The 72,089-nt window shown below is 41.8% G+C and overlaps 3 protein-coding genes and 2 long non-coding RNA genes across 7 annotated transcripts; 3 read left to right on the top strand and 2 right to left on the bottom strand.

Annotated features, from left to right (window-relative positions):
- Window positions 1–20,763: 20,763 nt before the first annotated feature.
- On the bottom strand, window positions 20,764–26,790 carry LOC307085526. The gene is made up of 6 exons (XR_013812375.1): window positions 26,654–26,790; window positions 25,999–26,298; window positions 25,632–25,913; window positions 23,361–23,465; window positions 23,203–23,240; window positions 20,764–23,017 (listed from the first exon to the last, which is right to left on the bottom strand). It is a non-coding gene; the product is annotated as an uncharacterized lncRNA (long non-coding RNA).
- A 6,395-nt stretch (window positions 26,791–33,185) lies between these two features.
- Window positions 33,186–40,170, top strand: LOC307085619 (uncharacterized protein). Its single transcript, XM_079750476.1, has 12 exons — window positions 33,186–33,351; window positions 34,716–34,922; window positions 35,139–35,377; window positions 35,474–35,574; window positions 35,701–35,861; window positions 37,462–37,656; window positions 37,967–38,053; window positions 38,155–38,408; window positions 38,489–38,614; window positions 39,392–39,532; window positions 39,699–39,807; window positions 39,922–40,170. Exons 1-12 carry the CDS (start codon window positions 33,219–33,221, stop codon window positions 40,137–40,139), a joined length of 1,971 nt encoding a protein of 656 aa, XP_079606602.1. The 5' UTR covers window positions 33,186–33,218; the 3' UTR covers window positions 40,140–40,170.
- Window positions 40,171–40,311: 141 nt separating this feature from the next.
- Window positions 40,312–43,170, bottom strand: LOC307085620. Of its 2 annotated transcripts, XR_013812380.1 has the most exons (7): window positions 42,499–43,170; window positions 42,246–42,379; window positions 41,841–41,999; window positions 41,510–41,657; window positions 41,158–41,406; window positions 40,775–41,045; window positions 40,312–40,447 (listed from the first exon to the last, which is right to left on the bottom strand). It is a non-coding gene; the product is annotated as an uncharacterized lncRNA (long non-coding RNA). The 2 variants fall into 2 exon arrangements; XR_013812381.1 differs by lacking the exon at window positions 41,841–41,999.
- A 208-nt stretch (window positions 43,171–43,378) lies between these two features.
- LOC307085667 (uncharacterized protein) lies at window positions 43,379–60,123 on the top strand. The gene is made up of 8 exons (XM_079750533.1): window positions 43,379–43,879; window positions 45,642–46,190; window positions 47,380–47,582; window positions 48,130–48,731; window positions 48,924–48,933; window positions 53,107–53,608; window positions 56,719–56,921; window positions 58,002–60,123. The coding sequence occupies exons 2-8, from the start codon at window positions 45,731–45,733 to the stop codon at window positions 58,608–58,610; spliced, it is 2,589 nt and encodes an 862-aa protein (XP_079606659.1). The 5' UTR covers window positions 43,379–43,879; window positions 45,642–45,730; the 3' UTR covers window positions 58,611–60,123.
- A 103-nt stretch (window positions 60,124–60,226) lies between these two features.
- LOC307085585 (acyl-coenzyme A thioesterase 1-like) lies at window positions 60,227–65,447 on the top strand (the record flags this gene model as incomplete). Of its 2 annotated transcripts, none has more annotated exons than XM_079750425.1 (4): window positions 60,227–60,742; window positions 62,328–62,817; window positions 63,233–63,435; window positions 64,839–65,447. In XM_079750425.1, exons 2-4 carry the CDS (start codon window positions 62,358–62,360, stop codon window positions 65,445–65,447), a joined length of 1,272 nt encoding a protein of 423 aa, XP_079606551.1. In that variant the 5' UTR covers window positions 60,227–60,742; window positions 62,328–62,357. The 2 variants fall into 2 exon arrangements, with proteins under 2 accessions (XP_079606551.1, XP_079606552.1); XM_079750426.1 differs by having other exon boundaries at window positions 62,316–62,817.
- Between the last annotated feature and the right edge of the window lie 6,642 nt (window positions 65,448–72,089).

Raw genomic sequence — 72,089 nt, 5'->3', positions numbered from 1 at the left:
CTTTGGTGGATAACCACTGTGGACTTTCATCATCAGAACTCTCATTCCCAATAAGAAAGCCATACTAAATAAGCAATTAAAGTTGTAATAAAATATTTAACTTATGTCATCCAAAAATGTAAATTGTTATGAAACACCATTAATATAAAATAAATAAATAAATGCAAATAAAATGACTAACAAATGATGCAAGAGCTTCCCAGGTAATTGCCTTCATCTATCTCCCCTAGCTAACCATGCACACAAACTGTTCTGTAATAATCTACAGCTCCCTCAGCCTTTACAAAAGTCTGATTCTTTCTGGGTAACACTGACAATGATGATGATCTGGGAACCACCCTCCACAGGAAGTACCGACCGTTCTCCGGCTCTGGATTGTTTTGGATGATCAGCTGTGATGACTGAGATAGAAAAGGCTTAAGACAGAAGAGGCTTCTCTTTGACACCCTCCATTACAGACCATTACCATTCCAGTTTAATCTGGAGCAGCGGGGGCCATCTTGTGAGAACGCCCTGCTCTGATGAGGGGGTTCGGCTCATGTTTTCTCCGCAGATCAGGGTGGCCTCAAGCCTGTTGATTGAGTCCTCTGAAGAGGCTCAAATCACAGGTGACAGGCATGGTGGAAATGGAGGGCACCCAAGGTAAGAGTAGAAATCGAGCGGGCAATCAAAACAGTTTCAGATCAGATAGACGGAAAAAGTACGCTGGGAACCAGACGGATTTTGCTAGCTTGTGTTTATGTGACATGGCATGCAACCGGCAACCTCCCATGCAGACCGATTTCGAAGCAGACCTCGCCCGTGTCGGGCCAATCACAACTGTTTATCGGATATGGGGCGGGTTTGATATGACTGTACAGAGGAGCGCCCAATCGGAATGCCGTTGAGGCATTTTTTTATAAACAACCAAGACGGCTGCCGTCTATGCGTCCTACATTTCCTTGCTACGATTGGCTGTAGGTCTGTCCAATTGCTTCCAGACCCTTTTTGGTCTGTTATGTTGATTACGCCCTCCAGACATTTAGAATTAATTGGCAGGTTCCCGATTAACTCGCATTTGCGAATCGGTCTGGCGATGTCAGGCGATGTCATAGAATACCGACGTTCAAGGTTCGACAAAGATTTGCACGGAAGCATTTCATTAGAGGGGTCCCCGTGTCCGCCTCACTTCGGACATTCTTCGGCAAAAGCGAGAGGGGTCAAGAGCGTCCTTCTCATTGGCTGTGGTTGGAGTTTTCCGAACAACCCAAGGCCGTGCCCATGTAAGGAAATCAATAGCAGGAGCGGCCAAGGCCAGACTAATTGTCATTGTGAAAGGCAAACCTGAATATGTGGACGGTCTCGTGAGGCCAGCAACGACCCGAGCAGTGGCGCCACAGAAAGCCAGCCGAAGGCAGACGACGGACCCTTCTGGGAAGGGTTGCGCTTGATTGAATATCAAATCCATTTTGACAGCTGATCTCCAAGCCTGCTTGGTCACCTTGTACTCGCCTTCAGAGTTGATGGAGAAATGTGCAGGTGTAGGGGCACCGACCTACCCATTCGTTCGACTGCCTCTACCGCTGCAGAGTGGCCGTGAATAAGGGGCCTGTTATCACTCTGCTCCACTCCAACGTGACCGAAGTGTTATGAAGTATTTAATGGGCACATAACAGTGGGAAGAATGATGTGTCTGGGGGATGCTCTGTGGCATAAACTGCAGGAGTCAGACCGTATATCCTCCATGGGGCATTGCTACGTCCTGCAGCCATTATGTGTGTGCAGTATATGAAGCACGGGATTGGATGGGAGTCCTTACGCACACACAAACACACACACGCAGGTACACACACAGAAATACACATACACATAGTACAAACACACACACACAGCAGGATATCTTGTCTCAGAAAAGACTACTGCCACAGTGAGATAGGTTCATTAACATAACGTGGGGACATTTAACCAAGGCCTCACAATTCACTTTAGCCTAGTTAGCTTAGTTAGTTACTTCAAACATTATTCCTCCAATGTAGAAACCCATACAGTATCCATCAGAAGTTGCATAACAGCCCCTACTCTTGCCCTGGAGTCTCCAGTTGGCCACTGAGCACACCCACTTAGGGAATATGAGTATGCGCTTCAAATGGTACGTTATCCATTATCACTGCCATTCGTATTTATCGTCTGTTTGAAGTCAAATCTGCTGCGTCTGGCAGTAAAGTGCCACGCTGCCATTCTCGCACACGCATCACGGACAGATGCTCCGAGCAGCGTTTTTTGGCCCTGCTCTGATACGCCATTCGTCGGTTGGTTACGGCCTCCTCTCAGCCGTAAAAAGCTTTGGAGGCAGCGGAGTGGAGGGCAACCCGCCACATGCACAGTATTTCAAAATGATGTGCGGTAACACAAGGCATCTTGACAACAAGAAACCTATTTCTATGCACCGCCAGCCCACATTTAACACCTGGTTAGGCTCTGGGTGCCTCCTCTGCAACGAAGGAAAACGATGTCTCAACATTGGTATACCAGCGCCATAATGAGATCTGATGGAGACTCAACCTCCTAATGTACTGGGATCGAGATCTCCTTGAATCCGGGTTTTTTGCAGTTTTTAAGTGTAATTACGTTCGGATTTATGCTGTAGAGTGATCATGCCCAGAATCAATTATTGAAATATATGTAAATGTTCCTGCAGTCTGCCACCTGATTGTTGTAGTGAAGTCTAATTGGCTCGCAGTGCACCTAACATTTTACAAGGTGAGACATTATGTCTGGTCATCAATTAGTAAACTAACTGTCCAGGAGAGAGAGAGAGAGAGAGAGAGAGAGAGAGAGAGAGAGAGAGAGAGAGAGAGAGAGAGAGAGAGAGAGAGAGAGAGAGAGAGAGATTTATCAATGAGGCCTGTCATTACCCGGGAAAGGTGCTGTGTTGGGTCATTACGGTCCTACAGGCACTCATTCTGCCACACAACACCCCACAAACGCAGCGCTATTTGTTTTCCTGGAACCAGTCAATTTTAATACATGATACATTATGTTGCTCAATACACCATTGTTCGACAGCAGGAACACCATTTTCTTTGGGAAACCATTCACTTTGTGTGGTTTTTCCTCAGTCATCAGTGCAATTTCCAACCAGCTTGCAGAATGCTTATTACGTGTTAGACTCAGAGACTACATTCTTTGCCTCTGGGCCTACTCCCCGAGGTTTGTCTGTAATCTTTCTGTTTCAACAGAATTGTCATATTTGGGCCCTTGGTTTGCTAAAGGCCACCCTAACCCCCTGCTCCCAGTGTTCACTAGAGCAGATTCCAGCTCCACTCTGACTGAAATGTAATCAAATCCTACCAGAAGCACCGTGAATACAAATACTATAATTATCTTTGACTCCGTTTGGCCATGAACGGCTATTAGCATACATTTGCGGAGCTTAAAGGCCTGCTAGGAGCAGGCTGAGGGGAACTAATTGTTCCAATAATAATAGTTGCTCGATATGTTTTTTTTTTTTTTTTTTTTTAAAGGAACTCTGTGAAAGACGATTTCATTATTTGAATCCCTTCACAGTTTCAAATGTGTATGTTAATATCCACGTGGAGAGATGGCTTTTATGAATGCCAAATTATAACAATTGTTATCCAGGCGAGATAAAGTAGACACCAGCAGAGTATTCTTGATGCCTTTGGATTGAAAGATTTTATTATATATATATATATATATATATATATATATATATATATATATATATATATATATATATATATATATATATATGACGTTATTATGCAAGATATTATGTGTCCAGTGTTTAACAAAATGGATTCACTCTTTTTCTGTGAGATTTTCCAAAAACATTAAATTATGTTCTATGTATGAACATCGAAATCGGAGACTTATTGTTCAACGCTACTCTATATGGCTCATATTCAGAATAACAAAACACGTCATGTATTAACTAAAAGGTTCAGAAATTCCAAAGTCTCGACAGGAATTTGAGACTGTCGGTAACGCTGATCTATCGAGCGCATGTTGAGAATGCTGAGACATGCCCAATTTTCAGTGAAAACACAATCAACATGCCTTTCTCTCTCTCTGGCATTTCTGCACTTGCTTAACAAATACAAAGATTGTGTATTTTTTCTGTAACCGCAACATAAAATGAATCCGAGCAGCCTGGAGAAATACAAATCAATTCACGGCTGTTATCAACCAACAGATTGGCATCCACCCTGAATGCTTCGATTACAGCTGGTGTTGAGGCAGATATAAACAGAAATCTCACTTCTCGCTATTTCTATGTCAGGGGGGTTCCACCGTTGGCTTTTGTTAGGCCTAAATGATGCCTTTCACTGCTCATACTGGGACTAATTGGAGCATGGTCCTCCCTGTTGAAGGGGGGAGAGGGCACGCCTCACTGAATTAGGTGTCCAACTGGTTTTGAAATGTGATAAAGATCTAGATTGTATCTATTGTCTCGAACACCAGGTGTTTATTGTTTTGCTGCATGGCCCTCAGAAGATATTCATAAAACATTGGACTCACCAACACTAACGACACTGTGGCCTTGCAACTGCTGTCAAAGCTTTGTTCAAATGACTCAAACATAGACACTGAATGTGTGGAAGAAAACACAATACAGCCATGAAAGGGGGCTGAACGACTCATATATCCCATTAGTCATCAATCCCTACCTATGTTTATGTTTGCAAACAAGACCTTTACCGTTCTGATATTTTTTCAATTGAGTAAATAGTGGCAGTAGAAAAGTTCCATACTGCGGGTTTCTTGTCTGTAGGACTCAATAACTGGTATGAACTCCTGTCGGGGCTTCCATAATAAGGGATCATGGATTTGACATATTGTAAACACTATATAGTATCCCGAGAAAATGTAAAAGTGATAAGAAGCAACAGGGGATCAACACGGCTGGGGTTAGCAGGCTGTGTGTGATGCTCAGGGAGGAAAATCAATCAAGCGTGGGGACAAGGGAAATACATATTGACACGTTGGTTGCAGGTTCATGGTTGAAGGTAGATCATAGCATGAAGAAAAGTCAAATCAACACTCAGTACACAATTGAGTGTTAGCTAGCTTTGACATTATGGTGGTGTACTGACTGCTCAAAAGACCCGAAAAACAGCTAATTCAATTCGCCATCCATGGCGCTGTATACACAAGAGAAATACGGGGATTCTACAAACGATTTTTAATCAAGAATATATTGTATCTAGAGGGCTGTCTCAAAATATTATGTGGGAAACACTGACCAAACAATATTGTGGTAAATGTTGACTTCATCGGTCACACTTGCGATGACTACAGCATTGTAACGGCCCTTTTCTGCAATCTAGAGCCTTAAAATACCTCAAACTGTTGACAATTATCTGAAGGGATTGAGTCCAAGCGGACTTGGCCTCTTGCAGAGAATGCAGAGATAACTCTCACACCAGGTGAACAAGGATCAAATGGCTCCCAGAGGCAGCCCTGGTGTCCCAGACACACGCAGTTCAACCCGCAGAATATATCGGGAGCTTGAGCAGGGTCATGGATGGCAGGATCATGTTGTCGGCCATGAATGCATGTTGAGTAATTGACAGCCTGGAAAGTACCCATGTGATACCAGTAGAGCGTTCATCAGGCCAGAAAAGCTCCAAACCCGACCAGAAACCACACCTAGATAGCCATTTTAAGCCTGAACCTAAATAATAGCCAGACATTTTCCGTAACGAGTTTCTCTCTAAGCGTAGTAGTCATAGGCGACAAATAAACACAACATAACAAAAAACAAAAAAACAAAACAAGGACAGCCTATTTTCTCACATTAAATCGTATAACGTAGGATAGGTTATTAGGCGAGAAAAGGAGTCATTCTACCTTTTTACAGATTCCTTATTTAGGAAAACACCTTGGAAAAAACATATTAATGTTAGGATTAAAATAAATAGAATAACGGCAAAAAATTGAATATGTCCAGGCACATTTGAAGGGTTGAATTTCATGCCTTTTTGCAGTCTTATTTCAACAGACTGTCGCAACTTCTGCATCGTACATAACCCACTGGTTCATTATTCTCGCTGTGCACATTGTGAAAGACTATCTCAAATTCAGGCTTTTCTCTCTTTTTTTTTTCTTGTGCAACCGGGCTGCAATTGCCAGACGACAGCTGCCTTCTCACCTACTCAGCAGCATCCATTTTCCCGTTTCACTTTAATCCCAAGCAACGCATCTGACGGTTATTGATGTCTTGTTGGTCAGTCCGGTGGGTTGGAGGGGGGACGGGGGAAAGGGCAGCGGGGGGGCGCCTGCTGCCTCCTGCCTGCAGCGGATCTGACAGAGATACGACACCAGTTGCTTGTTAGCGAACACACTACAAAAACACGGCAATCATTTCAATGAATGAATTCAATCTTACCTACAGTACCTTTTTAAGGGAAGATGGTCCACGGCCACAGCCTTACCACGGGGATTATCTCAAGTGGAGGAGTTCACTAGCCCTGTGAGACCCTCTTGATGCAGCCAGTTCCCGGTTTAGTTTCTTGCTGGCATCGCTCCCGTTGAAACCAACTCTCAAAGCCCAGTCGTTCACAATAAATAGCTAAGTGGGGTTCTTGCCAAACCCGGTCAGAGATGAGTCAAGCCCCAGGGGCAGCTCCGTCCATCATCGCCACACTTCTGCCCACTCTCTTCCTACTAGCCTCCTAGCCATGACGCTCTAAGGTAACAAAAGATTAAAACAATGGTGTCCCCTAAATGAAATCCCTAATAGTATTTGAGAGAGAGGCAGAGACAGAATCGGGTTGTAAAATATGTTACAGCAGAAAGGCCAGGACTGTTAAGTAGTAATAGTAGGGGACATAAAGGGGAGGGATTGGCCCTTATTTTAGCAGTATGGGGGGAGGTCGCCGACCCATCCAGGCCGTGGCTCTACTCTCTGCACTGCTGCTTGCTGACAGCTAGCAAACTGAACATCGAGGACATACAGCACTGGGACATGCTGCAGTGGGCAAGGCAAACACACACACACACACACACACACACACACACACACACACACACACACACCTCCAGATTTATAGCGTCGGCTGAAAAGGGGGAGGCTAAAGCAATTTAGATAAACCTTTTTACACATATGCAGAAAGAAATAATTAATTTTGTGAACAGGAGAGGAGGTTCCGGTTCATTTGTTTTATATGCCATTCAATTTCTTCACTCTGGAATAATACAGGGCTTTGTTCCGTTTATTGGTACGTCTGAGCTTCTCAATGACCTCAATTTAAAAAACAGCAGTACGTGTAGGACTGCAGATCCGAAGTCTTGGCACAGATGAACTTCTAGTGCTTGGGGTTATGGCCCTGTTGAACTTGTATAAAGCACTCCTGCTGTACCGAAACCCCTTTGAAAGTTTACCATTGTACCTTATATTTGTCACGTAGTTTTGCTCAATTGACGTTGAATGAATTATAAATGGGGGAATGACATTATTGCAATAAACTAGGCAGCTTCAAAAACCTACCTGTTTCTGCTCCAGGACGTAAAAATAATGTATATAAAACCACATTTGCTTGGACAGAATACAGGATTTGGACCAACCAATTGTTGCTATTGGCTCAGGGTTGCTTAAATGCAGTTTCCTTTGTACAGAACTTCATGTTGACACCTATTGATGCTTCTGAGAGGATTTGTAAAAGTGACTCTTTTAAATTAGCTGGTCAATCTTATGAAACATTGGGATGCCAAATTATTTTGGGATCTTTACATACAAAGTCAATACATTGCTTGCACATTAGGTTATTGATATTTACTTTCACTTGTTCTGGAGCTGAAACAATTATTGTATTAAATCATCTTTATATGGATAATAAAGAAAAACTAATATATCCACTATTTTAGTCGGCTCTGTCTTACAAATGGTCTATGGGCAACATCCATAGATTTTATGCACAAGTTCCCAAATAACTACGATTAAAGGAGCTCTATGTCACAAAAAACCATGATAGGGTTACCATGATATGTCATTAGTGATTAAGGAAACATATACTGTATATAGCTAAGTCTTTATAATAATAATAATTTTATTTGAAGGCGCCTTTCTCGGCACTCAAGGACACCGTACAAAGGTACACAAAAGACATTAGAAAGGAACAACAATATATATTGGCATCTCAGACCACAATGCTACAGCCACTATGTTCTCCTTTTACGTTCCTCCATTCTTGGTTGTAACGTTTGTTTTGGTTTCAGCTTATTCTCTGAGTACCCCGGGTTGCCAGATATGAAATAAATTGACACACAGAAACAGCGTGCTGCATCCATGAAAGCAAACAAACAAGCTGGATCAACTGAGATTTGACTAGCTTCCACCCGACCTAAAAAGCCCTGTCCTCTTCCGAAAGAGCTCCTAGACCGGAGCCCTGCTAAGACTGCAATCTCCGAGTTGTATTTGAAAGTTGGAGAAAGCTTAGCCCATAAAGATTTCAAGATGGATGCCCCCCGAGTTTCGAGTCGAACGAGGAAGGAGTGGCTGGAGACAACTCTCTCCCATATTGTTAATTTGGACTGCAGTACCCATTTTAAACGCTTAGTGTCAATGTTACATATTGTACCTTTAACAATGAGTATGCTGTAGGCTCCTGTAGGCATACAGACAGTGCATCGAACTTTGCTTGAAGTACGGCTTTATTTTGTTAAGTCTTTCTTTTGTACTGCTTTGCTCGAAACGTTTTGTAAAACTAAAATCATCCGAGATCACAGTGATTGACAACCAGCACAGAAAACAGAAACGTTGCTGATTTATTTCGGCGGAGCAGAACAACAACAGACTTGCGAGGACAATTATGATCCTAAGTGGGTTAGGTCTAGCATCGCAAAACTCACTCAGTTGCGTTTATGTTGGATCAAAGTTATAAATGACTCTACTGCCACCCGGTGAAAATGCAGTGGCTGTCCATAGAAGGGATGAGGTGCGAGTCGTTTTATCGCATCATATCACTCATAGCGGTTGACCTGTTTTGTTCTGGTCCCTGCCTTCGACAGTTGACATTTTTCCCAGCCCCCAGGATGATTGATGGTGCATGGACTTGGACCGACATGTGAGGAGCTTTCACTCATCTTTGACAGATCCTCTGGTGGTGTCTGCTCCACTCACTGCCTCGCATTTTAAACGAGGTCCACACCAACAGTTCTGAGTTCAGGAGATTACACTGCCACTGCCCCTTGCACTTCTACAAGGATTATTCCTTTTCAACAGTTGCCATTCTGAAAAAAAAATGCTTTCATGAAGTCACATGCTTATTAAGGAGGGATTGTTAAATTCTGCAGATTTATAGGAGCCGTCCGAGGGCATAAGGGCCCACAAGAGTCAGAGGTCCTAAAAGCGTATATATTTTGACAGATGTGTGTGACGTGTCTCATTGTGTGACTTGTTTCATGTTATGATGGATTGGGTTTGGATTAATTAAATATGGGCCAAAGCAGTGACTGAAGTTATAATTGCTACAGAACAGTTTGTTTTGTGAAGAAGTTTGGTTTCTAAAGCTGTCAGTCACCAGTGGGGAGGTGGGGATGTTTGAAGCGGGCCAAACTCTGCTAGTCACTGATGTAGCAATTGTGATGATAGTGCGAGAGTGTGTGCACTGTAGAGAGCTTTGCAGCAGGACCCATTTCATGTAAGACCCAAACTGCTTGTCTCTATCAACAAAATGTGTCTTCTTATTTGGTCGAGGTGTATGATGTTTTCCAGATTCCTGGCTTGAGTGTATCTTTGCCCGGATCCAATGTGTTGTGTGTGCCCTGTCCAAAGACCATAAGAGAGGACTCCTGAATAGTTTGTTAAAATATTTAAAATGCAATTCAACAAAGTCTTCTCAAGACACTAAATGATACAGAAAAGGACATGAGCTCCACATCTGCCATCGGCATCTCAGCCTGTCTTGATTAATGGCTCCGTATCTGCTTCTGGAGGCGTGAAATTATCTTTAATTACACTTATTGCGGTTCACGGGTAGTGTCTTGTTCTGCCTTGGTAGACAAGATTTTGGTAAACACCTTTTTTTTCTCCTTTCAATTATCAAAGTGTTTAGTTCATAAGCCTATAAGGAGCAGAACATTGGCATCGTCTTCTTGCCAGTAAAATCGGTCTCCGAAGGCAGGACTCAACATGAACGAGAGCAGGTGTCACATTCAGCCTTTGTTAGGATGGGATTTGGGAGGACGCAGGAGTTTAGAGGACAGTGTGGTATATACTAATGTTATACCTGCCTCCAGGGACCTGGTGGTCAGGATGAGAGTACCTAGATATAGGCCATCCATAATGTACTATGGCTGATCTTTGGTCTTGTTTTCCAGAGTACTGGATGCAGGCTCCTGCTCTGATTTCTGTGTGGATTCTGTGCCCTCTAGTGGATCCAAGAAATTCTTGGTCTTGATCTGTGTTTGAGTGGGAGCGCGCGCATGTGTGTGTCGTTAAGTGCGAGCCAGGTCAGGTTAAGTAAGCTTAATTGTATCACAGTGATTTAAAAAAATGTGATTAGCTAATTTCATATATTCACATTTCAGAAATCCAGTTTTTTTGTTTTTCAATAGTGGGTTACAAGTTGAGAGCAATGAAAGCAAAACATTCATTATGAACACCTTAGATGTCTAATTGGCAGATACAAAGGCAGAATATATAAAAAGTTCGTTTTGTGTTATACATTTTTCAATACTGCTATGACACATCTCCTAATTGCCCTCTAAAGAGAAAATCTCATCTAACCATACATCATAAAACAACACACATCATTCTGGTGTGGGTATTTAGCTATTCGACATAAACATGTTTTGTCTCACATGCGGTGTGAATTAAGTTTTCTCTATTCTTAAACCAGCTTCTCGGCGTTCTCATCTAATTGGGTTGCTACTGCACACCAGTCTCTCTCACACAAGCAGACCAACTTCAATTGCAACCAATTATCTCGATTCACAAGAAAGGGTAGCGACTGTGAAAACATTACAAATTCATTCAGGTTCTTGGTCATGGTCGCCCTAAAGGTATATTGCTGACCCTTAGAAGCTCATAAACATTTGGTGTTGTGAGTGGAACAACATAACCACTTATACTCTTGCCTCCTTTTAGGCAAAGTATCATATTTTAATAATGTTGTGATGTGACTTCACCCGTGACTAAAGCCGAGAGCCGAATGCCTTCCTCACTTAGGAGTGTTGCAAACTGGTGTCACGTCAGCTTCGGTCCATAATCGGGTCCCTGCTTATCGTTTACCCTTTCATAACGGCCACAGTGTGAGTCTGGCGGTCTCCGTAATACATCCGTCGGGAGCCTTCTCACTGCTTTCTCTGACAACTTCACAGCACTATGGTGCCCCGTCTTCTACCTGCCTAATTTTTCAATGATTGTCAAATTTGTGTCGCTATATTTCATTTCATTGTTTTATCTCGCTGTATCTCCAGACAGGCCTTATTGCTAGACACAAGCCGATTAAAAAGGGTGCACGCAGATAGAGCGAGGATAATGTGTTTTGTCGGATTGAATGTGAGTCTCAAAGCCAGCTTTATTTAGATAGATTCACTTTTTGTCTGTATGATTCCCCCAAGGGAGTCAACAGCTTGATGTAGGCCTGTATAAGACGAAGTACCTAAACACTCAACATCGAGATCAAGCATGTGTGTATTAGTATGTAGGCGTGTAAACATTTATTGTGTCAATTAAAACAAGTTATTTTATGTTTTTGGATGTACTTTCTGACACACACCTAGCCTATGACATTACACCGTGAGGGTGCCTTTCCTGCCCAATTAAAACAAGACAGCATATCTGCAGAGAAGATTGAAACTCAAGCATTTAGTTTATTTTAATTACTCTCCTCTCACTTTGTCCCTCCCTCGGTAACACGCACGCTGTGACAGCCTCCAATTAGGATCTGGCTTATTGCTCGCTTTCTTTAACAGCTATTCCTAATTAGGAGGAACTCGACAAACACACTCACATGCACACGCACATGCGCACTCGGGCACGCACACACACACACACACGCACACTCACACACACAGATACTCTCAAACACACTCACACACTCACACACACATACTCACACACACACTCACACACACACACACACACACACACACACACACACACACACTCACACGCACACGTATACCCAACGGCTCAGTTGACACCAGGTGCCCGGTGGAATCAGTGCTATCCGTCTCTTCTGAATTTATTTCTGTCTATTTGTTATTCTGCCTCCGTCTCGACACCGCTGAACTTTGTCACTCTCCACATCGCTGTCACACCAATGCCAGCTCCGATGGCATATTAAATGAGTAGTGCAATACCATTGCAAACAAACATTAATTTTATATATATATATATTAAGAAGTACTGCACATTAAAGAGTTTATTATAGAATTATGGTCATGATTGAAACTGGCATAATGGATAGAGATGAGAGAACAAGGTTTTTTGGATGAGTTTCAAAACAAGCTTATGAAAGAATCTCTTTCTCTGTGTGCTCCATTTGTTTTGTAAATCATCTTCACCATTCAGGAGACCCACTATGACGTGCATCATTTATTTATTTATTCTTCGCCAAAGGTTGTTTACCATTAACACTTTAGTCAACTTCAGAATGAGTCTATGGATTCTGTCTATTGATAAGGGACATTGGCAGCAATGTTCAGGAAGGGATAATTTAATTACATTGCTTGAATGCAGCCACAGGGTATGCCAATAGGCCAATATCTAACTAATGAGCTACACTGGTTTTTGCCCTTTCTTTTACACCTTTCACGTCTTTCATATTCTGATATAATAACTGAATATATATATGTATATTACACTGGGATTATGTAGGTCAATGAAGGAAGGTTCAGGACTAGGATCATGTCCGGTTCAGGACTAGGATCATGGCCGGTTCAGGACCAGTTAGTTAGTTAGTTTCTTTATTGTCCCCAAGGGGATAATTATTTTCACACAGTCAAGTCAAGTTGGTTTCAGAGCAGCATACATAGACTAGGATCCTGTCAGATTCAGGACTAGGATCATGTCAGATTCAGGACTAGGATCATGTCAGGTTCAGGACTAGGATCATGTCAGATTCCGGACTAGGATCATGTCAGATTCAGGAAAAGGATCATGTCAGGTTAGGATCAGACTAGGATCATGTCAGGTTCAGGACTAGGATCATGTCAGGTTCGGGACTAGGATCATGTCAGATTCAGGACTAGGATCATGTCAGATTCAGGACTAGGATCATGTCAGATTCAGGACTAGGATCATGTCAGATTCCGGACTAGGATCATGTCAGATTCAGGACTAGGATCATGTCAGATTCAGGACTAGGATCATGTCAGGTTAGGATCAGACTAGGATCATGTCAGGTTCAGGACTAGGATCATGTCAGATTCAGGACTAGGATCATATAAGGTTCAGGATTAGGATCATGTCAGGTTCAGGACTAGGATCATGTCAGGTTCAGGACTAGGATCATGTCAGATTCAGGAGTCAGGACTAGGATGATGTCATAGCTCACAATAAGCACAATGGCCTTGATGATCATCTGATACAGTCATGCTGTTTTCCGATCACGGTTGCTTTCAGTGTTTCCCTGCCGGTTGTTTTTATTTTTGTGTCGTGCGGTGCATTGCGTTCTCCTGAAATACTGGAGAAACAATATTTCACCCATATTTTAGCTTCATGCTTTTCCAATTTTCCAAGTTCCTAAATTTAAAAATATTCAAATTTTTCTAAAGTTTTATGCATTTATATTTGAAGATGAGTTTTCTGCAGCATGTTTTAATTTAATTTAAAACTTTTTTAATCACATTTATTTTTGTAGATTTTTCAAATGGTATGCATAAAGCCTTACTTTGGTTACGTTTATGATATTTTTAGGTGTTTTTATGTCTTCCTTGTGTTTTGTTGACCTTCACATTGAGCTAGCCTTGATTATTTTGCAGCCTAAAACATCCTACGCTCCATTTGCACGTAGGTTTGTGTGTGTGTGTGTGTGTGTGTGTGTGTGTGTGTGTGTGTGTGTGTGTGTGTGTGTGTGTGTGCTGCAGCCGCATAGGGAAAGATTAGAAAGGAACCGTAACTGTTTTAAACAAAACATCTAAAAGATGATGTGCTTAGCCTAGCCCCAGGCACACATTCTCTGGCTCACACTTTTAGGGAGTGGCCTTTTTTAAATGTCATCAATGCCTTAATAGTACAGTTCCTGCTTACATAATTACAGTACCCTTGATCGATTTTATCTCTTTATTCAAAGTTGTCAAAGCTGGGAGGATTCTTTTGACTTTATTTTGTGATTATCCTCAACTTTGGATATCAATTCTGAGGAGCTCAGCTCAGCTCATCTTATTTCTAAACCGAAGGGACATTGATTACTGTTGGGTTTTACAGTGCGGCTGAAATTGTTATGTGTGTGGTGGGGGTTTTATTACCAGTATTTTATTACCAGTATTGGTAATAAAACTTTGACACTGTAGTTGTTGATTTAGTAATCTGCGTCACACACTCCCAACAGACATAGATTGACCAGTAGAGATGAGACTACTAGCCAACATGTCTTTATTTACAGGAAAATGCAGATTACCACAGGAAATGCCATAATCTGAAAATCAATAAGCATTTATACTATATCGGCCAAATCTTTATGCAACTACAACACATTGAAATGACCGCCTCCATTTTGTAAGCATGGGAGCATTAGCATGTTAGTTATTGCGTTGGTGAAAACGTTTATTTGGCAATTGTTTATTAATTAATCAGAAAAGGATTTGTCATTATGGGAAGACGTTGTGTTGGAAACTGCCACAGTTTTGCTCCTCTGAAACCTGGCAAAACAACATTTTCACAACATTAGCTTCCGGTTACGGTTAATGGACGTAGATTTAGGACTTTACAGCACTACAACTCTCTTGAGTCCTTTCAGTCTGACGTAGTGTTGTCAACTGAAAAAGTTCTGTGGTGCATTTTGGTGTACTGATGTACTTCCAGTGGATCTTTGGCAGTTCCTGAAAGGAAGGTCTGATTTCTCACTTTCATCGAGTCATTTGCTCTTCAGTCTGATTATAAACTTCTGTATAAGTTTTATTTTAACTTCGCTCATCAAAATAACTAAACTCCCAACCCTTTACGTTATAGATGTATACCTAGTCGGCACACAGAACACATTTCACATTTTTCTGAACACATTGGCTGATTCTATTCTGTCTTCTTGTGCTGGTCGGGACTAGCATCCCGGGAGCTGGCGTCATTAGCAAACTGCAGGCTCTACAAGACAGGTTTTGCATTCTATTACATGGCTGTAGGCAGCAAACATGCATTGGTTAGCTGCTGATTTATATTTACTTGAGTTAGTAATGTTGACGTGAGTATTGAACACGGGAGCCAGCGTGGGACGATGTCATTGTTTATAGCCACTGTCTTAGAACTTCTCTTAGGTTTATACAAAGCAGCAGTCCACAGAGTTGTTAATCAGGCTGGATCAGGGCTCTGAGTGATGTGAGACATTCCCGCGCCCTCCTTGTGGAAGTGACATTAGGTGGTTGCAGTGGTGCAGTTATTAGTGTACACACCTAGGTGAAGTCGGAGTTGGGGGAAACCGGGCTCCACCCCTGCGATGTAATTCTTTCAGTTAAATTTTGGTAAACACCTTTTTGTCTGCTTTCAATTATCAAAGTATTTAGTTCATAGGCCTATAAGGGGCAGAACATTGGCATCGTCTTCTTCCCAGTAAAATAGGTCTCCGAAGACAGGACTCAACATGAACGAGAGCAGGTGTCATATTAGCCTTTGATTTAGTTAAATTAGGTGTGCGTGTGTGTGTGCGTGTGTGCGCGTGCGTGCGTGCGTGCGTGTGCAATGCATATATAGAAAAAGAGGAGAGTAGAAAAAATGATCAACCAACACAATTCCTTCCAAAAGGAAGGTGGCCATTTCGGTGTGGCATAACGACATACAAGCCACCCATAAGAGCTAAGAAGAAAACAATGTTGTCAGCACAGCAGTCCACATTTTTGGCTGCTCTGTGAACTAGACTTGAAATACAATGATCAATGAAAGATACCCCCCTCGAAATGGGGGGGAATCTGCAGCCTGTCTTTTCCCACTATATATATATATATATTTACATATTAAAAACATATACATTTTGGGTGTGGTCACACGCCATTAGTTTCTGACCCACTGAAATTTAGGGTCACCGCACGCTACTGATATCAATACATTAAACACCAACAGACCACTTCAAGGAATTCTGTTACGGAAAAGGCACAACAGTGGAGTACTGGCTTAGTTGTGTCGCTAGGGGGCGCCACATACATACTTGATACAAAATATATTAGTTATAGCATGGAACCAATAGATGGCCAATATTATAAGCTTATCTATCTTGTTAATGTTGTTATGAAACCAAAGGGGAAATTTGATGATTATACATTTGGATTTTGACAAATCGTTTATGATTCACTTAACTATCCTTTTTATTAACTATCCACTATTTAATGCTTAGGCCTATTCAACCAGAATGCAATGATTTTAAGAGCAACTTGACCCTAGCTCCTTGAATAGAAAGGAGTAACTGAGCTGCCTTCATTCTCATCCAGTCCTTGAAATTAAATTTCCTGCGCACATTATAATACCGTACTATGATCAATTTAACATTTCTGGTCAAATGTCAAATATGTGTCCACTTTTTGGACTTTGTAAACTTTGTATATAAATTCTTAGGAGCTCAGCTCAGTTAATCTTGTCTATCTTCCATTTGACAACGTCCAAGCATGGAAGTTGTCGTCACAGTGACTCCTCTGAGGCATTTGGACATCAGGAAAAGTCACAAAATAGCATAGATTTCTATGTTTAAGATCCTATAATGCATACTTTCAGGTTTTAAACCAAAACTAAAAAATACTTTTGGGGTAACTGGAAAATCTTCATTTTCAAAGTCACAGAGGAAGTCTGTGTATTTAAATAATTTAAGAGAAGTTGAGCTTTTTGCAATTCTTCCGTAAACTATAACAGTTACTGTTTATATCATGGGAAAAACAGGAAATAGTGTTCACTGACAATATAATTTAGTTCTCACTCCTAGTGGTTTCTGAGTTCCGTTCTGGTGACCTTTAGATCTTTTCGAATAACAACAAAGTTTCAAATGAATGTAAACCACAGATCTATCATCATAGACAATCTGTGAGCTATTACGTGTTAGCGACAGCTAACATGTGATAGCTAAAAAATGCTAGCGCATATTATAGAAATAGATACTCTGACCTCTGGCCTTAGTACTCCCTTTATTTAAATGTGTATGCAAAATGCTGTGGCACTTATTCCTATGTGGACACATCCCAACTTTCATGACAAATGTAACAGCACACTGCACTGGACATGGCCCAGCATTGGTTAAAGGGGTCATATTAATTCAGAGGACAACTCCTCTAACCTTTGGCAGCCCAGGCTCTCAAAGGTGTGTGGGCTAATGGAAGAGAATGTGGTAATGGAGGATGTGGTAATGGAGGATGTGGTAAAAAGCCGTTGACAGCGCGCATACAGCCTGCGCGCTGTCTACAAACGTTCAGTCACGAGGAGGTTCAACCTTTTAAATTGAGCAGAAATACTTTTTAATGTACAGTTAGTAATCAAATGTATCAAGGGGCTTTATTTAAAGCTACAAAAAGAATACAAATAAAATAATAAATAAAAATTCAACGCAACTCTGACGTCCCCCAGATGGTGGGGGGCTAATGACGTCATCGTTTGTGTTTCAGGCGTCCACACAAATCCTAACACGAAACTGCATAGGTCCGGACAGATTTGAAACAACCTCCGAGGGTGGTTTCAGAAATGTGCGTTTACGGGCACCGGATTCGCCGGCTCCATCTGGACGGTCGGCCGAAACGCACAAGACGTATGCGGTTTCACCAAAAAATCGGCTTCGTGTTGACGGGGCCCAAGATAAAAAGTTGTAATGTTGTTGCTTTCTAAAGAGGAAACTGGGATACCATCAGTACCACAAGTAAAAAAAAAGAAAAAAAATACATGCATAAAAGATATGTGTATATATATGTATATATGTATATATGTATATATATATATATATAAAATACACAAAATATTTTGAAAATAAAGAATGTGGATTACATTTGTAAAGACAATGATTGTCCTTTGTATTATAATAAAGATACTTTTTAAAAAAAATAAAAAGAACTTACACATTCTTCAACCCCGGCCGCTGCTGGCCGTTTCGGTGCCCTACGCGAGCGGGAAGGGGGGGGGGGGGGGCGGGGGAAGGGGAGCCTCTTTTTATATATCAGGTAAAAACATATAACTGACGAAATTTAGTGATAGGTTATGCAATTAAGAAAAAACAACGGTGGGCCTCTTCATAACTAATTTATATATTTTTTTAATTCAATAATGTAATAATTATTTTTATTTTTTTATTTTTTTTACAAACCATAATTTTTTGTTCCCCCCCCCCCCCCAGGTACTTGGTGCCCTACGCACTCTGCGTATAGGGAGCGGCGGGCCTGCTTCAACCAATGACCACCCCCCCCCCCCCCCCCCATACCTTTTCCATGAAAGAGGAAGTGGTAATGCAAGCTGCATTACAGAAATAAGATAAAAAATTGTAACGTTATTGCCAGTGTTGTGCCTGAACGCGTTCATTGAACGATAGTTCATGAACTCGTTCATATTTTGGGCGAACGTGAACTGAACGTATTGTATTACTGCCTGATGAACGTTACTGTGAACTCGTTCATTCTGGTGTCTGTGAACGGCACCCTCACTTGGTTTAACTTCGTTCAATATGGGGGTTATTTGTTTATCAACACGGCGGATGCGCGCGCAGATCACCGTGTTGTTTGACCGGTTGCCATGGTAATCTCTGGTTAATTTGCAGTTGCGGTGTTGCCAGCTTACTGTTACATTAAACTGTAATCAGAAAAGGCGGTTATATGCTATAGACCCTATAGTATCTGTCGTATAAAGGCTGGGACGAATTTCAAATTATAAATATGTATTTATAATTTTATTATTTTGAAAGTATAGACCGGCGCAATTCCCATTGAAACGAATGGCGCGGTGATTATTCTTCAAAACGAGAGCTGTTAAATTGTAGAAAATGAATTAAACTGTAATCAGACAACGCGGTTATATGCTATAGACCCTAGAGCAGAGGTCCCAAATACGTAGATTGCGATCGACCGGTCTCTATTTCATCCTAGACAAACCACAAAGGGGGCTCAATGTTCAAAATACCGGAAAAAACAAATAGCTCACAGCACCATATTGAAAAAAAGAACTATGAACTAGTTCATTTTTTGGAACTGTGAACTTCGTTCAAAATTTTGAATTATGAACGTTTAACTGAACTAGTTCATTTTAAAATTTGTGAACTGAACTTTGAACTAGTTCACGTAGAAAGTGAACTTTCCCAACACTGGTTATTGCGGTGTGATGAAAAAAAGTGATGTGAACCATATATATATACATATATATGGTTCACATCACTCACACCCGTTGTCCATATATCCCATGTCCTGTGCTACACTTGCTCTTTCCCCCCATCCTTTGTTTGTTGGATAATGTTTATGTCCGGTCTGTCTGTGCCAAATTGTTTGATGGCTAACTTCTCTTCCAATTTTAACTTCTCAAATGTTTTTTTTAACAGAAACTCAACACACTGTTAATCACAGGTCTAACACCAATCGGCATATCTGCATCTGATATAGACGCGACGAAAGATACTGACGAAATAATTTGAGTGAAAACAACAATAGTTGTAGAATATGACCATGGGACAGACTACTTTACAAACATATAGGCGTTTTTTTAGCGCGGATTGCAATTATTATTGCAGCCTGCAGGGTTATGCGATAAACATACGGAGGAACGCGGTCGCTGAGCTGCCCTGCCGCAACATTGCATGACACGTAAACTCAACTAGAATCCCCACGATCATCCAAGATTTGATGTCAACAGACTAAAATTAGTCGGAAAGCCTACAGAAACTATAGATAGTTCATGCGACAATCACATTATTAAAAATAGATTTGGAGCAATGATTTACTGAGGAACTATGTTTTTGGGAGCATGCTTTTGCAAGTGGTTCGCAGCCCCTCCTGTCCGGACGGCACACGCCTGACACAAACACAAGGCAAGGTGGATTCAAATATTTACAAATATAAACCTGAAGACAGGTTTGTGTAAAGAGGGATACCAAGCACCATATGACCCACAACATAACTCTATTGTAGACCCAACTGGGACACAAATCTTCCGGTTATCCCCTCCTTCCAGGGACTGAGTGGAGCACCTCCAGTCTCCTGCTTCCAGTATAGAGGTCTGTGCTCTGTGTGAACGCTCGACCCGCTGGCCTGGGATATCTTAGCCTGAGAGTTAGCTCTCTCCAGGCCGCCTTAGCTCACTCCTCTCCTCTGACAACAAGCACACAGATACTGTAAAAGCTGTTAAGAGTTTAAGAGTTGTTTAAGAGCTGTTTAAGAGTTGGCAATATTATGAGCCGAGCTGGTGGCGATTGTTGACATTTAGGGAACGTGGTGATGGCTTAAAACCAGCCATCAACCATACACACTCTACAAGGATCATTAACATAGATACATAGAATAAAACATTGGACTTTGGACCCCACATCGCCGTCGCCATCCTATTGGAGGCCGAGAGCGGCCTGTAAACAAATACAACGGAATAGGGAAGCTGCGGTTTCTCTGTATAAAAAGCACTAACAAAGCAAGAATTTATTTTATTTGAGTCATTGAGGAACCAGTCCAGAAAGAAGAAATAAAAACAAAAAGTACAAATAAAAACCCAACCAGCGGGGATGCCTGCGTACATTAGGGGAAGGCCCCTTAGCTCTAGATTACAGAGTGCAGCGGTGTGCAGTATTTACAGCCAGTGAGGAAACATAGAGCACAATGATGGACATAATTCAGCATCTTTAGGATGTGGACCTTCTCAGCAGAATACAGCAGATCACCATTATCCAGGAAAAATCATAACAGAGTTGTTTCTAAAGAGGAAACTAGGATACCATCACTACCACAAGTAAAAAAAATAAAGATAAAAAACATGTGTATAAACATGTACTTATATATCCATACACACAAAATATTTTGAAAAAAATGATGTGGATTACATTTGTAAAAACATTGATTGTCCTTTGTATTATAATTAAGACACATTTTGAAAAAAAAAACAAACTTAAACATGCTTCAACCAATGATCCCCCCCCCCAAGCCGCTATAGGTTGAATGCGCCAGGAATGTAAAAAAATGATGTCCATATTGAAATCCATAAGTGCACAAAATGCATGATCCAATGTTAAGTGATGACAAAGACACTTTTAAATGCATTACACCATTTTGATTCTTTAGATTTATTGATAATTCAGTCTAATTCTTTTTTTAACTATAATTAGCTAGCCATTAACCGTTAACTGTTTGCTCAAAACAAAGAAGTATCAAAAGGCAAAGTTGAGAGTAACAACAATACAAACAAAATACAGTACAAATAACATCAAAAGAGCAAAAGAGGCACAGAAAGATCTCTGCGGGCATCCATACTTGTTGTTATGAAGTCTAGTCTCACGAACGATATGTTTTTCTGGGTTTATGTCATAGCCTACGAACTTCTGAGGGGCGTTTCCTGAACACACTTATTTCGGACGAAGGGAAGGTTTACGTAAAGACACGTAAGAGCTTCCGAACCTCTGAGCTGCTTTGAAGGCGGCATTCGTAGTGGCCAACCAACAGGGTTCAAATGTGACGTAATTAGTTCTGCAACACTTTTTGTCTTACGCAATTATTTAGCGACATTTTTGACCGTGACGTCAGTGACGCGACGCTCAAAAGACAGACGCATATCCCGCTATGTGGCGCGTTCATATCGCTGGAAATATGGCAAAATATTTTTGCGATGTCGGAAAGTTCTGGTGAACGACATCACATTACGCTCTTGTGATTCTACTTCCGTTCGGCAACTGGGGCCAGATTTTGATAACAGAGTTGCCCAGTTGGTGACGTATATTTAATAGTGACGTGCATTAACATGGCTGAACATGAACGTTTTACACAACATAAAAGAATCAACCATCATATAACATTCTTTACTATTGATTGACGTCGTAAGGTCTGTTGGCATGGACTTTGCTCAGTTTGAAACGTTGTGTTCTGGTAAACCAGCTCTAGGTAAGGGCAAGTGTAGCCTTCCTTTAGATCGGGTTGGGGTCCCAGAGAATGGACCAAGTTCCTTTTAGATCGGGATGGAGTCCCAAAGTGGGTATCAGAGAGACTGTTGATCTGATCTTGAATACATTGCACTTTCTAAAGTGCTTATCTATTTTACTCATTTCTTTGCATATGTTCTCTTTAACTTATCTATTATTTTATTTTATTGTATGACAATGTTTATATGTGAAGCACTTTGAGTCTGCCTTGTGTATGAAGGTGCTCTAAAGTGCTCTATAAATATAGTTGCCTTGCCTTGTCCATACAATGTGCTTCTCATAAATAAAAGCAAAAGGATAGTAGGTGATAGGCTACAAGGAAATAAAGGCGTTCGAACTTGAAACTGATCCTAATAAGTTCTGTTTAGTTCTGACAGGTTTTTATCAGATAAAAAAAACCTGCTCTGAAGAACTTTTAGTTTCCCAACACAGTGCACATGAACAGTCGCTATCGGAAACAAGCGTAAGTAAGCGTTAGCGTCGTCACTGATGAGGCATCTCATTATCACCAGGACCGTGAAAGCACCTTTAATCATACGTCGTACTCACGTCATATCCCGCCTCAACCGTATCCAATCAGCGTCGACTAGGCTCAGTAGCGACTCAGAAAGCATCAGGACTTCTTGTATATAGGGCCCAGAATTTGGTGCTACCCCCCTGATTGAACCAGCAACCTCCTAAGCACTTCTGGGATTGTCAACTTCGGCATAAATAGCTTCGGGTGAGGCTGTTCGAGGGGGAATGGGTTGTAATGTACTGTAGACGGTGGGAGGCTGGTCACAGTTTGGACTCTGGAGAGAACATATAATACATACATTTGTTGCATTATTCAGTTATCTTATAAACAAGAAGTACAAATTACCATTTTATTGACAATTTATATATGTATTGTTATCTTACATACGTTTGACATATTTGGTTTTAATGATCATTGTTGTTACAAAATGTAAGTATGACATGTAGGAAATCATCTTACCTGGTCATCGCTACCAGGGGAATGGATTTCAAGTAAATCTTTATGGTGATCATATGAAAAAAAGGTTCCAAAAATAATATATTATGTATATATATATATATATATATATGTATGTGACATTTTATTTAATACAAACTGCTGATAAAAGTGTAACTTACTATTTCTTCTCCATTTGCAATGACAAATACACAGAATGCACAATGCCACGATGAAGCACATACAGCATGCAATGATGATTTTTAGGGGGTAAATGCGATAACAACCTGTCAACAAACAAAAAGAGAAAAAGGAATAACTCTACCGTTGTGTATCATCAAACAGAACACCCTCCAATCAACTACAATTCTTTGTCTATCTTGAGTGAATGAATGCTTTCAAATTGTTTACATATATATATGAGGTGCTGTAGGCGATATCTTTGTGTTGTTGGTTAGAAATGGCATAGGTATCCGTCAGCCATTAGTCAGTCCCTCCAGAAAAACGCGATCATGCGATCGCATAATTCAACGCATAATCAGCCAAAGTCCGCATATTCATGCGGGGGTCGCATTTTTTCAAATATGCCGCACTTTCACCGCATAAATTGCAGATTTCCGCGCAAAATATGCGGGGCTTGCATGATTTCATACTCCCCGCATTTTCGTTGCAAAAAAGTCACATATATCTTAGCAGAAAGTTGAAAAATGTTGCGTTTACTTCACACAAGAGCAGCCATTTCCCCCTGTTGCCATGGGAACGTTATGAAGTGATGTAATTACGCAATGTGAACGTCATCGAAAAGCTGCATTTTCCGCAAGTTCCCGCATTTTCCGCAAATCTTGCTCATTTTACTCATTAATTCTCTCTCTCTTTCTCTCTCTCTCTGTATATGTATATATTAGTGCTGTCAAGCGATTAAAATATTTAATCGCATTAATGTCAGAGCTGTTAACGTTTCGGAGCTGTCGGGCTGATTACTGCCGGATAACAATATTGCGTTCATAAAAGTTCCTTGCAGCGCCGTCCGGTGTGGGTACCGGATTGACTCGGCTGCCAGATCGGCTCGGGGTCCTAGATGCGCAATAATGACGCACTTCCTGTAAACGCTGTCTTTTAAATGCGCATGCGCGTTTCATTCATTCCCATGTTATTCCCAAGTATAAACAATCTCATGTGGAAATTGCATTAAATGAAGGATACAATTTCGCACGTTGAGCACACAGTTGTGTGACTCGTTTATTTAGTTTTTATAAAGGGACAGCGATCCCTGAAACACAGAGACAGTAAAAGACATGCCTAACACAGTGTAAAGAACAACACATAACAAAATACTGTAGGTGAATTATGTAACACTCACTACACTCCTTTTGTTTTCTAATCTATGAATAATAATCTAATGTACAAATTATTGTTGCCTATACTTGGGTAATATATAAAAGAAGAATCGGTTAACTCCGTTCACTGAACGGGGCGATACACTTTATTTCCAGCGCTCCCAACAGAGTCAAAACAGCGACCCACACGCAGACACTTCCGTTCTCCTCCTTCAGAATAAGAAGTAAGTAAGTCCCTAACAGGAACTGGGTTACATATGCATTCATCAGTGCTTTTAGACGTGTTTCCAATGGCTTTGTTTGTGCGAAAGAACGGGCTGCGTTCAATGAAATCAAAACCAAAACGGATTGAGCCTTCTTTTTATGTCCATGATTGAGCCCCGTTTATAAACAACCCTTCCGGGTTTTGTCCGTTGGCTTGTGTCGATAGTCATCTGTAAGCGCAGGACCCCGAGTCGATCTGGCAGCCGAGTCAATCTGGTACCCACACCGGCAGCCTGAGCTGTGCGCCCGCAACCTCTCACTCACTCAACAAACTGTCAACGTCGCAACCAAGTCGATTTTGTCTAGAGGGGAATAACTGAGCGGCCCCTCCCAAAGTGGTACAGCCCAGGTGTGCCTTGAACTGCGATTGGTAAGAAAGACGTGACAGCTAATGACAACATTGAACTCTTGTGCAGCAGGCTCGAACAGAGTGACACACAAACACACACACACTTTTCAGGAGTTTTTCACCCGCTCCGTATCCTTGCTTGCCCCAACAAGTTTGTGCGGCATGCTTGTTGTTTTGTTTCTGGTGTAGCTAGATCCGGTATGGTGTTGTAGTTTTTCTTATGTGACTAGTTGTTGCTAGACAGCAGGTGAAAAAGCTACAAGAGCTTCAATATTTTCCACAATCTTACATTTACATTTACATTTAGGGCATTTAGCAGACACTTTTATCCAAAGCGACTTACAATAAGTGCATTTGTTACAATAAGTACATTTGTCATAAGTGAAACAATATATTGCTGTCGGTACAGTAAAGACGTTCATAGAACCAAGTGCAAGTATAACAATCGCTAGGCTAACCCATTCCCCGTGTAAAGCAGCGATAGCAGCTACTGTAGATCTTACCTTTTAAACAAAGAGGTTTTATCTCCATCGTGGCCTTTGACCAGCTCACTTTGTTGCTATGGTTACAGATGGCGATCGAACCATTTGAGAGGTAGAGTTGGAGCAGGACATCAGAGGTCACGACCTCTGCTGGGTCTCCTCCAACCTCAGAGCAGGTTTGATTGGTGCACGTGAAGGTGGAGTTTAAGGAGGAGCTCTGAGTGCTACAGGTCACGGTCACTTTACAGGATTCAGAACTGAGAGACACAGGCGACACATTCATGACTACTGGTGATACCTGATCTGGAACAAGGAGATTTAGATCATTAATATACAAACAAAGAAAAAGCTTGTATCGAATGTCTGTACTCTGTTTCAGTGAACATACCTTGAACTGTGACGTTGTATGTAGCAATAACTTTATCTTCTGCACCACTATTTACTGCTTCGTAAAGTCCACTGTCATTCAATCCTACATTTTTTATTTGCAATGAGTAATTCTCTGTTGAAAACTCTGCCCTTTTGCCATAGAAATTTTCTATAGCCCCTGTTTGACTAGGATTATGTCTTATTATTTTTTTTTGTTTGAAGCGCCAAATAAGCAGACTGGAGGGTTTCTGCGTTTTTAATTCCATGAATAAATCCTCTCCCTTGAGCAAAAAAACAGTAGACAAATTAAGTTCTGACCCTGTAAAAAACAAGAAAGGATTACAAAATAAATCATTTAATCATGTGCATGCATTTAATTCTCCAGCTATATGATGTACTCACACAATGACACATTGAATATTGCAAGCTATAAATCATGCTTTCTCACATAGAGATCCAAAATAATTGAATACAAGGGTTTTAAACTGAGCATAGCATTGCAAAGTGATTAATGCAACAGGAAACGCAGAACAAATATTTGTATTCGTTAATGCGGATGTTGTAAAAACGGATGACGTTAATTGTAAAACGATTTCCTCATACCAATGAAAGCAATGGGCTACAAAATATCACGAAAAATGCTAGAATGGTAGAAAATGAGTTACATGTTTTACCTTGTAAGCTGACGAACCAATAATTAAGAAAATACAGAGCATGGAGAACTATAGAGCAGAGATACATGTTAGATAGGCTGATCCTTTTCCTCGAATGAGGAAACTAGAGACAAGCGTTGAACCGAACCATAGCATCGTAGGGTGTGTGTCTTTCTCTTTACCAGCCCCCCCCAAAAATATATATATCCCCGTCCGCCTGACCTAACACGCCTCTTCAGTAAATGCCATCTTTTGTGTGTTCCAGGCAATGATGATGATCAGGATCAATGAACGACAACGGCATGTTATGAGATCGAACAGATTGACTTATTTTTATCAAATTTGTTAACGATTTCAGCCACATAAAACCACAGATTTAAACCACAAACAAAATGCGCCATACTCACATCATTTGCACTACGAGCAGCATCAACCCTATGGCCCAACCAATTTATGAATTCAAGACACAACTTTGACCTTCAATTTAATCGTCCATATCAGTGATAACAATAAGGCCTCGCTTTTGATGGCAGAGGAACTCGCTCTCCACAGACAACCAGAAACGCATTCAGGATCATATTTCCTACGTTTTTTCTCCTCCCTTAATGCTGACTTCTGGTGACTTGGGACAAGGAAACGATGCATTTTAAAACTAATACAAGCCCGCACAATTACCAATATCAATAGAGCTGCATACAGATGTGTATCTTTTCTTTGCGTGTTGCGTGTCGCGCCTCCCCTGTGGCTCTTTGGCGCCCCCCAGGGGAGGCGCGCCTCACCTATTGAAAACCACTGGCCTAGGCTAAACAAGTTATTTGGCAAACCAACTCATGTGTTGTCATTACTTCTGTGCAACTGATAATATAGGCCTAGTATTTTTCTTTCAAACTTCGGCTTTCTCTACCTCCCTTATTTTGTTAGTGTTAATGTGAAATGTTGATCTACAGCTGAATACATATTTTAAAGCAATGCATTCCATTATAATTACAAACTTCCACTGCCTGAATTTTGTGTTTTCCTTAACATGAATGAAGACATTTCCACCATAAAAGAAAACCTCACCAGAATAACATAATTGTTTGACGCTCAAAGAATACCCAGACATCCCGCTTAATGATGAAACCTACACGCCCCTGAAAACTAACTTTAAACTCATTTCAAAGTCACCCTGTATTTGAGCCTTAGGATATCAGTTGTCGTTTGACGTGCAGTTTAAGGGTGGTAACGAAGCTCCGACTAATTGCTTCAATGAGCTATGATTTAGTAATCGGATGGATTTCTGACAGTCTCACGACCCGATTACCTGAAAATCCTTGTAGGCTACGCCTGTGCATGCCAACAAACCCAATGGGGAATACAGCGCAGACATAGACAGGGCAGTCAACGGGAGAACATCTTGGTCCTTTACTTATATTTTCGTTACACGCTGCTGCTTTATTTACGTTGCATTGTCATGGTTTAGAGGGAGAGAGAAGGATGAAGATAAAGCGATGATGGATTTAAAATGAAGTCTATCTGGGGTTTATTATTTTATAAGTATAGCAACATATCTATCCACATCTTATTGTTGATTTGATTTGTAGTTGTAATTGTACATCGTCAATTGATGCTGTTACGGTTGCGGACCAACGCCCCGCCCTCATGGGTAAAATCCTCCGTTTGTCGATGGCCATGCGGATGACCATGTGTTTTCCCCGCATGTGATTTGTTTACCATTATGTTCATTTTGATGTGCCTTTCCCCGGACGTTATTGGTTGCTGCATCGGAAAGCCGAGGATCCGAGGAAGATAAAAGACGGGCGAGCTCAACATTTGCGGCAGCTTGTCTCGGATTTGCAGCGTGCCATTTAGGTCTTGAAATGCTTTCTTTTGTTAATTGATTGAGGCTCTTGTTAGCTACCTGGGAACTGGGCCTAGGCAAAGTTTGTTAGACATTATCGAAAACCGACACGCAGTTACACCTTTGTTTAGGAACACTAGGCACAGGGGTGCTGTTCCACTCGTGTATTTTGGGGAGCTTTTCGTTGGTTATATTCATTTCTTTGATTTGGACAGCACCCAATGGCCCTTTTCCTTTTGTAGTTTTGCCTCCTCTGTTTGTGTTTCATTGATTACCCCAAGATCCGGGTTGAATAAACGACTTTAAGTTAACCAAAGACATCTGGTTTTATGTTGCCACCCCTTCCCTTAGCGGGGGACGTAACAGATGCACAAATGGAAGCTTGTGATCTTGTGATCCCTTTCCAATGGTTAAAACTCGGTGAAGAAAATTGTTTAGTTTCTGCCCGGCATAAGAGGAAGCTGTCATTCAGAAAACATTTTTTATTGTTTAAAACAATGCAAGCATTCATACAAATCAATGTGTTTAAAACTGTTGAATAAAAGCATAATTTTATAGTAAAAATCAGTTATGTTAAAAAATATGATTAACTCTATGACTAACTCCACAAATGTGCATAAACTTAAAGTGCTAGCCTTGACTGTATAAAAGCCATGACCGCACTAACAGTAAACAAATACATACATGAAGGTCAGACCGACACCACTCTGAAATATATCAAATGAAATACAGCACCTTGTGGCCGAGCTGTACTTCTACTAGAATCCATTTGTTCTAAATCAGTGTAATAATTTCTCTAAAGTGATTTAGCTATAATCTAACAATCTTTCGTGCATTGGCGTGAATGAAGAGCCTGTGCCTGTAATTTTTTCCTGAAGTGCTTCCTGTGTTGACACAGGATTTTAGCTGCATTAGTTCTTGACAGAAATCTTCAATGAATTCCAACGCCATGCAACCTAGCCAAGGTTTATACTATTTGGATCAATATATAAATATACTTATTTTAAAATCCATTGATGCGTTTTCATGATGTGTGAAATGTCATCACAGATTATGTGTGTGTGTGTGTGTGTGTGTGTGTGTGTGTGTGTGTGTGTGTGTGTGTGTGTGTGTGTGTGTGTGTGTGTGTGTGCGTGTGTGTGCGTGCAACCCTCCCATTAATGTGTTGGCCGTGTGGTGGTGTAATACGCGGAGGTAAGTGCGGGGGTATACGCCCCGCAGCAGCAGCACCCTAAAGGTTTGGTCCTCAATCCTCGGACGCCAGACTTCCGAGTCCAAAGTCGAAGATCTCCCAGCTTTCTTGCGGCATTTCTCGGCGGCACGCCCCCTTTTTGTCTTCATCTTTCGGAAATCAGAGAGTAGACCGAGAGCAGCGATGACGCTCTCAACAAAATGGCTGCGCCCGTGAAGAGATATTTTTTTGTAGGCCTATTTGTACCACGTTTGTCATTTTAATGTCGATTTTAAATGCTCTAACACACTTGATTACATTGCTACTTTATTCCGGTCACCAATTTATGCCTTGCACGGTCTTGCTCTTCGTGCAATACAATGTGAGGTTGTGTTTGTTTTCAGGCTGGTTTGCTGAAGAGGCTCATGTAGCTACGACTAGCCAATTTCATGACACAATCTCAAAGACGAACAAGAACGCTATAAATGCTCCGAGACCGGAAATGACGTCAAAAGTGCAACTCGGAGTCGGAAGGCTGGCGTCCGAGGATTCAGGAACACACCCTAACCCACCCGCCCGTCAGACGTTACTGCTGCGTACGCTGAGCGGGCCGCTGTCCCGGACCCTCCCCTGATCCTGAGACCGATTACCTGGATTTTCAGGTAATCGGGTCGTGAGACTGTCAAAAATCCATAAGGGTACGGTCGGCGGTGGAAACGCGAGCCGTAACTGAGCTGCGCCGAACCGCACCTTCACTACTCCACCGAGCCGCACCGAATCGCAGCCGCGAGTGGAAATGCAACGACATTATACCTCGTTTCCAACGAGCGGTTCGGTTCGGTGCGGCTCGGTCCGCTTATATTGGCGTTTCCACCGCTAAAAGTTGGGCAGGGTCCCAAAATAAGCGCGCTGAGCGGCGCTAAGCCACTCCTATATTCAGTAGGCTACGCCTCCGTTGGGGTACCAAGCGGTATGCAAGGTTGCCGTGAAGGTGGAGCTACACACGCCGTCTGTTAATTGGTCGACAGAATCGTCCTTTCCGTGCGACAGGAGGATACATACAAACAAACACAGTGCCTGCAGGGTATTTCTAACTAGAGGTGGATTCAATGATTCGTTTACGTGAACCAGTTTGCGTCAGTCAGTTCGCCAAGATGAGTCGTTCGCGAATCGTTCGTTCAGCCCAGTTTCCGGTTCAGTCCAGTTTCCGTTTCCGGTAGCGGTGAATCGCATCATGCAATGCACCCATTGCATGGTTCTCAGCTGAGTCAGTCAGACTCAGTGCTACCGGAAACTCGACTGAACTGGTTCAGTCGAGTTTCCGGTGAATCGAATGGCGAATCGAATCACTTTATCCTGAAGGTTGAGTCAATATCGTTAATTTTATATATTAAAAAAATACCAGAGATAAAGGAACAATGTGAAACCCTAACCCTAAAATGTAAACACCAGGCTACTTGACAAGAAAATGTAACGGACCACCTGAGGCTTTACTTCACCTCAGAGATAATGCGTTAGTTAATAATGATATGCCTTGCGGCATATCATGCGGCATCACCTGCGCATAGTGCTGCTGCGTAGGCCTACATGGACGTTCCAAGTATGTTTACTTCATGTATCGTTGAAGCTAACTAAGTAAAGCCTAGTTATAACTATAACCTGCTCCTGGTGCAGTGCAAGCAACAGTGTGTGCCGTGAGTCGCCTCGGTCCCTCGTCTTCCTGAACGAACTGTCTGCGAGTCGTGGGTCTGGGAGGAGTCAATTCTGAGTCACGAACGACGCGAACGAGACGACCGACGCGAACGAGACGATCGACGCGACCGACGCGAACGACGCGAACGAGAGAGAAGAACCAGTTCGGATCGTTCGTTCTAACGATTCGTTCGTTCGAACGAATCAGTTCGCGACCGAACCACCTCTATTTCTAACCCTATTGAAGAAAATGTTGCGCAAAAGCTTGCCGTCCTTCTTGGACGTCCTCCATTGTTGCTCTTTGTTTAAGGTGTCGCAATCTTCTTTTTAATTTCAGTGAATTTATTAGTAGGCTACACTGTATCGTGCTGCTAAGATGTCACAACGCTTACGTAGCTGCCGCGGCTATCGCCATCCGGCTTAGACCAACGCCCTACCATAAGGGTACTGGCGGCGGTGAGACGCGAGCCAGATTTAGTCCATTCAGATGTGCATGATACCGACAATCAATCCAAAACACAGATATATGTTTTGAATGTGTCAAATAATGAAAAGAGAAAATGTTCTACAAGATAAGAAAACAATACAAAAAAGTATAGTAAGTGCCATCTTTGGGCAGATAGTGTTTACATGAAGTGAAATAACTACATTTGAATATACTTTGAAGCCCTTGTGTATAACTCTATGGCTACATGAATAGTCTCTCTATCCATCAAGCTGCTCCTTGAATGCATCCATTGCTTTGAATGGTTAAATAAATATGTAAAATATTCTTAACTAGCTATCTGTCGTGTTCTTGAAGAAAGTAGTTCAATCCGGGTCGCTTTTAACTCACTTTATTTGTTAAAGTATTTCGGTACGGTTACTATGAAGCAAAAGGAGGGAATTGTATTTAACACGCGTGTAGAGAAATACCGCAGCGCTATCTTCCAGCCCCGGGGCTCCCGACTCCCGCTCCCCAGTTGTATCAAGTAGGCGTGGCCTATGTGAAATAGGCGTGGCCTATGTGACGTATTGGCTCCGGCTTCCTCACCTGTCTAAAGGTGCTGCCATCTGTGGCTGGAGTAGTTATTGCAGCTTATATGTTGGTCATGCTCCCCTTGTGGCTATGTATAGTAATTACAGCTTATATGTTTGATCCTGCTTCGTTGTGGCTATCTGGAGGTAATGTAGCTTGTGTGTTCGATCCTGCTTCCTTGTGGCTATGTGGTATGGAGGACTAAAAGTGCCACAATTAAATAAATAAATACACCATTAAATAAATAAATACACCATTAAATAATTCCTTAAATGTGTCATTAATTAATTAAAATTGGAATTAAATACATAAATGTTTTATTAAATGTGTCATTAATTCATTAATTAAATACTATTTAATTAATTTACATTTACATTTCAGGATTTACATTTACATTTCATGATTTACATTTACATTTCAGGATTTACATTTACATTTCATGATCCTGTGTATGGAGGACTAAAACTGCCACAATTAAATAAATAAATACACCATTAAATAAATAAATACACCATTAAATAATTCCTTAAATGTGTCATTAATTAATTAAAATTGGAATTAAATACATAAATGTTTTATTAAATGTGTCATTAATTCATTAATTAAATACTATTTAATTAATTTACATTTACATTTCATGATTTACATTTACATTTCATGATTTACATTTACATTTCAGGATTTACATTTACATTTCATGATCCTGTGTTGCAGTGCTTCATGAAATGTCAAACTGTCAAACTCGCCCATCAAAGTTGGTAGGTGGATCCTAACGCCTGATTGGCTACCCTGCGCATCAAGTCAAGGCAAATCAATTCCAGATAATGCATTGACGCAGAGCGAGTGAACACATTCGGTTTACAAAATGTCTAAAAGCTGCCCGGAGCTGCTGCGAGAAGCCGCTAATTTAATAGAAGAGGCTCTGAGCAGAACTCCGACGGCTCCGACGGCTCAGTCACAGCAGACACCTGCTGCTCCATTACGTACACCCGTCCAAGGTAAGCTAAGTAATTTCATGTTAGCCGGGTGTGCTACTAATCACAGCAAGGGCTAGCTAAATTTGCTTCGTGTGTAATACGTTCGTTGTTAATGGTGGGAGCATAAAACTAGTTCGCTAATCGGCTAAATAGTGTGAGCTGATTTTTGGCGGGAGCGTGTCTATGTTCCCCGGGTCCTATGTTCCCCGGGTCCTATGTTCCCCGCTTTGTATGAGACAGGGGAACATATGACCCTTTTTTTAAAAAAAAAGGGTCCTATGTTCCCCGCTTTTCCCAAAAAGGGTCCTATGTTCCCCGATATGTATGTGACCGGGGAACATAGGACCCTTTTTCTGAAAAAGGGTTCTATGTTCCCCAGTTGCGGCGGGGAACATAGGACCCTTTTTTTCTGAAAAAGGGTCCTATGTTCCCCTGTCTGGAAGACAGGGGAACCATTACTGGACCATTACTTCCAACATTCCTGGAAGAGGACGTCTGGTTACGGGAAACCCATTTGTTACCTGTTCCACTGTTAAATAGCGGCCCAAATTGGTGGGCGCTATCCTGGTAATTTCTCTGCACAATTTGATTAGCTAAACATTTGTTTAGCCAATTCATGTAAAACTATGAGGATTTTGATTGACCCGACCCTATATTTCCCTATCCTCGAGCCGGGTCGGGCCGGGCCTTTGATCGAGCGTTTGTGTTTTTTTTTAATCATTGCTTTATTGGCCTAATCTGAGGAGAAATCTATGCCATAAACAGAAATATTATAGGCCTTTATTGCACGGGTCTTCTCAATGCCGTGGAACGCTCCGTTCACTTGCATGGGTAGTGGTCCGGTAACTTCAACCCCAGCGTCTTCGGTTGCTAAGCGACGTCAACGTCTTTGGCGGACTATTTCACTGCTGATCAACACTACGAATGCTGGTAACGAATAATTTGTAAAAAGACACACCATGTGAAGTTATTTTTTCGTTTTGGCAAGTAGCTGTGGATTGTGTAATAAGCGGGATAATGTATAGAACGTCGCCGGTCATTATCGAAAATAAGCCCCTTCAGGGCGAAGCAAGACACCTCCGCTGCACGTCGGTGTCCTGTTCGCCCTGTCGGGGATTATTTTCCCAATGATGACCGGCGTTCTAGATTCATTATTCCTTACATATATATTTAGCAGAGTAGGCCTACGTAACTAATGTGTACAAAGTTACACATGTATTAAAAAAATGTCGGGTTGAAATCGGGCTCGGGCTCATAATATTACATAATACAGAACGTGCTCGGGTCTATTTGGGCTATAGAACCCCCTAGCTCCGGTGTAGCATCCCAAGATAGAAGTTGAGGCTGCTTTAGCTGTCTGGTGACCATTTTTATCTATGTTGCAGCTGAGGTAGCAAGGCTCTTTGCGCCGTATAACGGCGGAGCCAGAAGAAATATCACGAGACGACCAGCTCAAGTCCAAGTGAGTCGAAGAAGCTATACACACACTGTGTGTTGTTTGGCTGACCACAAGGCGGATAAAGTCCCAAGCGTACAGCTTAAAGCGGACCTTCATACTTCAGGACTTGGAGAGCACAAAGTGACATTTTCAGGTCAGTGCGAAACTAGGCATTTACCAAAACCAAAATAAGTTTGTACTGTCCGGCTCGTTGAAATGATTTGCAGTTCTACTCAGCATTTCTTTTTATAGTTATAAATATTTCCTGTTCATATTTGACTCAAACTTAATTGATTTTCATAGTGTGAATAATAGTTATCACAGGCTTATTTGAGTCAATATGAGTTATGATTTTATTTTTTTTCTCCAGGGAATGACAGCGATCCCATGGTCATAACAAACAAGTTGATGGAAGTATTTCCGAAGCTCCAAGAAGGGGGAGGCTTCGAATTTTTAAAAATTGCAGGATCTACACGGAGTCGAAATCTGGCATTGCTTCAGTGTCCCAGCACTGGATACACGCTTGCCTATCTAAAGGATCCAGCTTCGATGATTGGACAGGCTACAATCTTCATTCGTCCGCTTCAACAGGATCTACCCTTCGATTGTGTACATACATTTACAGAGACCTAGTTCAATACATAATCAAAACAAAGCTTACTGGTGACTTTCAATCATTAATTAAACGCTATTTGTTGTTGTTAGGAGAGCTCAAGTTCTGCCTCTGGTCCAGTCATCCCCTGCATCACCTGTCAGAAGGAGGTTCCCTTTTCAGAGATGAAGCTGCACAGATTGAGCTGCAATGGGTATGTACTTCCTAAAGCAATGCAAGGGTCGCATATTCATTTTTCTTTGGGAAAATGTCTCTCTTAAGAGTCTTGTGCACACAAATAAGGGAGTATGACCATAATTTAAATTTTGTTAACTTCAAGGACACCCATGCAGGAATCAGAGAAAGAACAAGAGGGAGGCCAAAGTGATAGTGAGACCGTCAGTGACAGTGTTCCAGTGAGGCCTGGAACATCAGCTGAAAGTGCAGAAGTGCCAGCAGTGATGGTCAACGAGGAGCTGGATAGTAAAGAAGCAGACAGCGGTTTGTGTCATCACGATAGGGTTGCTATAACTGAGCAACTGAAACAAAGTCAATAGAAAAATAACACGATATAATTAGATAAGATAATACAGTTACAGACAATTAACCTCTTAAACCCGAGCGCCCCCGGGGGCGGGGGCAGCTGCACCAACGTGTGCTGTAAACAGCTGTAAACAGCACCACCATGCTCCAACATGTCCATGTTGCATACCCACGTAACGGGAAGAAGCTCGGCTAAAAGCCCATGATAACCATTTTTACCTAAACAAAACACAATTCTAACAACAAGCAACTAAATGAGCCCGTAGCAAAACACGCAAAACGTGCATGCGCGCATACTGGCCGTCGCCGATTTCGCTACTCCATGCCACCCACACAAACTATAGGTCATATGAAAGCTGAGGCTCCACAAATTCCAATGATATCACTCCCATCACTCTACGACGAAAACTCACCGAACTAGCAACCAAAGAAGAGCAGAATAAACAAAACAAATCAAAAACGTTATACAGTGTGATACTTTTGAATGGCGAATGGTTTTTTTTACATGGATTCGGGTCCCTCGATTTGACGTTCCCTCGACTCTATTGGCTCTTACGGTTCGATAGAGGTGTCAATCATCCAAATTGACCAATGCATACCCACAATATCTTGGGTATATCCAGCAGTGGCATGACAGCCCTTAGTGTTTATAGTTAGTTAGTTATAGTTGTTCAAAGTTGCTGCCAGCGTGTTTATATATATATATATATATATATATATATATATTTATCCCTAGTGATTGTAGTTTTTAGCTGTGTTTTTACCTTTGATTTTACAGTTTGGTTTTATTATATGTATTTCCCAAATATATCTGCTCCAGTTGGAGTCAAACTTCATTTCGATTGTATGGTTTACTTTGACTGGAAAAATGTATAGAGCCCTGGGTGAATTTTCAAAACAAGTCAAAAATGTTGAATTTGAATGGAATGAATACCTATAGTGATATGTCAGTGAAATAAAATTAGATTTACAGTCTGGTACCTTAGAAAGGTCAAATGGTGCCCAAAAGTGCCCAAATGGCACCATTTAGTCCGCCTGGACCTACCTGTACTAAAACCTCTCTAAAATCACTTTATTCACTTTATTAGCATTTATCCTGGAACAGGGTACTCATTAGATGTTGTTATATGTTTCCCTAAAGGTTCTGGGCTACTATCCCATAGTTTCAAGGTGGTATTCACTCTAAGAAATGTGTTTTCTCTAGGCGAAAATTTAAAATTGACATTTCTTACTATGTTCTAGCAGAATTTACTCTGACACAGTAACATCTATATTGATTCTGACACTTCTGCAGTCCCCTCACAGGTGTTACCTTCTTTTTGAAACCAACTTTATTCATATAGCCCTTGTAGTTGTGGAGGCATACTCTATTCATTTTGGGCATGTCATTTCGGGCAGGAGGCCTGTGAAATAGGCCTAGGGCTTAACAGGTTAATAACATGCAACTGGGTTATATTTTCTAACTGTTCCTATATTTAAATTTTGTTCAGAATGCTGTTTTGCTGTTGTCTTGGATGTCTCTCTGGAATAGATAACATTATTGTTGTTGTTTGTTTAGAATGGAAGCTTATTGAAGAACCGTCTCAAGCTGCCAAAGTTTTCAAAGAGAATCTGCTGAAGGAACATGCATCTGGGACACCACTTCGAATGAAGATGGATGTAAGGGACTCTGAAGAGGACAGGGAACGGGAACTTCTCTTGTTCTATAAACAGCAGCAAGAATGGGCATGTCCACTTCATTGTACTCTTGTTGGTAAGTAATATAAAGTTTGTAAAATAAATGTATAAGTAAAGTTTATACCACTCAAGTATCTTATATGGAATTGTTAAATGGGAGAATGGAATCCAAACAACTATATAATTGATGACCACTAATGAAAATATACCATGCACAATATTCTCCTGTAATCTGAAAGAATCAATATTAAGGATGCTATTCTAGAATTACAGCCAATAGAATATTGACTATTTTTTCCCTTGCTTGTTAAATGTTAACTTATCCAGTTACCTGTATTAGTCAGCCACTGTTTTTCCACTGTGTTATTCTCAGTATTTTATTTCAGGTGATGCTGCTGTCGGAGAGGGAGTGATGAGGTACTTTCTGACAACGGTGATATCCAAACTCCAATTTGGATTCAGTCTAGATCTTGGTAAGTCTCTTACTATTTGAAGGTTAATATGTACTTTTAAAAATGTATTTAAGTGGTTTAATTGTTGTGACTTTATCCCCTGCTCTCTTGATATTTTACAGGAGGAATGGGCCGAACACTGCTGTTTGAGGGTGAACCTGACCATCTTGTTCCAGCAGCATCAGAGGCACTCATTGAAAGCAATCTCTTCCGGGTTGCAGGAAGGATGTTGGCCCACAGCTTTCTGCATGACGGTCCCCATGTCACAGGATTAAGTCCTGCTGTGATTCATGTACTGTTCAATGGGGATCCTGAAATGGCAACTGTTGTTACAGAAGACTGTCCTGATCTGCACATCAGGAGTATCATAAAACTGGTATGTAACATATAAGAAACTTTGTCTTGCAAAAAATATTGTTTGGGCAAATATAATAACTTGTACGGTCTTGATTCTAGCTTGAACAAGAAGAACTCACACCAGAACAGAAGGACACAGTTTCAGATCTTTCCATGTCTTGGGATCTTCCAGCAGTCACCAAAACAAATCGGAGATGGCTACATAACAAACTTCTACTCCATGCAGTGAGTTCCTGCTGGTTAAGTCACATAATTCATTGCTGTAGTTGTTGAAATTATAGTTATAATTATAAGTGTTGTAAACTCTGGCTTGTTATGTTATCACTGGCAGAGATGGAAAAGGCCAAATTTCAGTGGTGAAATTCATGCTATGAATACTTAATGATATTTAGTCTTTGCCTATTGTCATGTTAGTTCTTCAAAACCACCATTTAATGTATATACAGTTTTAAAAAATCACACTACAGTAAATTGAGAGCAGCTTAACAACACATGTCTGGTTATGTGAATTTGCTTTTTGATAATCTACTTTAAAAAGGTGATACAGTCAAGAGTTCACCACTGTTAACTTCTTTCATTTACAGTTTTTAAACATTCGCAATAGACACAAGTTGCTGAAATTTAGAAAGTGGAATTCCCCCATTTATCCATTAGTTATGTCTTAAGCAGAACATTTTTGTCAAGTGTGCATGAAGCACCGCATATTCTCAATCACAGGCAAACTGGGACTGTAGACAGGACAACTAGCACTCTTTAACTTGTCATCCAGGTAGAATGTGATTTGTTGCAAAATGAAGGGAAAATACACATGTAAATAGTGGCATACATTATTTTAAAATGTGTAAATGTCTTGTAAAGGGTTGCTATATTCTGTACTAGAGTTTGAATGGATTTTATAAAGCACTTTATTGTGCTTTTATGAACATTTTCCCTACTATGCCAACTTTTGTAAAATTTGGGTTGAGGATTTGGACTGTAATATGGGTCGGTTCTGTCTCTTAGGTCATTGGGAGGACCATGCGCCAGATCAAACAGTTGAGAAAGGGACTGAAAGATGTGATGGTATGGCCTCTGCTGACATCTAGGCCAGATGTTGTCCCACTTATTTTCCCCAAAATGGCTGAAATGCAGTTCACACCCCAGGTAAGTCAGTAATTTAGTTATATTTGTCACTTTACTTGATGAATTTACATGTATTTTCAATGACTGAGCTGGTTATTTTTCCTTTTACCAAGAATGTGATCTGCATATTCCTTCACCAAAATAAATTCTCCCTTTTAAAATAATTACAATTTGTGTATTCTTTAAGATGCTCCTACAAAAAATCACATGGCCAGTTGAGGACAGTGATGATGAAGACTTTGACTTAGAGTCCACGTGCCGCGTCACTGGCTTTCTAAGGTTGTTCATTGAAACAGGTATAAACACCTTATTTGGCTAATGCATTGCTCTCTTTACAAATGCTTCTATGTCTCATGGATAGATGTGATCAATTAGAACTAAATGTCTTGAATCCATTTTATGACTTTTAGCTTCATCAGGTACCCTGGCCCAGCTGTTGACATTCTGGGTTGGCTGGGAGATGCTACCTCCCAAACTGAGAGTGGAGATTTCTGGGGGAACCCTTCCTACGTCCTCCACATGCTTCGAAACACTAAAGCTGCCAGCTCATTTCAAAACCTACATGGATTTTGAGGAAGCACTTGTCTCTGCCATAAATAGTGCACAGACTGGATTTGGACTTGTTTAATTTTTTCAGACAGATGTCATTGAATGCACTGTTAAGTAGGTCAGGTCAATTGACACAAGTTCAGTGTCTTTGAAAACTAATAAACAAATAAAACACTGGGTTGGACATCAGTCTGCTATGATTCTTGATAAAACTTGCACAGTCTCTACGTATAATCTAAGTGCATCAGTTAAAGAAACTCCTGGAGCTGGCAAAATGGCAACCTCTTCATCTGAGAGCTCACGGGCCAGCTGAACCTCAGGGACTGACACAGTGCCTCCATGAAGACTGTGAGGTCCGTTCCAGTCGATCCCATACTCTTCAGGAACCTGAATGGAGGACAAGCATGATCAATCTTGTACTTAAAACTAGTTTGACATGTCATTACACAAGGTAGTTAAGATTGTTATTTTTGGTCACCAAGTCGGTGAGAAATTAAATGTTGCCTATTCAATTGTTGTTTTGTAAAATAATACAGTTGTGCATAGTATGCACCGTAAAAATTACAGCTCAGAGGTTGATCTTTGAAAGCTCAGGAGACTGAAGAAACTATAACCTATGTTTCATTTAAAGTAGCACATTTAGCACAATATCTTGTCCCATTATTCCTTTGGGGAAACAGACAGTGAAGTGTTCAAAGTTGATTGTTCTTTAACCTCAGTAGGATCCTCCATAGGGCCTTGCTCTCTGTATCTTCGCCAGAGTTGCTGTGGCGACTGATTCCTTTCAGTTCTAAGACCATGAAAGTTCCAAGCATCTCGGAAAGAGTCGAGGCTTTGCTGAATTAGTGGAAGGAAGATCCGGTGCAGTGCGAAAAGATGGACTTCATTGTCTGGATTCAGTGTTCCCTGATCTTGCAATGAAGTGAAAATCTGATAGAAGAGGTCCAGGGCATGTTCATAAACATCTCTCCACATCCTCTCTATTCTGTGTTTAGGATAAAATTGACAAATTGTTAATTTACGTGACATATGCTAAAGAAGTACATTAAACTGGTACGTTTGTTTTGTGAGCCTAGTTGTCAAACATATTTATTTACCGCTGATTGTGGACACTTCTGCCTGTGATGTGTGAATTCCTGTCGGTACCTCTGCTTCTGATCATGAATTCTGCTACATCTGCATTCTCCCCCCCTTTATCAGACCGTACCCTTGATGGCAGCCCATACTGCTCGGCAGCGGCAATAAAGCTCTGTAAGACCGTCTGAGCACGATTATTGCCAGCCACAGTCAGGTAGACCACTAAACGACTGAATCCATCCACCCCACCATGGACAACAAATCTCCACCTGTCAGCCAATTGTGAACACATGAAAAATAACAACTTTATTGTAAAGCAATTCTAATGAAACATCTAGAAAGATGCATTGTTTATCTACTTATATCACTGACCTGATGAGCTTATGGTGGCCATCTATATGCCACAAAGAGTTTGGGCCAGGAACAGAATACTGTCGTCGTCTTAATACACGCAGCCTTAGACGTCTCATGTAGACTCCCTCTGCATCGACTCTGCGTAAAGACTCTTGCAGTCTTGAGACTGAGGGGAGGAAAATAAAACGAATAACCACACACTCACTGGCTACTTATTTTGAGGAAATAGTGGTGTCATAATGAAAGACATGACGTGTGTATTTTCTATTTTGGATTTTTGAATGATTTTTTGTTTAAGAAGACTCATTCCCCCTGGGTTGTATGAAGTAAGCGAGGTGTGTTTATTTACCTTGCATGTCATGTTAATTAGGTTTGTTGTCCCGTTGTCATGGCGACCACTGCGGTCCAAAGGAAGTCCGGTTTTCGCTACGGCTAGGATACTTGTTACAACTGTATTTGTGTTATCGCTCCTCCAGTGATAAGCCAGGTCTTGATTTTAAATACAGGGCTTTAATGATCGTCAACCCGTGAGAACCAGGTCAAAGAAAGAAGATATAAATGAACAAAAAATAATGCTGTATGAATGTCTAATAAAGCTTGCGTCATAACATAAATACAACTAATCATCTGACACTGGAGGTCTGCAGCCAGACCTCTCGCAACGTCTTTCCATAAGCGGACTTCCTTCACCTTTCAAAGGGCAGAGCTCTGTATTAAAAATAAATGTTAATAATGCTCATATTAATATACTCACTTGGAACACGCACACCTCTTGCATTCAGATGACCGCGCATTAGCTTGTAGCCGGTGTTTGGATGTCTTCTGTGAATTTCACTTACAATACGGTCTAACTCCTCATCACTCACAGCTGAATAGAGGTCTGTCTTTCTGCACAAACAAAATATCAACATCAAGTAATGTTACCTTAAACATAATATCCTTTCTGAGTGGATGAGACCAGCAATCCCTAAACTGAATTAAAAAAAAGAAAAAAAAAGTGTAAATACCTTAAACCGTTTTGTTTCATGCGCCTCCTGATGGTCCTCTTTGACACTCCGAACATCGCTGCAATTTGACCCGCGGGTAAGCCACTAAGAACTTGATGCTCCAGAACTGCACTCGGTATGTCAAACGCCAAACGCCCCGGTCCCTGTGTGTGTTGGGCCTGATGCTCCCTGGTACCAGAGAAGCGGTGGACTACTTCTTCTAAATTTGCAGTCACTCTATAATCAATATCTTGGTCAGAAAGTGCGGAAATAACTCCAAGAACTTCAATAAATTCCTCTGCTTTACTCGCTACATGCTCTGGGTCAGCAGGTCCTGCTTCCACATCCTCTGCTAAATCTAAAACGTCTCTCACCAACTCCCTAGAAAGATCATCTTCTTCTTCTTCTTCACACTCTAGATAAAGTTTAAGTTCAAATCAGTTTGACAGTTTAACAATTCCTCTTCTTCTTCTGCATTACCGCCACCTACTGGTATGGAGTGCTCCATTTTCTTTATCCAAGCACTCTACTTCAGACCAAAGCAATGGATCAGACTCGATTAGCGTTAGCCCCACCCACCGATTTTGATGGGCGAGTTTGACAGTTTTACATTTCATGAAGCACTGAAACACAGGATCATGAAATGTAAATGTAAATCATGAAATGTAAATGTAAATCATGAAATGTAAATGTCAATTAATTAAATAGTATTTAATTCCAATTTTAATGAATTAATGACACATTTAATAAAACATTTATGTATTTAATTCCAATTTTAATTAATTAATGACACATTTAAGGAATTATTTAATGGTGTATTTATTTATTTAATGGTGTATTTATTTATTTAATTTTGGCACTTTTAGTCCTCCATAATGTGGGGGCAGCTTATGTGTTTAAAACACGTAACAGTATCAGCAGTCAACATTTTTGGCCGCTAGGAGGTGAATAATATCAACAGCCCATCGCTCTGTGAACTATTCAGGAAATACAACGAAGATACCCCCCTCGGAATATCTTTGGTATAGCATTACAGTTTAAAAAAACATGAAAAGTACTCCGCTATGATCATGAGACGTGATCAGATTAACCTGCTATTTTTGTGGGAGTTGCCTATAAGAAACCTCCCCAGATGGCTCTGACTTTACTGGTCAGCTCTGTGTGATATCCGAGTCTCATGGTGGTACGTTCCGTCAAGGGCGACTCGACACCGTGCGAGAAATCAGAACTAAGTCATACAAGACGCGAAACAAGAGGCAGGGCCTACTCGATTGGTATCGGACGGTGGCTAAGCAACAAGTGTATACACTGTGAAGATTCGACTGCGTGTCTGTTTGGTTGGCGAAGGGTCACCGACTCGAAGCAGGAGTAAGCAACACGAAGATACGTTACTGCTTAGTTGGTAATTGTTCTAATTTTGTTTTCAACACAAATATGCAATACACCCATCACATTTGAAAAACATTGTAAACTCGAGAACATTCTCGTTTTAGTTCCTAGTGAATTAAACAAAACAAAATCACCACAAGTAAGGTACAACTGTACTTACCTGGTTACCTGTTACTCCAATGTGGATTTTTTTTGATGTTGCTATAATATGGCATTAAACACCAACAGACCCCTACTAGGCATTGTTTTACGGAAATATCACAACAGTGGAGTACTGGCCTAGTTGTGTCGCTAGAGGGCGCCACATACTCGATACAAATTTGTAACGAGTGTGTGGAAACCTGCGGCCTCTTCGTCTTTTTCCCACTCACAAAATATATTAGCTATAGCATGGTACCAGTATATGGCCAATATAATAAGCCTTCTATCTTGTAAATGTTGTCATGAAACCAAAGGGGAAATTTGATGAATATCCATTTGGATTTTGACGAATCCTTTGTGATTCACTTAACTGTCCTTTTAATGTCCAACTGTCCACTGTTAAATGCTTAGCCCTATTTAACCAGCATTCAATGATTTTAAGAGCAACTTGACGCTAGCTCCTTCAATAGGAGTTACTGAGCTGCCTTTATTCTCCTCCAGTCCTTGAAATTACATTTACTGCGCACATTATAATACCGTACTATGATCGATTTAACATTTCTGGTCAAATGTCAAATACGTGTCAACTTTTTGGACTTTGTTAACTTTGTATATAAATTCTTAGGAGCTCAGCTCAGTTAATCTTGTCTATTTCTAAAGCAAAGGAACCAAGATCAATGTTTAAATTACTGGCGGGTACAGTGAATCTAATAGTGTTTTGTGTATTGTGGGTTATATTACCAGTATTATTATACCAGTAATAAAACTTTAAAATGAGTTGTTTACTTAGAAGTCTGTATAGCACACTTCCAATGGCCATGGACTGACCTGTTAAGATAAGAGTAAACAACCTGTCTATATTTAAAGGAACATGCAGATTAACATTATACTAGCAAATATTAATTAATTAATTCTTACATTTGCACAGCAAATCAGCATAGTCTGAGACCATTATGCTTATAGATATAGATATATATTTTTACCTATATCTTACTGTATAACAACTGTTATACAAGTGCTTATCTTGGCAGTTCATGCAAGGATAAGGTTCAAGGGTTTGTATCCCGTTGTGATGAAAAAAGGTACATCAACTTTTATTCAAGACACAGGAAGGTCCATAAAGACGGCACAGTACATATATAAAAAAAATATTATTTATATATATATATATATATATATATATATATATATATATATATATATATAAAACCATACAAAACATTTAACAATTATAACAAAACACTTACAAATAATTGTATTATAACAATTATAATGTAAACAATTATAATACAAACACAATTATAATTTAAAACGCATGCAAGCTTCAGGTCCAATGTTTCCAGAAGCAAGATGAGTGAGTAACATCAGTTAGAGACACAGTAACCGTGTTCAAAGACCCAGTCAATCTGCACATGAATCTATGCATACAATTTCTCAGAACAGCATTAAAAGTGGGCACATTGTTTTTTACGAACATTTCACTGGCACTACCGCCCCCTTTGAGTTTTAAGCAGAATCTTCAGATCATTATATGCCACAGTATAACAGTTGAGTACAATACGATTTGAAGAGCGATATTTTAACATCAGTAGTACACATGTATAATTGTAATGTGTATTTATATACCGCTGTAGGGAACCGGTTGTCTGCGTGGAGGACCTGGTTGAATCCCCCTGGACCCATCACCTTCCAGCAGGTCCCGCAGAGACCCCGGGCTTCCAGCATGTCCTCCCTGGTACGCCTGAGGCTCCTGCCTAGCGCCCAGTGCCTGTACACCCAGCCCGTCCGGGTTGTGATGGACGGCCTGCGCTCGTCCCAGGTGGTCACCATGAAGGCCAGGGCCACCGACGACAAGGGGGTGCTGTTCCACGCCTCGGCCGTCTACAGGGCCGACGCGGGCGGGGCCGTGGACCTCGGCAGGGAGCCCTCGCTGGGCGGGAGCTACACGGGGGTGGAGCCCATGGGTCTGCTGTGGTCCCTGAGGGCCGACGCCCTCCACACCAAGTTCTACAAGAGCGACTCCCGGAAGCCCCACGTGGTCAGGTTCTCCGTGCACGATGGAGAGGCGGGGGCCGGCCCCCTGTTGGCCGAGGCGACCAATGAGAGGCGCCTGCTGGCGGATGGGGTCGAAAGGCAACCAATCACAGAAGGGAACATCCGGGGAGTTCTCTTTGTACCCCCTGGTGAGTGGCAGAGTGCTGTTAATTATGTCTGATCAAATATTAATATATTCATACTTTAAAATGGTTTCGCGGCCGGCTAGAAGCCCAGACGGATCCGTACGTCATCATCCTAGTTTGTTTTATCCAGGCCGGAATTATTCCTCTCCCGAGGGTGGGGCCTATCTTACTCGTCGTAATCGTCCTCTCCACACAGAGCAGTTCTAGGCATCTGTGGAATCAATGCCCAGCCTCGCTCCGTCCTGCCACACTACCTCCTCCCACGTCTTCTCCGGTCTTCCTGTTCCCTTCTCAGAGGGCACCTCCAGGTTTCTCATAAGCGAGGTCCAGCCGGTGCTGCGCTCAATGTGGCCGAACCACCTCAGTCTGTTTGTCCGCAGCATTACGTCTATGTCCTGGATTCCGAGCATTTTGCGGAGAGAGTCTGAGCTGACATCATCCCTGGCTTTGATTTTACATATCCAGCGGATCATGGCGCAGTCGTTGCGTCAGAGGCGAGTTATAGTCCGCATACAGCAGCACCCATGGACAGCCAGTGCGAAACTCCAGAGATAGCGCCTCCAGTAAGATGATGAAGAGCATGGGGCTTAGGACAGAACTCTGGTGCACCCCTACTTCCAACTCTTCACTGTAACCTCCTCCTCGCACTCTGCTCCTGACGCCCGAGTACACTGACTGTACCACTCGCACCAACCACTCGTCGATCTTGAGCTTGCGCAATGCCCACCAGATAACGTCCCTCGGGACACTGTCGAAGGCCTACTCCAGGTCGATGAATGCCATGTAGAGGGGCTTGTTGGCCGCCAGGTGCTTCTCCTGTAGCTGGCGGACTATGAAGATTGCGTCAGTGGTCCCACGAACCGGCATGGAGCCGAATTGCATCTCGTTGATCCCTTCTCGCTTCCTGACAGGTGCCTCTACTACACGCTTTCACACCTTGAGTACTTGCTCAATATTCGTCAACCCCCTGTAGTTGCCTCTGTTGAGAGCATCGCCTTTGCATTTGTAAAATCTCACGATGTAACTCTCTCTCGCTGTAAGCTGACCAACTGAAAGCTCTGATTGTGTTGGTGTGATGGTCATGAGATTAAAGATGAGAAATAGTGCAACCAGTAGCAGCCCTATTTGCCCTGCCGTCTGTAGAACCCATGATTTCTCAAGCTTGTAATGCACTATACTTTCTATTGTGCAGGAGATGGCCCCTTCCCTGCTGTCTTGGACCTCTACACATTTGGCGGTGGGCTGTCTGAGAGACGAGCCTCTCTCCTGGCCAACTGTGGCCTCATGGTTCTGACTCTGGCGCTGTACGGCTATGACGACCAGCCCAAGAAGGTCACAAAGCTTCACTTGGACTACTTTGAGGAGGCAATACAGTTGTTAAGAAAGCATCCAAAGGTGAGTACCCTGAGGCTGCTTTTTATTTTCTACGGAGAATGATGAACTGTAACCCAATTACGCTTAAACTCAAACAAAAGTTGAACACCAAAAATAACAAAATTATTACTGAGCAAAAACCTACTGTCAAGAACACAACACTGACACAACATTGAGTTATTGCCCTCCAAACATCTAAGCTTTAAAGAAGGATTTGCTCTATTTGTGCGCCTCTTAGTATTCCAACCAGTCCTTGTGCAGGTTGTTACGTACAGAGACAAGAAGTTTCAGCCTCTAGTTCATCTTGCGTGCTGCCTTCCATGTTCTTCTGCTCTGAGCTAGGTCTGTTTTAGAAGCAGATGCAGAGTCTCTGGATTTAATTGATCCCTGGGGAAATAACTTTCACAGGTGCTCCGCTCAATGATGGAAACATCATAGTAAACATAGATGATAGATTTAAAATAAGAATACAGTAGTCATCAAATGTAGGCTATTTTAATCTATGAAAGGAATTGACAGGAAACATTGAAAATATAAACTAAAATTTTACAGTATTTATTTCTTTCAGGCTATGGATTCGGGCGTTGGCTTGATATCAATATCCAAGAGCGGAGATCTGGCACTTTCAATCGCCACGCACCTACCAAACGTTAAAGCCACCGCGTGGATAAATGGCTGCTGCTCCAATGTTGTGCTACCCCTCTACTACAGAGGAAGTCAAATCCACTCTGCCCTGATGTACGACGCCCGTGTTGTTACGGTCACAGATTCTGGGGCTTACAACATAAAGCACGGCCTTCACGATCCCCTGGCCCCGGAGAACGAGGGATCCTTGATCCCCATCGAACGAGCCACAGGGCGCTTCCTCTTCGTGGCCGCCGAGGATGACCTCAACTGGGACAGTTGTCTTTTTGCCGACCAGATGACGGAGAGGCTGAGACGTCAGGGGAAGGACAACTTTGAGAAGGTGGTGTACCCAGGAGCGGGGCACTACCTGGAGCCGCCGTTCGGCCCGTACTGCCCGTCCAGCTTCCATGGGGTGGTGGGGGCGCCGGTCGCGTGGGGCGGAGAACCCAAGGCCCACGCGACGGCTGAGGTGCACCTGTGGAACAAGATCCAAGAGTTCTTCAGAACGCACCTGGTCCCAGAGGCTGGTGCAGCCAAAGCTAGGTTATAGGAGGCTGCAGCCTCCTATAACCTTAAGCTCCAGAGTAAAAGTTCATTGACTGTAATGATTTGTGCCTCCTTGTGTTGAAAGGAAAATATGAAACTTGTTTGATGAATTGCCATATCACACAAAGAAAGTTGTCAACTACTGAGGCATGTTCCCATCTTGATTATGTGTTTATTTATTTGTTATAGGGGCAACATGGTGGGTTTTGCAGTTATTTCCCTCTAATCTTTTACTTTATCTACAGCATGAGCCTTAGTTGTGTTTTCTTGACTTACACACAATGTTGCCCCAGTTACCTTGAAAAGGTAATCTGATTACGATTACCTTTAAGAAGTAACTTAGTTACTTTTAGTGATTACTTGATTTTAAAAGTAACTAAATTAGAAGTTACTTCATTAGATACATGCAGCAGCTGCCAACAACACTCAATGCTGCCTCAAAATAAAAATGATAACCGATTTTGCAGTGCAACGTGCAACGTCAATAATGTATCTCTTGACAATTTAAGTTAAACTTAAAAATAATTTCCTGAAAATATACATGTATTTTATTTATCTTTTAATCTCCAATGTGTAATGGCCAATGAGATTTGTCTTGACGCGATTGCGATTCAGCCTACCCATAGCATTCACGTTAACTCACAGCCAGACACAACAACGATGAACAAGTTGTAGAGTGGTCTGCAGAATACAGAGCCTGTGTAAGATAGTATCTTTAGAATTCTATAAACTCTATGTGGACCGTAACCACACCTGCACACCCACCCTGTCGACAATCTTGCTGCGCGTCTGCGTGACACTTGTCGCATATGTGATACTTGTCGTCACTCATCGAGAGGCAAGAAGAAAGCAAAAATATATATTTTTACTAAGGAAAATGACAAAAATAGTAACGCACAGTGATTTGGATAAGTAACTCTAATCTGATTACTGGTTTGGAAATAGTAAAAAGTCAGATATCTTGTTACTGAAAAAAGTGGTCAGATTAGAGCAGGGCTATTCAACCTCCTTAACAAGTGGGCCAAAAAGGAAAACCACTGGGGATTCATGGGCCACACATAGAGTAAAACTATGTCAATGACTTATAGTAGTGTTAATATATATAGTACTACTACATGGAATAAACTTCGTCAGATGCATTCCTTCCTTCTTCACTTTTAATCGTATCATTATAAAATATTTTGTTCTCACATATTTTGGACACGTATTTAGAATTCAGCAATGTTGTTTGAATCATCACAAAACAGAACTATAAGACATTTTGAGCCAGTCAGTGAGAGAGATTGCACTGCCTTGTTTGCCTAGTTTGGCTCATCCTGAGACACTCATGCAGCTTCTCCTAGGTCATGGAGCAACGTGCCCTCGTTCTGATGGCATTCATATGAGAAAAGCTAGACTCAGACGTATCGGTTGAGCCAAACATTGACAGAATAAGTGATGCCAGTTCCTGATTGTGGGGTCCTGTTACTGGCTAGTATCACCGGCAACCTGATTTGCAACTATTTTTCTCCTTTATTTTATTTATTTTTTGCATGCAACCTCTTGCGGGCCCGAAAAAAATTAAGAGGGGCCGTATTTGGCCCACGGGCCGCTAGTTGAATAGTCCTGAATTAGAGCATCACTGCTTACACATAAGAATTACTTCATTATGTAGCCTTGACTATTTAGCAAACGCTGTTCGCTTTCCTTTCACTGACTGCTTTTTATGTGTGTAGTGATACTTTTGTCGTTGTAGTCAAACTCTTACTACAGCCATTTTTTGTGTTCTGATACATGGCTGTAGGCAACAAGAGACATTGGTTAACTGCAGATGTAACGTGATTTGACGTGACTTTTAAAGACGGGAGCCAACTGGCAGCCTGGGACAATGTCCTTTTTTATGGCCACTGTCTTTGCCCTTCTCTGTGTCATTAGGTTAAACATAGCAGTCCCCATGGTTATTAACTTAGCTGGATCAGGGCTCTGAGTGAGGAAATCTCCTGACTCACTGTGTGTCTGCATCTATTATCAGAGGAGAGTAGGCCTCAACACACCCACGGATTCAACCTGCAATGTTGTCTATACGCTTATTGAGCTGATTCACACATGTCACTTGTCATTTTGCCATTTTGAGAGGACTCAAGAGAGTTAGGCCTATAGTACTGTAAAATGCTTAATAAATGTTCCAATGCGCCTATTTTTCCAAAAGGAAGTTGATCATTGTGATGGGACTTCACGATGTAAAATCCCTATAATATGCTTAGAAACAATATATCAGCATAATAAAGCAACATGTTTTCCCTCTAAGAGGTGAATAAGGTCAATATACATCGATGGGCTGTATCCATAAGGCCTCTATAACCACACGACGTTGGTGTACAATTATCATGAGCCCATCGCCCTGTGAAATATTCACGGAATACAACGATTACTGAATGGATATCCCCTCGACAGATCAGTCAAAATTTCAATCTAAAATACCAACGCTACATGGAGTCAAACAAACAAACCCAGCTCCGAGCAGACATTATCTTGTTCTGCACTTTTAGTGGGCGTGTTCATGACGTCATCGGGATAAACCACCGGTGGGTCAACTCTGTACATTGTAGCCCATGTCTATTCGAAGAGGTTCACCCCGTGCGAGGAAACGCGTTATACTCGACACAAAGCAACGAAACAGGAGGAAAGCGCTAAATAATCAATAAGTGTTTTATGATCAGTCTCCAACCAAGTATGCACTAAAAAGAGCCCTGTCTGTGTGGGTAAGGGTGACCGACTCGAATCAGGAGTTAAGAACACGAAGATACGAATCTGCATAGTTGGTAAATATTTGAGTTTCTTTTCCACACGAATATGCAAACGCATCGCATTTAAAAAAATAAATATCAGTCGATATTCTTGCAGTCAGATTTAGTTCTTAATGAACTGCAACAGGCGAAATTGCCACAAGTTAGTTTGCAACTTGTATTAAACTGCGACACAATTGTGTTAATGATCTGTCAAGACTTTCATTTGTTTTCGATGTTACTGTATGACTACATGAAACACAAACGGACCCCTACTAGCCATTATTTTATGGAAATATCACAACTGTGGCGTAAGGGACAAGAGTCGCTAGAGGACGCTGCATACTGTTTACAAAGTGTGTATTTACAAATGGAATACTGTGGTCTGTCATTGTCCCACTCACAAAATAAATGATGTATGGCATGGGATTAAATGGCCAATTATAATAAATGTATTTATCTTCAAATTTTCTACTTCAAACAATATGCTGAAGTAGAGGATTATCCTTTGGGTTCATGACAAATCGTTTATGATTCACTTAACTGTAGTGTTTTATGTGTACCCACTATTAAATGCTTAGGCCTATTCAACCATAATTTAATGATTTTGAGAGAACCTTCACTATGGCTCCTTGGTGAGTAACTGAGCTGCCTTTATCCTCATTCAGTCCTTGCCATTACGTTTCCTGCTCACATTATTACCATATCCTTTATAGATTTAACATCTATGGTCACTTTGGATATAGATTCTTATTGGAGCTCAGCTCATCTTGTCCCTTATTTCTCAAGCAAAGGCCACAAGATCAGTGCATACATTACTGTTGGGTTTTTCTAAATCTAAAAGCATGATGTGTATGTGGTGAGTTTTACAACCAGTATTGTTAAACCGGTAATACACTTTGACAGTTGTTGGCTTAGTAGCCTGCATCACAGACTCCCAATAGACATGGACTGACCTGTTGAGCTGAGACTAAACCACCTCTCTGTATTAAAATAAACATGCAAATGAACATTATACAAGCAAATCTTCACAGCTTACATTAACATTGCAAATCTGCATTATCTGAAACCGATATGGTTTTATACTATAAATTGAAGGATTTTCATGTAAGACAATTTTTTACATCTTGCTGTTCAACCAGTATCATGCAAGTGCTTATTTAGTCAGTTCATGTAAAGATAAGGTTCAAGGGTCCATTTAATGATCTCTCAGGCCTACTTCAGATTAGTTTGGTTCTACGTTCTGGTTACATATTTTCCTTCATGTGCCAAACATATATTTCCTCAATATACATTTCTCATCACAAAAGCTTTGTGTTTTAATATTTATAACTTATTCATATATATATCACTGTAGGTTATACTGTAGAACGGCCACTCTTTTGCTTGGAGACGGATCCTCCTAGACCAATCACCTTCCAGCTAGGGCTGGGCGATTTGGCCTAAAAATAAAATCTCTGATTTTTCAAACCAAACCCGATAATCCTTTTTCATTTTGTTTTTTCTATAAATGACAAATTTCTGTTAATATATATTGTTTTAATTTTCAAAAATCGATTATTGACAAAAAAATCCCAATTATGATTAAAAATCGATTGATCGCCCAGCTCTACTTCCAGCGGGTCCCGCAGAGACCCCGGGCTTCCAGCATGTCCTCCCTGGTACGCCTGAGGCTGCTGCCCAGCGCCCAGTGCCTGTACACCCAGCCCGTCCGGGTCCTGGTGGACGGCCTGCGCCCGTCCCAGGTGGTCACCATGAAGGCCAGGGCCACCGACGACAAGGGGGTGCTGTTCCACGCCTCGGCCGTCTACAGGGCCGACGCGGGCGGGGCCGTGGACCTCGGCAGGGAGCCCTCGCTGGGCGGGAGCTACACGGGGGTGGAGCCCATGGGTCTGCTGTGGTCCCTGAGGGCTGACGCCCTCCACACCAAGTTCTACAAGAGCGACTCCCGGAAGCCCCACGTGGTCAGGTTCTCCGTGCACGATGGAGAGGCGGGGGCCGGCCCCCTGTTGGCCGAGGCGACCAATGAGAGGCGTCTGCTGGCGGATGAGGTCGAACGGCAACCAATCAAAGAAGGGAACGTCCGGGGAGTTCTCTTTGTCCCCTCTGGTGAGTGGCTGAGTGCTGTTAGAATAACTCCCCTATTGTTTCTGTAACGTTTTTTTCCCCCCTCAAATTCTGTAAAAGTCATACTGCAGCCCATACAGTAAGTCGAAAACTCTTGAAATGTTCAGGTATGGTTACCAATAACCTCCACTACCCATAAACCCAAATTTGTGTTACTGCACCCAAAGGTGGCGCTATTGTACAAAATCATAAATTAGGCTTATTTCTCCTCAGCTGATTGACCTGGACTCAAATTTCTTTCAGAATATTAATCTCTAGAATCAGATGCATTTATAAAACCCCAGGTCTTATGCCCTAAAAATGTTTACTTTTCCGACAATTTCATATTAAAGCTAAACATGATAAACAGGTTCACAGGCTACAAAAATAATCAATAATTCACCAAAATCGCCACATAAAATCTTTAGACCAAGCCCCACAAAAATCATCGAACATAATTTGTTTTATTTAGTTCCATTTGAGAAACATTGGCCAATAAAGTTGGAGCAGTGTAGCCCATTATGCTTATGTGACCATTTTGTTAATGTATAAAAAAAACATACGACTATTATTAGGTGGATACCAATACCCCCACTAACCATAAACTCAAATTGTGGTACTGCACCAAAGGTGGCGCTTTTTAAAAAAAAGAATGAACTAGACTTATTTCTACTTGCTAGATTGACCTGGACTCAAAATTCTTTAATCATATTAATCTCTAAAATCAGGTGCATCTTTTTCAACCTGGTCTTCTGCTCTAAAACTTTTTACTTTTCCCACAATTTCATAGAAAAGCCAAACGTCCACAGTCTCAACCCATTTTGCCTATATGACCATTTTGTTATTGTATAACTACCATATGGCTATCATTAGGTAGATACCATTAAAAGTGCAAATTTTCCGATCTGTATTATTTTAAGAAAGCCCTTAATTCTCTTGTGAAATGTGTGCTTGGAGATTTCTTGATGTTGTGTGCTTATCAATCGATATTTTCACGATGTGAATGAGGCTTCATGCAGTTCAGGAATGTCAGTGGCTCAACGGGATAATGCCATGTACCCTTAGGTTGAGAGTTTGAATCCTGATTAGAGCATTAAGGTGCTTGCACACCGCCGCGCGGCAACCGCCCTTATAACCGCCTTGCTGCCGGAGGGTTCAGCGCGGCGGTGTGAAGGGCCAGGCGTTTTCAAAAGCGGCTGCTGCTGCCGCCGAAAGTTTCAACACGGGGAAAGCTGAGCGGTACGGCAAAATCTGTGCGTGTTCACGTGGGCGGCAACCGCTTCCTGGTTTTCAGCCGCTTTTGTAACCGCCTCCCCTCTGCCGCCCTTCCCTCATTGAAATGAATTGAGGCGGCGAGTTGCCGCGCGGCGGTGTGAAAGCAGCTTTATGAACAAGCTGAAGATGACATTCTGTCATTGCCACTCATTTAAGTTAAAACACAACATTGAACAGCACCTGAAATTCATCAGGCTCATAAATTTCCAAGAATATGACTGCCAAGACAGAGTATGGCATTAAGGGGAACTTCTTCATTAACCATTTTTCCTTCATAATTAACTCTGTCATATTTATATTTCTTCCGTTAGTGTTCTTGACTACAAATGTTTAATTTCCCCAGAATTTCAAAGATTTTTCAGGTATATGCTTTGAAGAAAGCCCTTAATTCACTTGAGAAATGTGTGCTTTGAGTTTTCTGGATGTTGTGTGCTTATCAATAGACATTAATACCATGTGAATGAGGCTGCAGTTCAGGTTTATAAGTGGAACATCTTTCCTTAAATATGACAATTATATGTTATATTTATATATCTTCCATCAGTTTGCTCTTGACTTTTAATTTTGCTCGGACCCTGTTAATCACCGCTTGCGGTTATATTTCATATTTGTGTCTTATCCATTAGAAATGTATTTTTATTTTACTTTAAAGTTGGAATGTCAAAGACATTCCCATTTAAATCTCCCAACTTTAATGACAATTAAATTAAATTCATTGTTTATTCAGGGAAAATTGTCTCAGTACAAGGCTCTTTTACAGAAATGCCTTGATAAGAGGACAGAAATACAGGGTGTAGAAATAACATAACACCAGTAATTACATTAAATAAAATCAGAGAAATCAAAGGTAAAAAGAAAATAAATAAATAGCAGTGGAGTTTGAGAATTTAAAACAAGAGCACTGAGCTACATCCATCTCATTTAGTAAACTCTTAAATTAATTTACTGGCATAATTCTTTTATTTAAGAGCTTCTTGAATAGCATTCCATCTATATGGGGCAAAAAAGCTAAAAGATAATTTTCCAAAATCAGACCTAATGTCTGGAGTATCTAGGGAAATGAGACTCTGTGACCGGGTACTTTGACGGGCAGACTGGAATTTCAACAGGGAGGTAAGGTAAAAAGGCAGCTTCCCAAGTAGGGCTTTGTCAATAAAAAGAAGGCAGTGCCTATCCCTCCTAACAGACAATGACCTTTATTGGAAGTTCAAGTACATGAGTTTTAAAAGACAGTCTGTCATCTGGCCAAATACCCAGGTTTTTATAGCTAGGGACTCGCTCAATTGTAGCACCATTGAAGGAGCGAATCTTATGGGCTGGAGAGATGGGCCTTGATTTTGAGAAAATCATGAATTTGGTCTTGGACTCATTTAGGACGAGTTTGAGACTTCTGTATGCCATCAAAAGCTAATTGGAGCTTGGACACTGCTTCTTCTACAGTTGTTGCATAAGCATACAGGATTGTGTTATACGAATGAGCTTTACACTGCTCTAATGGGGTACATATATCATTTATGTACAATATAAACAATAATGGGCCCAAAATGGAGCCTTGTGGGACACTGTTGTTTGGGACAAAGTCCCAAACAAATAAATTCCATAATAATCATTGTACATTTTATACTGTATATATATTATAAGTATATCACTAACATCATGATGTATCCAACCCTCACCAACATTTATTATAGTTGGATTCATTGTGTTGGTGTGATGGTCATGAAATTAAAGATGTGTAGTAGTGCAACCAGTAGCAGCAGTAACGGCCTTCTGAAGCTCAAGCCTGTAGAACCCATGATTTCTAATGCTTGTAATGCACTATACTTTCTATTTTGCAGGAGACGGCCCCTTCCCTGCTGTCCTGGACCTTTACACATTTGGCGGTGGGCTGTCTGAGAGACGAGCCTCTCTCCTGGCCAACTGTGGCCTCATGGTTCTGACTCTGGCGCTGTACGGCCATGACGACCAGCCTAAGAAGGTCACAAAGCTCCACTTGGACTACTTTGAGGAGGCAATACAGTTGTTAAGGAAGCATCCAAAGGTGAGAACCCAAAACCAAAAAATTATGAAATCTAAACCAAGCACACTTACACTGAAACATATCACCTAAATATATCAACATGATTACCGATTGAAATGTAATGATAAAAAACATGACACAAAAACCGAACAGACACATTGAGTAATGCCCTCCAAACATGGATTTGCTCTCTTTTTGCGCCTCTTAGTATTTCAACCGGTCCTTGTGCAGTCTGTTGCAGATAGAGATAAGAATTTTCAGCCTCTAGTTCATCTTGTGTGCTGCCTTCCATGTTCTTCTGCTATGAGCTAGGTCTGTTTCAGAAGCAGATGCAGAGTCTCTGGCCTTAATTGATCCCTAGGAAAATGACTGTCACAGGTGCTCCGCTCAATGATAGAAGCATTATAGTAAACATAGATGATAGACTTAAAGATCCCATATCATGCTTTTTAAGGGTAATAATAGCATTTGGGGGTACTACTAGAATACATGCCTGTATGTTTCGAAATACCCTTTATTATTCTCACACTGTTCATTTCTGCAAAACCAATTACAGCATCTCTCAAAAACGGTCTGATTTGAATCTTGTCGCTTTAAGGCCCCCCTCCCGAGTAGCACAGTCTGCTGTGATTGGTCGAACGCTTTGCGTGTGTGTCGGCAAATTCACACCCCCGAGAAGTTGTAAACATTGTGGGTAGCCGGGAGGCGCGGCTTCTGCACTTCAGCACCGCCCACTGCACAGTCTGACGTCACACTATTACGGAAGTAAGGCTTGAGCGCAAACAAACTGTTTCAAAAACTTAGTGAGGGGCGTTCTCTGTGGGCACAAATACTCCCCCTTGCTCGGACTTAAAATTTTTCTAGTTAAGGAGAAGGAAAACATGTATACATGCATCAAATTACAGTCTAAAGCAAAGGAAAAAGTCGACAAAGCATGATTCCCACATTTGAATTAAGAATACAGTAAGGCATAAAATTTAGGAAATTTGAATTTATTATCAAATATCAAAATGTTTAAGATGACTATAAACTATGTAACTATGAAAGTGGCTCATATGCTGGGATATTGCTTGTTACATTAACAGTGTTTTTTACTCACAGGCTATGGATTCGGGTGTTGGCTTAATATCACTATCCAAGAGCGGAGATCTGGCACTTTCTATCGCCACACACCTACCAAACGTTAAAGCCACTGTGTGGATAAATGGCTGCTGCTCCAACGTTGCCATACCCCTCTACTACAGAGGAAGTCAAATACACTCTGCCCTGATGTACGACTCCAAGCACAACACAGTCACCGATTCTGGGGCTTTGAACGTAAAGCACAGCCTTCACGACCCCCTGGCCCCGGAGAACGAGGGATCCTTGATCCCCATCGAACGAGCCACAGGGCGCTTCCTCTTCGTGGCCGCCGAGGATGACCTCAACTGGGACAGTTGTCTTTTTGCCGACCAGATGACGGAGAGGCTGAGACGTCAGGGGAAGGACAACTTTGAGAAGGTGGTGTACCCAGGAGCGGGGCACTACCTGGAGCCGCCGTTCGGCCCGTACTGCCCGTCCAGCTTCCATGGGGTGGTGGGGGCGCCGGTCGCGTGGGGCGGAGAACCCAAGGCCCACGCGACGGCTGAGGTGCACCTGTGGAACAAGATCCAAGAGTTCTTCAGAACGCACCTGGTCCCAGAGGCTGGTGCAGCCAAAGCTAGGTTATAGGAGGCTGCAGCCTCCTATAACCTTAAGCTCCAGAGTAAAAGATCAATGACTGTAATGATTTGTGCCTCCTTTTGTTGAAATGAAAATATGAGCCTTGTTTGATGAATTGCCATATCACACAAAGAAAGGTGTCAACTACTGAGGCATGTTCCCATCTTGATTATTCATTTATTTGTAGCAGAGGCAACCTGGTGGGATTTGCAGTTATTTCCCTCTAATCTTTTACTTTATCTACAGCATGAGCCTTAGTTGTGTTTTCTTGATTTACACACAATGTTGCCCCAGTTACCTTGAAAAGGTAATCTGATTACTGATTACTCCTTTAAGAAGTAACTTAGTTACTTTTAGTGATTACTTGATTTTAAAAGTAACTAAATTAGAATTTACTTCATTAGATACATGCAGCAGCTGTCAACAACACTCAATGCTGCCTCAAAATAAAAATGATAACCGATTTTGCAGTGCAACGTCAATAATGTATCTCTTGACAATTTAAGTTAAACTTAAAAATAATTACCTGAAAATATACATGTATTTTATTTATCTTTTAATCTTCAATGTGTAATGGCCAATGAGATTTGTCTTGACGCGATTGCGATTCAGCCTACCCATAGCATTCACGTTAACTCACAGCCAGACACAACAACGATGAACAAGTTGTAGAGTGGTCTGCAGAATACAGAGCCTGTGTAAGATAGTATCTTTAGAATTCTATAAACTCTATGTGGACCGTAACCACACCTGCACACCCACCCTGTCGACAATCTTCCTGCGCGTCTGCGTGACACTTGTCGCATATGTGATACTTGTCGTAACTCATCGAGAGGCAAGAAGAAAGCAAAAATAGATATTTTTACTAAGGAAAATGACAAAAATAGTAACGCACAGTGAGTTGGATAAGTAACTCTAATGTGATTACTGGTTTGGAAATAGTAAAACGTCAGATTTGTCGTTACTGAAAAAAGTGGTGTTCATTATGTAGCCTTGACTATTTAGCAAACGCTGTTCGCTTTCCTTTCACTGACTGCTTTTTATGTGTGTAGTGATACTTTTGTCGTTGTAGTCAAACTCTTACTACAGCCATTTTTTGTGTTCTGATACATGGCTGTAGGCAACAAGAGACATTGGTTAACTGCAGATGTAACGTGATTTGACGTGACTTTTAAAGACGGGAGCCAACTGGCAGCCTGGGACAATGTCCTTTTTTATGGCCACTGTCTTTGCCCTTCTCTGTGTCATTAGGTTAAACATAGCAGTCCCCATGGTTATTAACTTAGCTGGATCAGGGCTCTGAGTGAGGAAATCTCCTGACTCACTGTGTATCTGCATCTATTAACAGAGGAGAGTAGGCCTCAACACACCCACGGATTCAACCTGCAATGTTCTCTGTACGCCTATTGAGCTGATTCACACATGTCACTTGTCATTTTGCCATTTTGAGAGGACTCAAGAGTTAGGCCCATAGTACTGTAAAATGCTAAATAAATGTTCCAATGCGCCTATTTTTCCAAAAGGAAGTTGATCATTGTGATGGGACTTCACGATGCACAATCCCTATAATATGCTTAGAAACAATATATCAGCATAATAAAGCAACATGTTTTCACTCTAAAAGGTGAATAAGGTCAATATGCATCGATGGGCTGTATCCATAAGTCCTCTATAACCACACGACGTTGGTGTACAATTATCAATGAGCCCATCGCCCTGTGAAATATGCACGGAATACAAAGATTACTAAATGGATATCCCCTCGACATATCAGTCAAAATTTCAATCTAAAATACCAACGCTACATGGAGTCAAACAAACAAACCCAGCTTCGAGCAGACATTATCTTGTTCTGCACTTTTAGTGGGCGTGTTCATGACGTCATCGGGATAAACCACCGGTGGGTCAACTCTGTACATTGTAGCCCATGTCCATTTCGAAGAGGTTCACCCCGTGCGAGGAAACGCGTTATACTCGACACAAAGCAAGGAAACAGGAGGAAAGCGCTAAATTATCAATAAGTGTTGTTTTATGATCAGTCTCCAACCAAGTATGCACTAAAAAGAGCCCTGTCTGTGTGGGTAAGGGTGACTGACTCGAATCAGGAGTTAAGAACACGAAGATACGAAACTGCATAGTTGGTAAATATTTTCTTTTCCACACGAATATGCAAACACATCACATTTAAAAAAAGAAATATCAGTCGATATTCTTGCAGTCAGATTTAGTTCGTAATGAACTGCAACAGGCGAAATTGCCACAAGTTAGTTTGCAACTTGTATTTAACTGCGACACAACTGTGTTAATGATCTGTCAAGACTTTCATTTGTTTCGATGTTACTGTATGACTACATGAAACACAAACGGACCCCTACTAGGCATTATTTTATGGAAATATCACAACTGTGGCGTAAGGGACAAGAGTCGCTAGAGGACGCTGCATACTGTTTACAAAGTGTGTATTTACAAATGGAATACCGTGGTCTGTCATTATCCCACTCACAAAATAAATGATGTATAGCATGGGATTAAATGGCCAATTATAATAAATGTATTTATCTTCAAATTTTCTACTTCAAACAATATGCTGAAGTAGAGGATTATCCTTTGGGTTCATGACAAATCGTTTATGATTCACTTAACTGTAGTGTTTTATGTGTACCCACTATTAAATGCTTAGGCCTATTCAACCAGAATTCAATGATTTTGAGAGAACCTTCACTATGGCTCCTTGATGAATAGAAGGAGTAACTGAGCTGCCTTTATCCGCATTCAGTCCTTGCCATTACGTTTCCTGCTCACATTATTACCATATCCTTTATAGATTTAACATCTATGGTCACTTTGGATATAGATTCGTATTGGAGCTCAGCTCATCTTGTCCCTTATTTCTCAAGCAAAGGCCACAAGATCAGTGCATACATTACTGTTGGGTTTTTCTAAATCTAAAAGCATGATGTGTATGTGGTGAATTTTACAACCAGTATTGTTAAACCGGTAATACACTTTGACAGTTGTTGGCTTAGTAGCCTGCATCACAGACTCCCAATAGACATGGACTGACCTGTTGAGATGAGACTAAACCACCTGTCTGTATTAAAATAAACATGCAAATGAACATTATACAAGCAAATCTTCACAGCTTACATTAACATTGCAAATCTGCATTATCTGAAACCGATATGGTTTTATACTTTAAATTGAAGGATTTTCATGTAAGACAATTTTTTACATCTTGCTGTTGAACCAGTATTATGCAAGTGCTTATTTAGTCAGTTCATGTAAGGATAAGGTTCAAGGGTCCATTTAATGATCTCTCAGGCCTACTTCAGATAAGTTTGGTTCTAAGTTCTGTTTACATATTTTCCTTCGTGTGCCAAACATATATTTCCTAAATATATATTTCTCATCACAAAAGCTTTGTGTTTTAATATTTATAACTTATTTATATATATATCACTGTAGGTTATACTGTAGAACGGCCACTCTTCTGCTTGGAGACGGATCCTCCTAGACCAATCACCTTCCAGCTAGGGCTGGGCGATTTGGCCTAAAAATAAAATCTCTGATTTTTCAAACCAAACCCGATAATCCTTTTTCATTTTGTTTTTTCTATAAATGACAAATTTCTGTTAATATATATTGTTTTAATTTTCAAAAATCGATTATTGACAAAAAATCCCAATTATGATTAAAAATCGATTGATCGCCCAGCTCTACTTCCAGCGGGTCCCGCAGAGACCCCGGGCTTCCAGCATGTCCTCCCTGGTACGCCTGAGGCTGCTGCCCAGCGCCCAGTGCCTGTACACCCAGCCCGTCCGGGTCCTGGTGGACGGCCTGCGCCCGTCCCAGGTGGTCACCATGAAGGCCAGGGCCACCGACGACAAGGGGGTGCTGTTCCACGCCTCGGCCGTCTACAGGGCCGACGCGGGCGGGGCCGTGGACCTCGGCAGGGAGCCCTCGCTGGGCGGGAGCTACACGGGGGTGGAGCCCATGGGTCTGCTGTGGTCCCTGAGGGCCGACGCCCTCCACACCAAGTTCTACAAGAGCGACTCCCGGAAGCCCCACGTGGTCAGGTTCTCCGTGCACGATGGAGAGGCGGGGGCCGGCCCCCTGTTGGCCGAGGCGACCAATGAGAGGCGTCTGCTGGCGGATGGGGTCGAACGGCAACCAATCAAAGAAGGCAACATCCGGGGAGTTCTCTTTGTCCCCTCTGGTGGGTGGCTGAGTGCTGTTTGAACAATTAATATTTGTGTCTTGTAAATTATAAATGTATTTTTACTTTTAAAGTGGGAATGTCAAAGACATTCCTACTTAAAACTCCCAACTTTAATTACAAAGTCCCATATAACGTCTGTGACTTTGGCAAGAACATTTTGATTATAATAGAAGCAGGGTATATTATGGAATACATTCCATAATAATCATTGTAAATTTGTACCAAGTATATCACTATAATGATATATCCAACCCTCAACAACATTTATTATAGTCGGTTTCATTGTGTCAGTGTGATGGTCATGAGACTATAGATGAGTAATAGTGCAACCAATAGCAGCCCTATTTGCCCTGCCATCTGTAGAACCCATGATTTCTCATGCTTGTAATGCACTATACTTTTTATTGTGCAGGAGACGGCCCCTTCCCTGCTGTCCTGGACCTTTACACATTTGGCGGTGGGCTGTCTGAGAGACGAGCCTCTCTCCTGGCCAACTGTGGCCTCATGGTTCTGACTCTGGCGCTGTACGGCCATGACGACCAGCCCAAGAAGGTCACAAAGCTCCACTTGGACTACTTTGAGGAGGCAATACAGTTGTTAAGGAAACATCCAAAGGTGAGTACCCTGAGGTTACCTTTTATTTTCTACGGAGAATGATGAACTGTAACTCAATTACGCTTAGACGCGAACAAAAGTTGAATCCCAAAAATAACAAAATGATTACTGACAAGTGTCAGTAATCAAGAAACATAACAAAAATACAGAACGGACACAACATTGAGTTATCGTCCTCCAAACATCTAAGCTTTAAAGAAGGATTTGCTCTATTTGTTCACCTCTTTGGATTTTAACCAGTCCTTGTGCAGGTTGTTACGGATAGAGACAAGAAGTTTCAGCCTCTAGTTCATCTTGTGTGCTGCCTTCCATGTTCTTCTGCTATGAGCTAGGTCTGTTTCAGAAGCAGATGCAGAGTCTCTGGACTTACTTTATGTCCAGCGGCTCTGTAAATATAAAATGGTGTCCCACAAGGCTCCATTTTGGGCCCACTATTGTGTAAACTGTACATAAATGAGATCTGTACCCCCATTAGAGCAGTGTAAAGCTCATTTTTATGCAGATGACACAATTCTGTATGCTTATGCAACAACTGTAGAAGAAGCAGTGTCCAAGCTCCAATTTGCTTTTGATGGCATACAGAAATCCCTGCTAAGCCTCATACTCGTTCTAAATGAGTCCAAGACCAAATTCATAATTTCATCAAAATCAAGGAAGCCCATCTCTCCACCCCATAAGATTTGCTCCTTCAATGGTACTACTATTGAGCGAGTCCCTAGCTATAAAAACCTGGGTCTTTGGCCAGATGACAGACTGTCTTTTAAAACTCATGTATTTGAACTTGCAAAAAGGGTCAAAGTAAAACTTGGTGTGCTATATAGAATTAGGCAATGTTTTACACTCGATAACAGAAAGCTGATAGTCCAATCAACCATTCTGTCAGTTTTGGACTATGGTGACATTATATATATGCATGCTGCCCCCTCAGTTTTACCACTTGACACTGTCTATCACAGTGCCATTCGTTGTATCGCTGAAGATCCTTTTAAAACTCACCATTGTGCATTGTACAAAACTGTGGGTTGGCCCTCATTGTCTGTTAGGAGGGATATGCACTGCCTTCTTTTTATTTACAAAGCCCTACTTGGGAAGCTTCCTTTTTACCTTACCTCCCTATTGAAATTCCAGTCTGCCTTTCACAGTACCAGGTCACAGAGTCCCATTTTCCCTGAATAAACAGTGAATTAAATTGAATTGAATTAATTGAAATTGATCCATCAGAAAATTAATGTCCAAGATCCTCTGCTCAATGATATAATGATTATAGTAAACATAGATAAAAGATTTAAAATAAGAATACAGTAGTCGTAAAATGTAGGCTATTTTAATCTATAAAAGGAAATCACAGGAAACATTGAGAATATAATCTAAAATCTTACATTAAAAATGTTTTTTTCTCACAGGCTATGGATTCAGGCGTTGGCTTGATATCAATATCCAAGAGTGGAGATCTGGCACTTTCCATCGCCACGCACCTACCAAACGTTAAAGCCACCGCGTGGATAAATGGCTGCTGCTCCAATGTTGCCATACCCCTCTACTACAGAGGAAGTCAAATACACTCTGCCCTGATGTATGACGCCCGTGGTGTTACGGTCACCGAGTCTGGCGCTTTGAACATAAAGCACAGCGCGCACGATCCTCTTGCCCCGGAGAACGAGGGATCCCTGATCCCCATCGAACGAGCCACAGGGCGCTTCCTCTTCGTGGCCGCCGAGGATGACCTCAACTGGGACAGTTGTCTTTTTGCCGACCAGATGACGGAGAGGCTGAGACGTCAGGGGAAGGACAACTTTGAGAAGGTGGTGTACCCAGGAGCGGGGCACTACCTGGAGCCGCCGTTCGGCCCGTACTGCCCGTCCAGCTTCCATGGGGTGGTGGGGGCGCCGGTCGCGTGGGGCGGAGAACCCAAGGCCCACGCGACGGCTGAGGTGCACCTGTGGAACAAGATCCAAGAGTTCTTCAGAACGCACCTGGTCCCAGAGGCTGGTGCAGCCAAAGCTAGGTTATAGGAGGCTGTTCTCCTCTAACCGTGGAACAAGGCTAATGGGATAGGAATGACTTGATTCACAAACCTTTAATTAAAAAAATCACTACCTGTTGATGTAGTTTGATTACATCAGGCTTATAGGCTTGTTTATCTCATCCTCAAAATTAGCTCGCACTTAACACCTTCATACTTGTTATGCCTTTATATGTCAAAGATCTTAATTATTGTACGATAACAGCACCATCAGGCAAATGGTCTCTCAGGTAAGCATATGTTACAAGGGTTTCCTAAAACATCATTAGAAGTATTACGATTCTTTACAACTGTAGCTACATAGAAGGCAGCGCAATAGTAGCCGCACCACAACTCCTTTCCTGACTGCCCTCTGGAATGGTGTCCCTGGGGCTTCATTAGCTAACGACCGACTCGGTAAGATTCCAATCTGGCTGTCCTGAGACACAAGGCGCTCTATCTACTCTCTGCTTCTTTGAGTCACTGGTAATATGTCATCTGATCCGATTTGGTTTTGGTTCTGTTGCCAATCCAGACCATGTGACTCATGTACGGCGTCTCTTGCATAAATTGTACCTCTGTCCGGAATCCACTAGAATGGGAAAGCTGTAGCGAAAACCATCAATGACACGGTTGTACTTTTGGTGCTTTTCTTACACTTTGCACTAAAACATGGCCCCACAAGGTTCCTAATGTGGTGGTGATTTGTGCCCCCTTGTGTTGAAATGAAAGACGACTACAAAAAGACAAAAGGCATATCACACAATGCGTAATCTACTTGGTCACTTTCCAATCTTCAGAGCACTCGATTTTCTCTTGTTCTTATTTTCTTGAGATACCACCAAGCTAACTGATTACGTTGCCACGATTATTGAGCCTAACAAATCCGTTGCTGATCCCCCAGTTTCCATTGACTGATATTGTTCATATGTGCGTATAACTTCATAGTGGCTTATTGCTTTTTTGCGTTCTAGCTACATGGGTGTAGGCAACATGCAACGCACATTGGTTATCTGTTGATTTACTTTGAGTCTAGAAACTAATTATGGCTCATTAAAACAGAGCCAAGTGGCAGCATGTGATGTTATTGTTAATGGCCACTGTCTTCGCTCTCCTCTCTGTGTCATTAGGTTTATACATAGCAGCAGCCACCCAGTTATTAAACCAGCTGGATCAGGGCTTCTAAGTCAACTGTATGTAAGCTAGGATGTCACCTGACTCAATGTGTCTGCATCCGTGTCCTATCCTTCTTTGGCTGTTAACCCTGCCATACACCACCTTTATCTCTTAACTTTTCTCCACTGTCACGCATAATGCAGAAATGATCATTTTATTGAAGAGTTGGCACAATGTTACAGCCAGAGCAGGTGGTAAACGATGACATGTCCCAGCTCTCCCTTGAGTGTGTGTGGTGATGGCTGATGCCTGTGTGCCCTGATTGCCCAATGCACCACAGGTGTGCACTGCAGCCTCCCCCAGCCCCAGAGTAATCAGCCTGACAGGGGCCAGGTGAGGCTGCCTAAATCAGCCACCAATCACACAGACTCCATACCTACATCTCACCTCAGCAATCAGTGTACCGATTGCTTGGGTTTTCTCTGTTTTAACGAGGTGTGTGGGTGTTGGTGTGTGTGTGTGAAATGAAAGAAATGGGAAAACCGAGGAGAGTAGGCCCAGACACAGATTCCATCTGCACTTTCGTCTGTGCTGCCTTGATTATCACTTCAACAAACTTGAGCAAAAACTCCTTAGGGTTTCCAAAAGTCCTTGATCTCACCCTCTTCACAGCCTCTTGCAAGTTACTCAATCATGCATCACACATGTACGCTGTGCGCTGCTTGTTGAAAAAGGCAGTGTTGGATCAGGTTATCCGTAATCTTCCTACGCTGAGCATTGTCGGCGAAGTCAGTGTGTTGGATCTAAACGACGACTGTCATCACTTGCATGACACATGTCCTGGTTGCTCTCTGATCATAGTAAAACAATTCAAGATGTCAGGGCTGTTTATGGGCTGGGGACTACTTTACAAGATTATTGTCTGATGCATGCAAAAGTTGATGAAACAAGGCGTTGATGGTTCTTAGCTCAGTACCTCGTCAATTCTTTGGAACCATAATGAAAAGCAGGACTTGTTTAAAGGTACTGTAGGTGAGATCTAAGGTACGTTTTGTAGAATGTCATTTGTAAACAGCCATCAGTCGGCTTTTGGTGATTGAAACACTGTGAGAATATCTGTTTTGAGTCGACTTATTTGATTGCTCATGGCTTATTTCTGACCAATCAGGTCATCTTTAATGGTATTAGTTTGGGGACTCCATCTTGTATTCAAGCACAGGTGCATGAAATGAGACACTTAACGGGAGAAATGTAGGGAGGGGACAATTCCGCTCTTTTCTTCGATCTCTATTTACAACTCTTGTATCTTACCTACTGCACATCATCTTCAGACTTTCCCATTTGCCCCAGTTTCTCAATGGTGATAAAGGGAGAACAGACACACTGACTAAGCCAGGCTTACGGAGTTCCAGATCAAAGAATTTCCATGATCTGGACTCATCCAAGGCTTCCTTTTCATCAAGGGATTATTGAGCCCAACGTTTTCGCATACACACTCAATCTGATCCTCATATCTGCCACTATATTCTGTGTCTGTCTGAATTAGGAGGGTCTTGATTCTGACAGAGTAGACAATGTTGTTGGTGGGTGTGATTTCTAACATGGCCTAAAGCAACAGTTTTGAGACCGTTGGGAGAGAAGCACAAGGAAGTAAGAGAGAATAAGGAGGAATATTTGGGTAAAACTTGAAATGAGAACATAGAAGTAGCAATAGAGAGGAGCAATGAGGAGAAACAGGTGTAAGTGATAGATTATGCCTTTGACATATGATATATCACAAGCCAGATATACAGATATACGTATCAGGTATGTCTCGGCTCTCGGACCACATACAAAACTGGGCAAAATTATCATTATTTTTTATATGTTCTGTCCTTAACTTACTTAACAAAGTTCATTCTGAATAGCAAACTATTGCCCAAGGAGCTGAGTTAGTGTATTAGTGTATTGTTTATTAGCTGTCAAAAAAATATACAAAACAATATATTTCAAAGCAATGTGTTAAGGTAATGTATGCCACAATTTTTCTTCATGAGAGAATGATGGCCTCATTCACGGCCATTATCTGTGAGTTTTTTTCATTCATCGGTTTCCAATTTTGGCCGCGGCACGTGCGTCCACACACACACCCCAAACCCATTTCCCTTATCGGCCAACCACATAAAGTGTGCTTGTTGCTGACCTGACTTAATCCACTTGTACGCAATAGGACCACTGGGGAGCAGCATTTGGCTAGGTGTGTGTCCCACAATGCATTGCATCACACTGGTGGTGTCAACTGCTGCCAACAGTCTGGTATCTGATAGTAACACTGTGTGTTCCTGTGCGTCTGATATGGATTCACACAAAACTACAGACTAGTTTGGACTCGTCCCTAGGGACCAGAGGATGGACAAAATGTAATCAGGACCAGAACGAACACACACACACACACACACACACACAGTCACATGGAGATTCACAGTCACATGGAGATAAGCTCACTTGCATTCGGAGATATGCACTTAGCGAACACACACACAAACACTAAATTAAACACAAACCTACAGAGGCTGCTCTCTAACTAAACACTGTGCGCCCCTTTACACACACACACACACACACACACACACACACACACACACACACAAGCATTGCCTACATCCCTTTAATTACACAAACGCAGCACTTTTGTGTGTGTGTGTGCACATGCAGCCACATGTGCATACGTCTCTGTTGGTGTTTATGTAAGGTCTGAGCTGAGGGTCTGGAAGTGATTAAGATAGCGGCTCGAGGGACGGGCCAGGGGTGGTTTAGGGGGGGGGGGGCGACACCATGATTCCTCTCCGCTACTTTTGCAATAATTCTGAGGACATTATATTGCAGTTGCTTATCTCCCATGTGTCTTATGTTTATGGAAAAGTATTATTTCTTGTTAGCCAATAATTAAATTAGCTATAGCCAAGCTCCAATAAGCATAACAAGTGACTTCAGATCCCTTGCATTTGTGGATGTAATGGATTGAAGTGGTTATTAGAGCCATGAATAAATTGATTACGGTCGGGTTGTAGCCACGTCAGTTTTGCTAGTGACCACCAGGGGGCCACAGCCTTTCCGGGGAAGCGTCCTTATTGGACCCCGGCTGGCTGGAGGTCCCTGGGCGGTACTTACCAAACGGGTGTTACTCAGCGAGGACACATCGATAACGCATCACAACACCAGCAGCCATGGCAAAAGGAAAGTAGCAGGGCTGAAAGAGGATGGGTGTGGGCGTGGGCGTGGGCGTGGGTGTGGGTGTGTGTTTTGTGTCATAATTTTTCTATGTATAACATACATTCTAAACGGAAGCTATGAAACGCATCAGGTGGGTTGTGGATCCCTGGTGGTGACAAGATGGCAGACGCTGAAGGTAAAGGAAAACCCCTTCACCGCCGTGTGTCTTTAATGTGGAGGAAGGAGCCTGGAGCAGGTACCTCTGTTCTTGGCCTGCAGGGACCTTGAACACAAACACACACATATACACGCACAAACGCACACATATAAAACGCACACACGTACACACACACACGCAGGCACTAAGAAAATAGTGTGAAGAACCTTGGTGGAAGTATGTGTGTGTGTTGGGGGGCAGGGAAGGGGTTGGGAGGAGGGGTTACAGGCATTCCACCCCCCCCCCCCCCCCACCTCCTGAGTCAGACATCCCAGCTATGCAGTAAGGTTGATATACGTCTCTGCATTACCTGCTGGGAAACCCTTTGGTGGTGTGTTTGTGTGTGCGTGGCTATACACACACACACACACACACACACACACACACACACACACAAACTTTCAGGGTGCTATTATTTTGTGGGTACCTTTATGTATCAGAAATGAATTATAGGTTGAATGAGTCTAGCCGGTGGGCAGGGTTTGTTTTGGACCACCGTTTGAGGCCGTGATCGTCTGGTCCGACCCTGGGTGTCTGAAATCACAACCAGAGTGTTCTGAGTCTCACGCAAAACACTGGAAATATGTTGCTTCAGGAAAGACAGACAGACAACACACACTCCAAAAGTAGGTAAGACATAGGTTGCAATCAATACCACTAATTAGAAATATGTCGAAGAATGCAGCGTTATCATTTAGTGGGTGTGGTTAATTTCTCCCTATCTGGTGTGAAGCTGTCTCCCATCCAAGGCCAGAGTTATGAGCAGCACAGTAAAATGTTTAAGATGCCATTACGACAAGGTCAACAAGAATCCTGTAGTGAGCGTTGGTCACACTCCTCCATGTGGTGTCCAGGTTGAGTGGTTGGTTTGTAACTCTAACTCTTACTATTTACATTAACAATTTGTGCAGTTGTTTCAGATATACATTTTGAAGTTTGACATTTTGAACAAAGTTTTCACAATGGTGTTTGCAACTGTTGTTGCCCTGTCACCCCTTTGCTAAATTAGTTAGGAGTTAGTTAAAATTGAAATATAAATGTTGTACATTATACGTGGATCTTAATATAAGAGAATGTCTTCAGCTAGCTGTAGCACCATTATTTTGACATCTTACTTTCATCCCTGTATGATCAACAAGAATATATCGCTGCACATTAATGGGAGACATCCATTATGGTAGCCAGACTATAAGACTCGTACTCCCAGAATGCACCTTGGCTTTGCAGCTCATGAAAGAGAGGGAGCACAATTCCTTCTCGGTAACGTAGGACGCTAATATGGACACACATTGGAGTTAGAACCCAGTTCATATATGCTGGTCCCCAATAGCATAACCACAATATTGTGTTACATTGCACTAAATCTGAAAATAGACCTAGAAACATGTTTTAACAGTACCAATGTTAAAAGTCTGCTTTATAGATTGTCTCTTTGATTTATTATAGCTGTAGTGTCCACCAGAGCCACTCGCTTTCACTGAAAGAAACCACCAGGTGAACTGAAACTAAAAACAACACTGTTATGTTAAACTCATCATCCAGCCAAAGAGGGGCCTACCATTCCCTTTGCTTGTGACCAAACGCAACCCCCCCCCCCATCCAGACACATCCATACTCACTATTTATTCTTATCTCTTCCCCAGACTTCTCTTTCTTATCTCTATCGCTCTCTCACAAACACACACACACACACACAGACACAGACACAGACACACACACACACACACACACACACACACACACACACACACACACACACACACACACACACACACACACACACACACACACACAGACACACACACACTCTGTCTCACCCTCCAGCTGGGGCCTATTAGTATATCTCCTGCGCTACAGGAAGTGAACTATCATTTAGGGCTGACAGGTACATGGACTGGATCTTACTGGCTGTACTGCTGTTGTGCTCGAACTACAGGCCAGTCTTTCTGTAACAACGCCCAGGGATTCCTGGGGATTCCTCCTCTTTACCAGCTAACCCTGCATAGGTATATATAGTGTGTTTTAGTGAGGTGCATAATGGCACACACCCCTTACTGTTACCTTGGAGAGAGCTCTGGTAAGCTGCATCCTATGAGGCAGTACATTTCAGCACTAAACTATCTAGTA

Source organism: Pollachius pollachius (genome assembly GCF_949987615.1).
Source record: "Pollachius pollachius genome assembly, chromosome: 14".
Lineage (NCBI taxonomy): Eukaryota > Metazoa > Chordata > Actinopteri > Gadiformes > Gadidae > Pollachius > Pollachius pollachius.
Note: the sequence above shows the minus strand (reverse complement) of the source record. Positions and strands in the feature narration are given on the sequence as shown.

Coding starts and splice junctions, on each gene's coding strand:
- LOC307085619 (XM_079750476.1), top strand. CDS start 33,219: ATGTCTAAAAGCTGCCCGGAGCTGCTGCGAGAAGCCGCTAATTTAATA. Junction 34,923..35,138: donor GCACAAAGTGACATTTTCAG/GTCAGTGCGAAA, acceptor TTTTTTCTCCAG/GGAATGACAGCGATCCCATG. Junction 35,575..35,700: donor CACAGATTGAGCTGCAATGG/GTATGTACTTCC, acceptor GTTAACTTCAAG/GACACCCATGCAGGAATCAG.
- LOC307085667 (XM_079750533.1), top strand. CDS start 45,731: ATGTCCTCCCTGGTACGCCTGAGGCTCCTGCCTAGCGCCCAGTGCCTG. Junction 46,191..47,379: donor AGTTCTCTTTGTACCCCCTG/GTGAGTGGCAGA, acceptor TCTATTGTGCAG/GAGATGGCCCCTTCCCTGCT. Junction 56,922..58,001: donor TGTTAAGGAAGCATCCAAAG/GTGAGAACCCAA, acceptor TTTTACTCACAG/GCTATGGATTCGGGTGTTGG.